The sequence below is a fragment of the Cryptomeria japonica genome, chromosome 7, assembly GCF_030272615.1.
Source record: "Cryptomeria japonica chromosome 7, Sugi_1.0, whole genome shotgun sequence".
NCBI lineage: Eukaryota > Viridiplantae > Streptophyta > Pinopsida > Cupressales > Cupressaceae > Cryptomeria > Cryptomeria japonica.
The window spans coordinates 153,385,605-153,457,693 of NC_081411.1; positions in this window are offsets into that span (position 1 = coordinate 153,385,605).

Here is a 72,089-nt window from a genome sequence, read left to right on the forward strand (position 1 = left end):
GCACCATAAAATGAATTGCCTCCACAACAGTCACAAGACCATAAAAAATTTGCCAACCCACAACAAATCCCCCTTATTTAGGAGAAATTAGAGCATTGAGACACACCTTCAGACTGTCCACAATCAATTTAGTGACAATTTTATAAACAACATTGAAAAAGGCAATGAGACAAAAATGGTCAAGTTTATTAACACCCTTTTTTTTAGGAACGAGAGCAATAAATGTAGAATTCAAAGCTCTCATCATTTTCTTGTTTCTATGAGACTCCTCAAGCACCTCTAATAAATCAAATTTAACGATCTCCCAAAATTATTAATAAAATTATATAGGAAAACCATCTGGGTCTGGGGCCTTACCTTTTTTCATATGAAACACAACATCCTCAATCTCTTGGAGCATTATGGGATGGATAAGAGTATCATTCATTGCTGGAGACCAAGGACAAAATGCAAGACAAAATAGATCTTTCCTCTTCCTAAGCTGGGAAAGAGGCCTTAGTGAATAAAGTCTAAAAATACTAAGAGAGATCCTAGGAAATATCCCCTTTGGAGGAGAGTTGCACATCTTTAGAGGTAACAAGAGAAGTAATAAGATTTCCATTTTGTCTAGCCTTAACTGAATTATGGAATAAAGTTGTGTTTCTATAACCCTCTTAGAGACATTCAATATGATATTTATGCTTCCAAAAAATCTTGTCATGAATCTCCCATTCCTCCAAATCTTTAAAAGCTAAAGTTTCCTCTCTCTACAGCTCCAAGGTAAGACCTTGATCTTGAATAAGGTGAGTAATGTTATCCATTCGAGCTTGAGTATTCATTTTATTAGATCAAAGGTCACCAAAGCATTGCAAGTTACATCATTTGAGCTTATATTTAACATATTGAAATCTTTTGAAAAAAGGGTACATAGCCCTCCCATGCACAAGCCTACCCTCATACCACCAAATAGGCATCAAATCTTGTAGAGATTGATCATGCAGCTACATAAGCTAAAACTTGAAGGAAGGATTCTTTGAAGCTCTAAAACTAACTATCTAGAGTTTGATCAGCCAAAGGTCTGAGCCCCTCCAATCCAAAATCTTAGAGCAGGTAGACCAATTGGCACCCAACCAGAAGAAAGAGACCAAGAATCAATTTAACCTATCAAAAATCGCCTCCACACCACACTGTCTATTTTTCTAAGTGAAGACACTGTTATTTGGTTTCACATTAATAACATTTAGAAAACTAATATTAGAGTTAAGGAGAAGAGTAGAGGAATCAAGACAGACTATGCCACCCCTTTTTCCTCTAGGCACGAAACTACATTGAAATCCCCTTCCAGGATCCAAGGAAGAGAAGTCCCTAAAGATCAAACATATTTGATCTGTTCCCATAGTTGAGACTCTCCCAACAAATTAGTAGGAGCATAAATATTAGTGAAAAGACAGACCTCACTAGCAACAAGGCTAGAGGCAATCACAAAGATAAAAGAATGACACACAAATAAAAAATATCTGTAATCAAGATAAAAATAAACAAATAAATCCATGATTCTAGTTATTCTTAAGAATAATTCTTTCTAAAAAATATTACTCTTTGGTTTTTCTTGAAGACATTATTGTGAACACTTCTAAAGTATTTTATTCAATATTGAATTAATTTTTCTTCTATGATACAAACTGTTAGGAATATATGTTTGGTTGTCATTAATGTCAAACCTAGTGATCCAAATAGGTCCAGATATAGTAATATAGTGTATGTATGTATGATGGTGATGCAAGACAGTGGAAGATAGGTATGTATATATGAAGATGAAGAACCTTGTTGTCATGTCAGGAAGTAAGTAACATTGCAAAGATGGTTATTGCAGATGTGTTTTCTAGAAGGATGTTGCTCCAGAAAAGTATGTTGATAGTTTGTGGATATGTTTTCCATATTGTCCAAGTGTTGGACTTGGTTGTGGCAATTGAATTTGGTGCTCCAAAAGTTGTTCTCCGGATGTGTATTCAACAATGATGGTGATCAATAGTGTTTGAAATGCTCTGTATTCATCCGCATTTTGGTTTTTGATGATGATATTTTGGCAATAGATTGTTCATGACCTTAATGTCTTTGTTTCAAGTTGGATCATGTTTTTGTGCTTCAGAATCATGCTTGCAGAAGTTTGAGGATATGATCATTATGGGTCTATCTGACCTTGTATGTTTTTGTTTTTGTTTTTGTTTTTCTCTGGTGCTTGTAACATGTGATTTGATTGTTGGAATATTCTTGAAAGAAAACATGTAGAAGAATGATGGAGAAGTATTCTTGGGGAAAATATTCTATAAGCTGATTTAGTGCATATAACTACCAATATATATATTATGGTTTGCTCGATATGTAGAGAGAGAGTGTTTATGTGTTGTGTTCGTTGAGTGTTTTATGGGTGTATGAAGAGAAAAGGCATAATTGGTGTGATAGAAGATGTATGTATGACTAGAGAAGGTGGATTGCAAAAGAGTTGCAGAGATTATTGACTGGACTACAAGCAGTTGTTTAGATCTTTGAGCTTATCAGGAACTGAACCTATGCATATGTAGATGCAATTTTCTCAATTTATATTTGTTTCTATCTCTTGGAAGTGAGTCTTTCGGCAATAAGTCATTGTAATCTAGGCAGTGAGCCTTGTAATCTCATATAACTAGTTATATTATCTTGAGAGTTAACCCTCTCCCTAGTTTTTATCATTTGCATTTTCCACATACAAAAATATGGTGTCTCTCTTATGGTTGTGTATCTCTTGCATTTAAATTATGTTGCATGCATTACTTTTGTGCTAAGAGTAATTGAGAATAAAATAAGTTTTAGAAGTTAAATTTATTAAAGGGAATACTGATTCATCCCTCCTCTTAGTCTACTGGACTATTCAACAATTGGTATCAGAGCTTGATCCCTTGTTGCTAGATTAAAACCCTAAGGGAGATCTTGGTTGGTTGAATAGATGGCACCTATGGATATGGTAGGAGAATATTATTTGGATGAAGAGTTGAAGACAACCCTTGAAGATATAGAGCGTGGAATATAAGAATGAAGTATTGAAAGAGAATATCAAGGAAGCAAATGAATGTGTCAAGAAACTGAGAGAATGGATCTAGAAGTTCAAGGCAAGACATCGAGAAGTTAACAAAGAATTGAAACAAGAAAATGAAATTGTTGTGAGTCTAAAGATGCAAATTGAAGAGAGAAATAACATAGAAGAATGTTTAAAGGATATAATCAATCAAAAGACAGAAGAATGTGGAAAGCCAGAACAAGAATTAATGAAGCTGAAGTCAGAGACAAAAGTTAGTGAAAGCAATGAATTACTAGATAAATTGTTGACCAGGCAAAAATATTATAAATACAAAAGAAGAATTAGGTTTTAATTTTGAAGAATGCTCAAATAAGAATGACAAAGGAAAAGGTAAGGAGGAGAAGGTAGTGTAGACACCTAAAAATGGTCAACGCTTGTGGAGTCATACTTTAACATTTGCGCATTGCCTCATTTTAGGTTTTTTGTGTCGCATTAACATTTCTCCTATGTCATGCACTTGGTTTTTATCATTTTCAAGCATCGAGTCTTTCTTCTGTATTCTTCATTCATCTCGCTCTCAAATTTGGTCTTGTCGACAACACTATCCAGTCATGATTTTGATCGATTTTATCCTGTCGCATCAATGTGCGTGCTCATTTTTTTGGACATCGTCAATCCTAATTAGGGTTTTGTCCTCTTATCAATCTTATCATCTGGCGATCGATTTGTCATTGACCATTGTCATTTTCAATCTTGTCGTCTTTCAATCTATTTTGTCATCGATTCTTGTCCTCTTGTCAATCTTGTCATTTTGCGATCGATTTGTCATCGATCGTTGTTTGTCTCAATTATGTCAATTTGGATCAATTAGTCATTATTCCTTGTCAATTGGTGCATTTATCAATCAAATCATTTATCACATTGGTCCTTTGTTAATCTGAATCATGATCGAGTCAATTTTCTTTCATCAAGACCTAATTGTCATCTTTGCATTACTAATTCATCTTCTAGGGTTTCGTGATTTAATCATTTAACCTTGTTTGTCATTTCTCCCTTTAGGATTAATAAATTATTTATTTATCCTAAGTCTTCTCATCACAATTAAATGTTCATTTAATTGGCTAGTTATTCCTTTTTTTGTGAATTAATTAATAAATGACAAATTATTAATTAATTCACCTAATTTATCTTAATTCCTAATTTCCTCTTTTTCTAATTTCCTAATTCCTCTTTTTCTAATTTTCTATTTTCTAAATTCCTAATTTCATTTCTCTCCTATTTTTCTCCTAACTTCATGGGAATGACATAGAAATTTGTCATAATTTGTCATAATTGACAATCAATCAATTTTTGACATAGAAATTTGTCATAAATTGTCATAAATTATCAATCAATCAATTTTGCATAGAAAGTGCATAATTTGTCATAAATTTGTCATAATTGACATAATTGATTTGCAATTTCCATTTGAATCTCTTCATGCTAATTTGATCATTTCTCCAATTTATCTATAAATTGGATGAATTTCTTCAATCTCAATCTAATAATCGCTTGTTTTGAATTACTTTGTCGAATCAATCACGCTTCGAGTACTCTTGAGCAATCATCTTGTCTACTTGCTTTCATATCATGATCATGCACTAGTAGGTGAGATCCACAACAAAGCTATTTGGGGAAGAAAGAAGGACAATGGAGCTACGTGAAGGAAGCATTTAGATCTACATTTGGTTTGCATAGTCTTTAGTTTTGAATGTTTCATTTTCATGTCTTTATTGAGTGTGTTAGGATTGATCATTGCAATCTACTTTTGTGATTGAGATAGATTAGTATTTTGATTTTCTTGTGATGATTTCCGATTTCCTAGCTACATTAATTGGTGAAATCGGCGTGAAACTAACCATCTAACCCCTTAACTATGTTTTTGAGTGCTTTTGAGCTGATTTGCAGGTGAAAAATCCAAGAAACGGAGCAATTCAGACCTTTCTGGGAACTTCTGCACCCGTGTCAAAGAGATCTGTGCCTGTGTAAGCACTTCTGCACTTGTGTAAAATGTTCTGTGCCTATGTAGGGTACACAGGCGCAGCTTTATGCAACATAGGTGCAACTTGATGGGTTTTGCGCCTGTGTTAAGGCAATTTGCGCTTGTGGAAAAAAATAAATAAATAAATTTTTTTTTGCATTCTATTTCTGCATTTTGGTTTTCTTTGGTACTGATTCTCTGTGCAGAACCTCGACATATGCATGGAAAAGACAACAAATGAAACTACTAACACATTTTGTGCAGGTTCAATAGTCAAAGACTAAACATATCAAACTTCTAAGTTGGGTTTTGCAGGTTGCCTTGGACTACAATTAAACTTTGTGTTTGTAATTAATGTTTAGGCACCTAGTGATTTCTAAATAGGATGGAATGAGTGTATATTTACTTTGATTGTTGAGTTTGACATTGGAGTAGGAGAGTATGCTCTCATCCTTCTTAGGGTGATCAGAAATCCAGATCTTCAATACCATGCTCATGTTTTTGATTGTGTGTCACCTTTAGAGGGCCTGCCTTCCTGACCATTTACTTTTGCAAGCAAGTGATAATCGTGAGAAGGGAACGACCCAAAGTGAGTACGGCTAGAATACCTTGGCATTCTAACTCACTATAAACAAATACTTGATGGGCGAAAGCTTTGGAGGAAGGGTTACGTGGGAATTGCAGTTACTTGGGAAGTGATGACCCTTGAACTCTTTCTCATATCAACATCTAAGTAGGACCTCACGGTCTAAATCGTGCTTGCGCGACTAAATTTGTTTGGTATCTTGGTGAGCTTATGTCTCAATCACGCTTGCGTGACACCAAGAAATAACGTTGAACAAAAATCCTTACTAAACACCTTGTATTTAGAGGCCAAAAATCCTTCTAGTTGCTTGAGAAGGACAATTTCGGATACTTGGAAGAGATACTAAGTTTGCCATGGGGAGATTTCCATGGGGACTGATGCTTGGCTACCCTGAGAAGTGAGTGTCGTGGAGGGGAGCCCGTGGGGTCAAGCATCTATGTATTCTCCTTGAATCTCATAACGAGTCTACCTCTCAAGTACCTACTATCCTTGCCATCCATAAGAAATATGTGAATGAGCATGATTGTCTTGAGTCTAAGTTGAAGTATCTTGTCTTCTTTGCTTATCAAAAGTTGAGTTGTGTCTCATTTCAAAAACAAGACAAATTGATTCAAAACAAGGTTAAACACAAGAACATTTCATCCAAGAAAGTTCAAAGCATCTTCAAACATGTTGTCAAACATTGTTCAAAATCTTGTCTCAACATTCATGTCACTTAGATTTAGGTTCATCTTAGGTTTGCATTTTGCAAAGTCATTTGTCAAGTACCAAGGTTAGGTTCCACCTAGGTCATACTCCTTTGCATATCAATAAGAGTCATCCATTTGCATGTTTCCTCTTGCATTAGAGTAATACCATTGTCATACATTCATATTTGCATACCCTAGGTCTCTTCATTAAGCTTAGGTCATTATCATATCATATTAGGGTCATTTGCATAGTAATTGTCCCTTTGCATATAGTGCCAAAACTAGGTTTTGTCATACTTGAGTAATGCAAATCTTTGATACAACCCTAAGTCATTGTTAAGAAGTCTAGACCTTATCAAACTTTTATGTTTTTGTCATCAATATCATTTGGTCAAACCTAGCTTAGTAGCCAAGCATATTAGGGGAGACATTGTCATTTTGTCCTTTTGTCACTTGGTCCTTTTGTCCTTTGAGGTCTTGGCTTCATTTCAACTTCCCAAGGTTGAGTCTTTAGGTTTGCATTCCAAAAAGTTTGTCAAAATCTTGAAAAACAACCAAAACTAGAGGAGAAACTAGCTCAAGAAAATGAGATTTTTGAACAAAGAATGAAAAACATTGAGAAGAATAGATCACAAATGTCCAAAATGTTTCAAAAATTTCCAGGTCAAAATCCAAAGATTGAGCCAATTGATGTAAGATCTCTTCTTGAATGATCAGACATACCAGCTCTCCTCTCCCAAATAGAGATGATGAAACAATTTCAAGAAAGGAGACAACATCAACAACAACATTATGTGCCTCCACAACAAGAACAAGAAGGTGTTTACTATCAATCAGATTTTCAACCATCACAACCAATGGTTCAACCAATTGTCCAACATATTCAACCAACACAACCAATGGTCCAATTTCAACAATATGTCCAACCAACTATACAATGTCAACAAATAGTTCAACCAATGGTGGAATATCAATGTCAACAACCACAACCAAACATTCAAAAACAAAGGTTGCAGCACACACCAACCCAAGTTTCAAACATGTCAGAACAATTGAACCAAGTCCAATATCAAAACATGACATCAAACCAACTCCTTGCCAAACAAGTTCAAATTCCAGATACAACTATGGCAAAACCTTGAAAGAAAGGTGGCTTTATTGCAATGATCTTAAGGAAACTACCAAGTGAGTTCTTTGAGGAAGATCAAGATAATACAACTATGTCTACACTTATGTCTAGCAATGTCTCATCCCCCCACAAACAAATTGACTCTCCAGTGGCATCTATCCCTACACCTTTAGAAGTTTCCTAAGAACCTTCCATATTGTCCTCATCAAACAATACACCCAAGGATGCAATTATCCAAGGGCTATCCATAATTGATTGCCATGATAATCCAGTTCATGATGCACATCCTTGTCATGTTTCAGAAATACAAGACCCAATGCCACCATGCACTTTATTGCCATTGCCTATTTTAGAGGACCCCATTCGAAGTCCCTATTCCTCATGTTCAAGCATTGATTCCTTGCCAGAATCCATCACAAATGTTCAAAGTGCATTTCCTTCATGCCAAAACATTGATTCCTTGTCAGAATCCTCCATGCATATCCAAAGTCTAACCCCATGTCAAGAGGATAATTTAGAGCATAAAGAAATGCATGTTAAAACAGATCAAGATCAAGATCCCGAAACCTTATCATCCCATCCAATTGTTGACCAGGACCCCATGTTCTGAGAAACTCATGATGATTCCCCTATTCTTGTCCATCCTATCCAAAGTCCTATTGACACTCCATTCCCCGAGCAAGATCAAGATACCCCAGTTCATCCAATCCCAAATGATCCCATTCCATTTCATGAACACAATGTCCTTTCAAATCCCATTGACATTCCACTTCCTCAGAAAGCTCAAGATATCCCTTCCATCCTTTCCAATGATCCCATTGAAAGTCAAGAGCAAAGCACCTTTGAAGGGGATTCCAATGATCTTCCTCCTTGTCAAGATCAAATTATTCCTTCAGATCCTCCACAAGATCCACTTGTTCCTCCATCTCCTTGTCCTAATGCTCCATATACACTCCCAGATTGCATTTCTTTTGATGATCCCATTCCATCTCTTGAAGAGCCTGTCATTGAACCATGTCCACTTCATGATCCTAGTCCCTCTCATGATCCTAATCCCCCTCATGATTCTAATGTGTCAGTGCAAGATGTTCATGAACCCTCGGCATGCATAATGGGTTCTTCCACTTTGGTGCAATCCGATCCACTTCAAGATCTCATTATTTCTCTCATATCATATCCACCTCATAATGGACTCGCGTCTTCTTCCCAAAGAAAAGAGTATCCTACAAGTCAAGATATTCATAAAGGAAAAGGAGTAGACCTTCATGAGAAAGAATCCCTTCATGTTAAAGAAAATATTAAGGGTCATGTCTACACAACTCACTCTCAAGACATTGGTATCCCTCCATCAAAATCAAAACATATCCCTTCCCCATCATGCCTTCCATCCATCTTAGGTCCTTATATCCCTTCATCCTCTATGCAAGGTCAACAAAGGCACACATCCTTGAGTAAATTCCATCCATCCAAAAGAAGTCCATTTCATTCATATCCATCCATGCATTCATTTCCCCCTCCAAGCAATTTGGATGCCAAGTATAAAAGTCATAAGTCTAGAAATCCACATGTATTCAAGGATCAACATGTCCAATATAATCGACATGTCAAAACAAAGAACAATATGATCTATAAACAAAAAAATATATCCAAAAGGCCATAAAGGCCCACTGAGCAAAATAAAGCAAAGTCAAAATCTATATTGGGTTCCTAAATCCCTTATGCAAGCAATGCACTCCAAGGAACCACAAAAGTATGAAAAATAAAAAACCATGTGGATCCCTAAGCAGCTCCTTGAAGCACAAAAGCCTAAAGAAACATCCAACTTGGCATCCAAAGTTGCTATTCCTCCATCCAAACCTCTCAAATTTGTCCCTCCATCACCTTCTTCATCCATTTTGGGCCCTTATGTCCGCAAATCCCTAGCTATTCCTTCAACAAAATCTTCATATCCAAAACCCACTCTTCCTCCATTAGTCCATCACCCCTCAAGGTGTGTGCCAATGTTGATCTTGCCTTCATTTCCATCCAGTGAAGCCCAATTCTTCCAATATCCTATCCATTATCCAATGCATATTTTCCATCCTTCGATCCCTTTGATCCCATCCTTTGCATAAATCCTTGCCTTAGTTTCATCTTATTTTCCATGTCCTTATCCTACCAACGTCTTTGAGCATACTTTTAAAGGTCATGGTCCATTTTTTTCAAGGCTACTATCCAAACAAAAAGACGCTTGAGTCCTTCTTCCATCCCCTATCATGTGTCCATCTTCTATTGAAAAAGTCAAAATCAAAAAAAAAAAAAAAAAATTGAAAAATGTCCTAAAAAAATATCTTAAAAATTGAAAAATGTCCTGAAAAAATCTCTAAAAATCAAATAATGTCCTGAAAAAATTTTAAAAAATTGAAAAATGTCTTGAGAAAATCCCTAAAAAGTCATAAAAAGTCTTGAAAAAAAATGAACAAAACATTTCAAAACATTAAAATCCAAAAAACAAGCATTTTGCAATAAATGATCCCTTTTGTGCATAAGACAAATCACTGAGTATACATCCAACGACACTCAATCCAACACTATGCTTTAATGAAATCATGCATAAACAGATGAACTCTTTCAATCAAACCAGACATTCAAACTGATCAAAAAGTGTCATATCAATCAACCTCAAAATCAATTCATCCTTGGCATACTATCATGGGTCTTATACAGGGTGTGGTATACTCGAAACCAGACTGTGTCCTATCTTAGACGGGGTACCGCATGTCCTGAAACCAGACAACATGATCGTCCTATCAGCACTTTCAACTTTTGACAATGAAGATCAAGATGTTTGTTTGATTTGTTGGAATTTGTGCATCTTATCTTTTTATTGATTTATCTTTGGCTTCGGTCATGTTCCTATGTTGCTCGATGATGTCACTAAGTGATTTAGAGTGACCGGGATGGTTCATGGTCCTTTTCTTTTTTGTTGTGATTGTTGTTTGTCTATGATGTGTCTGTCTTTTGCAAAAAGGGTTGCATTTCAGCTCTGGCCTTCAATGCCATGATGCTACGCATCCATTTTGCTACATTAAAATAAAGGTTCTCACCTACAAAGTGCATTACTGAAAGCAAGTTTTTTTTTCGTCTCTAACCGTCCTCTATTTCATTTCTTCTTACTAACATTTCTTCCATCAGTTCGGATAGTCAGTTTGGTCTAGTGCTCCGATTTCCCCAAACACATATGTTGCATCCTACATCCATTTGGTTAGTACATTTGCATTACATCAAGCCTCACATCAAGCATTTTATCCATTTCATATTATCAATGCATCAAAAACACATAAAAAAATACATTCATACATGTTCCACAAAGGTATATAAACAGTGCATAAGTCATCCATACATGAAAAATATAGCTATCAGTCATAACACATTGCATCCCATCATATCGATGCATATCATATCATATGTCACAATAATATCGGAGTACAAAATTGGACTGTCTGTCCTAAGTATGGCCCGCAGGCTGACTACAAAATGTCAAACTACATAAATGTCCATTGTCTATCATAAGGAGCACGTGCCTCTATCACTGGGTGCTCCCTCTGTCCTCCTCATCCCTGCCATGTCTTGCGGATGATGTCCCTCCTAGTCTTGGCTATGGTGGTCTCATAGGTCCACTCACCCCGATGCTGCTCAATGACCTCCGAGAGCGTGCCCTACTCTCTGTCCTCGATCGTGTCTGATATGATGCTACTCTCTGCTCTGGTGGGACTGCGCTCTCATATAGTGTCCTCCAATGGCGTATCTCCTCTCCGGATTCTACCAACATCTGTGCCATCTCGCATGCACTGGCATCCCAAATGGACCCAATATACTCAGTGACTCTCTGTTCTTCTCGCTGTGCCTGAGCTATTGCTGCATCTCGAGCCACTGTGAGTCTGGCTATCTCCACTTTGAACTGCTCATGCTCTCTCTCTAAAGTCGCAATATGATCATGCTGACTCGCTATGGTAGCCCTGCACATCTCCATCATCCTCATCGCCATCCTCATCATCCCCATCATCCTCATCTCCATCCTCATCATCCCCATCATCCTCATCTCCATCCTCATCCTCCCCATCATCCTCATCCCCACCCTCATCCTCCTCGTCCTCATCATCTCCCTCCTCCTATCCTGTGAGTGGGAAGTCCTCCTGTCACCTTGATACTAGAATATCCAGATTTGTCAATGGCACTGGCCGTAGTCATGCAAACCATCTCTCATACTCGTCTGTCATCCCGGCATCTACTACATCTAATCTCCAATCCCACTGTCTCTGCTGTAGCTGTGAGAAGTTTGTATATGCCATGTGTGGCTGAATCATACTCCCCCACTAACTCGTTTCTCTGTGAGATCGGGCAAAGTGTGCAGTCCTCCTAGGTACATCCTACCTCTCTTCAAACTGTCGTCTGACTCTCTCTGGAAGGTACAACTCAATCACTCTCTGGTGATTCACTGGTCGCCCAATCAGGTACCTCTCCTATCTACAATAAGGTAGCTCCTCACTATCATCTGACCATCCCGGGCAATCACGATATGGCCTCCATGTGAACTCTCTCAATTTGCCTAGCTCATGTCGCCAGTACAATATGTATCCAAACGGACCCTGTCTCAGTGCTCCCCCATAGTAGTACACATATGGTCAGTGTGGTACTACCTGTCTCTCTACAATCGGTCGACATATGGCTATGTGCTCAAATGCCCATACCTGTAGCAATGTGACTCCATAGCTCAAAGTCTGCACTCCCTAATATGCTATCTGATGCAACTAAAAATATAGCATAGCAAGTACACATGGTCCCCATGCGTAGACCATCCCCTCTATCACCATCCGCTCTAGCACTCTTCCCCATCCAATAGGGAATCCATGTCCTTGTCTATCTCCTGCTAGTAGACATGCTATCACCATTGCTATCACCACATATCGTCGATCATACTCTGATGCCATAGTCTCCCAGCCGATCTCCCTCTCTACGATATCCAGATCATCTGCGTCACACTCAAATAAGCAGCACAATGCATCTCTCCCTGTCACTGGGCCATACTCTATCAGCTCTCCATGAATCAAAATGCGGAGGATACGCCATACATCCTCTAGTGTCACAGTCGCCTCTCCAATCGCCAGATGGAAAGAGGAGGTCTCCGAATGCCATCGCTCTGCCAATGCGGTAAGCAGTCCTATGTTTGCCCTAATCTCGGGCATGAATGTGACATAGTATATCCCCAGTCCTGCTAATGTATCTCTGTCTGTGCTCCTAAGTCTATGTCATAGCATGAAGCAGTCAGGTCGGTTCTCCCGTGTGATCAATGGATACTGTCGACTCTGCATCACAATTGGGGCATATTTTGTCAATTTTAGGGTTTGCTCCTATGGGTTGCGTTTCCTCATTTCATCCACAAATCAGGGTGTTTTTCATCTAATCTGACCTATCCTACCCTTATCCCCCCTTTCCGGATCATTTGCATGTTGTTTTGACCAAAATTAGGGTTTCCATTGCACAATTGCACCCGTGTGATGAGTCATGCGCCTGTGTCACATGTCCTGCGCCTGTGTCTCCCTACACAAGTGTAGAAGACATCACACAAGCGTAGGATTCGCCCTACACAAGCGTAGAAGTCATTTTCTGCATTTCCTGTGGGCCCCGCAATGTCCTGCAAGCAAGTCAAATTCATAAAATTGAAAACATGGGTTTTTGAGATACATACCGCTGCTCCTGCGTCGTCTGGTCATCTGAATGTGCGTACACATTCTCTGAGGTGATCTGCCCTTGGAATGTTCACCATCTCTCAGTAAGTGTCCTTTTCCAGAGCAACAAATTCTCTTCTTGTGCTAGTGCAAATGAGCAATTTTCACTCTCTTGGTCTCATTTATAGATCTTTATCAGTACATAGATGGACGTGCACCCTCTCCATCTTATGTTGGTCATGGTCTTTTGTGTCGTTAATTGCTTGTATTTCATGCATCCGATATCCGATTGTCAATCCGTTCGATCCTATCATTTCTTATTGATCAATTGGCCTCTTTTTTGGATGTTTCTAGCCAATTCCTCGAGGGGGCATGCATATGTCATTATTATTGTCTGGGGCATTTTCATTATTGTTCTTTGAAATAACGCTTAAAATCACATTGTCTCAAAGAGGGGAAAAATGTAGACACCTAAAAATGGTCAACGCTTGCGGAGTCATACTTTAACATTTGCGCATTGCCTCATTTTAGGTTTTTTGCGTCGCATTAATATTTCTCCTATGTCACACACTTGGTTTTTATCATTTGCGAGCATCGAGTCTTTCTTCTGTATTCTTCATTCATCTCACTCTCAAATTTGGTCTTGTTAACAACACTATCTAGTCATGATTTTGATCGATTTTATCCTGTCGCATCAATGTGCATGCTCATTTTTTTGGACATCGTCAATCCTAATTAGGGTTTTGTCCTCTTATCAATCTTATCATCTGGCGATCGATTTGTCATTGACCGTTGTCATTTTCAATCTTGTCGTCTTGCAATCTATTTTGTCATCGATTCTTGTCCTCTTGTCAATCTTGTCATTTTGTGATCGATTTGTCATCGATCGTTGTTTGTCTCAATTAGTCATTTTTCCTCCTCAATTGGCGCATTTATCAATCAAATCATTTATCACATTGGTCCTTTGTTAATCCAAATCATGATCAAGTCAATTATCTTTCATCAAGACCTAATTGTCATCTTTGCATTGCTAATTCATCTTCTAGGGTTTCGTGATTTAATCATTTAACCTTGTTTGTCATTTCTCCCTTTAGGATTAATAAATTATTTATTTATCCTAAGTCTTCTCATCACAATTAAATGTTCATTTAATTGGCTAATTATTCCTTTTTTTGTGAATTAATTAATAAATGACAAATTATTAATTAATTCACCTAATTTATCTTAATTCCTAATTTCCTCTTTTTCTAATTTTCTATTTTCTAAATTCCTAATTTCATTTCTCTCCTATTTTTCTCCTAACTTCATGGGAATGACATATAAATTTGTCATAATTTGTCATAATTGACAATCAATCAATTTTTGACATAGAAATTTGTCATAAATTGTCATAAATTATCAATCAATCAATTTTGCATAGAAAGTGCATAATTTGTCATAAATTTGTCATAATTGACATAATTGATTTGCAATTTCCATTTGAATCTCTTCATGCTAATTTGATCATTTCTCCAATTTATCTATAAATTGGATGAATTTCTTCAATCTCAATCTAATAATCGCTTGTTTTGAATTACTTTGTCGAATCAATCACGCTTAGAGTACTCTTGAGCAATCATCTTGTCTACTTGCTTTCATATCATGATCATGCACTAGTAGGTGAGATCCACAACAAAGCTATTTGGAGAAGAAAGAAGGACAATGGAGCTGCGTGAAGGAAGCATTTAGATCTACATTTGGTTTGCATAGTCTTTAGTTTTGAATGTTTCATTTTCATGTCTTTATTGAGTGTGTTAGGATTGATCATTGCAATCTACTTTTGTGATTGAGCTAGATTAGTATTTTGATTTGCTTGTGATGATTTCCGATTTCCTAGCTACAGGTAGAAGTTGAAAAAAAGCCTGAAGATACAAACAAGGTCTGGAATCAAGAACCTGCTGCAAGAAGACCTCTGACCTGACAACCAAATGCAAAAAGTTACCCATCATTCAATGGTTATTGTTTTCATTGCAATAGTTTTGGATATAAGGCTATAGAATGCAAGCACAAAGTAAATCAAAATACTCAATTCTTTAATTGTAAGAGTTTTGGACACAAGGCTAATAATTCTAGTAATAAAGTTATGAATAAAAGCTATAGACCATTTGTGAATGGATCACTTATGAACATGATGAATAAAACCTTTCATGGTTATTGTCACCTATGCTATAGTTTTGGTCATAAAGATAATCAATGTAGATCAAGAACAATTTCAATGAATTCAAGACAAAGGAATATCAAGTGTTACAATTGCAACAAGTTTAGAAATTTTGCTAATAGATGCAAGAATGTGATTGCTTTGGTAAACTCAAATGAACCTAAGAAGAAGAGTACTATGGTATGGAGAAAGAAGGAAGCGTCTATGTCTACTGTACCTGAGTCCAGTACAAATGCTTTATCTTATGAAAATTGATATGGGTGCTTTGGCTCAAGGGGAGCTTCAAAGAAAATCTATTTGTCCCCCCTCACAAAAGAGTTACTTGATGTGGTCTCGACATGTTGGTGTTGATATTATATAGTGTGCTACGATAGATTGTGTATGAAAAATACGAATGATGGTGTCATTGTGACAAGACTATTTTTGATAGTAGAACCCTAAGCATATCAAACAAGTTAAATATCTATTTTTCATGATGATTTTGACATTATGTGTTGAAGAGTCTAAAGATCAAGAGAAGTTGAAGTGCAAAATAAGAATCTGAGCAGGGTTAGCATAAAAGAGGTATTTTTTTCATCCTTTCCTATGGAATCCAAGATGATCATATTGGGTGAATCTAGATGTGGAGATATTCAAAAGTTGATAAAGGTAAAATTTGATGAATTTGATCACAAGAAAATCAGGAATCTTGAAAGTTCACTCATAGATGAAGAATCACAGTCTCAGAGACTTAGGACATAAAGGTTTGGACATTTGGGGTGAGTTTTTATGTCTCACTGATGAGGATTCAATCAAGTTCATTTTGAACCATACTCAAGATGGTTGCATGATGTTGGAAAAACCCTATTAGATTACAAAGGAAGCTATCTCAGCGATTTCTAGTCTTTGTGGCATTGGACCTATTTTGGTAAAGAAATCAATCAAAAAAAAAGAAGCAGAAACCCTAATTGGTATTACAAGAGATTAAAGGGCATTGCTAATTGATACAATCATTGACCTTGTGGTGAGGTATGTTGGTTATGGTGCTTCTTACAAGATTTATTTTTAAAACATAGAAGGATCAACTTCTATTATAGTTGTGTACCTTGCACATCAGATGATAAAAGAAGGCAAAGATTTCGATTTGTGTGAATTATTATTAATGCAATTGACAAAAAAAGATGATGGATATCCTTTCCATTTTGGTTCCTTAATCATGTGCTTGATGCTATATTTCTTAAGATGTTTACCTTTGAAGGAGAATGTTTCTTGGAAGTCAAATATCCATATTGGAAAGAAGATTTACAAGTATCTAGGTTGTTTAGCAGACAAAGATAAGGTGCGTAAAAATTATCTCATGAATCTTTAGAAGATGTGGTGTTCTGGTCGAGTTCTTGGTGTTGTTAGCACTCCTAAGGAGAGTTCCTCCTCGAGCAAAAGAATTTTTAAGAGAAGTTTTGCAGTTTCCTCTCTGAAACCAAAGAAGATGAAGCAAAGTGAAGAGAAGAAAGAAATAATTAACCTTGATGATCTAGAACCACCTAAAGAGGATAAGGAAAAGATTGCTAAAATTGAAGAACAAGAAGATGGTATGGATGAAGATGACATCCCTTGTAGAACAACAAATATATTAAGTGTGCTTGAAGAAGAAGATGGTATGAGGAAAATTGGAGGTGTGTGGCTTTCATGTCCATCTTATGGTCAAGATAAAATTGAAGAAGTCTTAGTTTCTTATCTACTCTGGAACAAAATTACTTTAAATAATCTTGCAGATATTTTACTGGATGCCCTATTTGAACATCTCAAAGATCATTTGAAGTAATCACCTAAAGAAATTGTTGAAAAAGATGAATATAGGAAGATATGGAGAAAAGGTGTGCCAGTGCACATAAAATATTATGAAAAAACATAAAGGAAATGAAAGAATGTGTTGAAGAAGTGGCCAGAGAGTATAAGTACTTCCTCTGATGGCCTGCCGCTATTGAAAATTTTAGAGTTAAAATTGACTCCATTGAGTCTGAGCTGAACTCCCTTGATAAAAAAATTGATATTTTTTAGTGATAAAGATATAGCATAGAGAAAAGGGATAAATTCTTTACATCTAAGCTTATATCAATCCAAAGACAACGAGAAGATGTAGTGAATAATTTCTGGAAAGTAAAGGAGATAGTTGAAGCTAGATCGAAACATATTTTTGGTCTCCTTGTTGAAGTAGAAAAGTGTGAGCACATTCCTTCTATACCGGATTCCTTATCTAATGCTATTGACTTGTTGGTGGAGAATAGCAATTTGTGTATAAACCTCAGAATGACTGTGAATTCCTAGAAGACCTTTCTCTTGGAACTTAAAGAGAGGTATAAGAGAGTTTTCCATGTGAAGGGGAATTGAAACATCTTGTTGGGGAGCATAGTTTTTGGTAACCTTTTTTTTGTTACCCTATATCCTTGATGTGAAAGGGGGAGAGATATGGAATAGAAATATAGATAAAGTAGAGAATAGAGAATTAGTATCTAAGGGAGAGAAATGTAAGGAGAAGCAAGTGAGAAAAAGGAATATGTCTTTTTCCATCAATGACAAAGGGCCCGAAGATTGTTAGAAATGTATGTTTGGTTGTCATTGATGTCAAACCCGATGATTCAAATAGGTTCGGATTTTGTAAGATAATGTATGTATGTATGAAGGTGATGCAAAATAGTGGAAGATAGGTATGTATGTATGAAGGTGATGCAAAATAGTAGAAGATAGGTATGTATGTATGAATATGAAGAGCCTTGTTGTCATGTCAGGAAGTTAGTGTTGTAGAGATAGTTATTGTAGATGTGTTATAGTTGTTGTAGATGTGTTTTTTAGAAGGATGTTTCTCTAGAAACATATGTTAATAGTATGTGAATATGTTTTTCATATTGACCAAGTGTTGAACTTGGTTGTGGCAATTAAATTTGGTGCTCTAGAAGTGTATTCAGCGATGATGGTGTTTGATAGTGTTTGAAATGCTTCGTATTCCTCCACATTTTGGTTTCTAATGAATCTTTTGGCAATACATTTTTCATGACCTTAACTTTTTTGTGTCAATTTGGATCGTGTTTTTGTGCTTCAAAATCATGCTTGCAGAAGTTTGAGGATACGATCATTCTAGGTCTAGCCAACATTGGATGATTTTGTTTTTGTTTTGCTCTGGTGCTTGTAATGTGTGATCTGACCATTGGAAGATTCTTGAAAGAAAAAATGTAGAAGATCGATGGAGAAGTATTCTTGGGGAAAGTGTTCTTGAAGCTAACTTAGTGCATATACCTACTAGTCTATATATATATAATGGTTTTCTCAGTATGTATAGAGAGTATGTGTGTGTGTTTGTTTGTTGTGGTCATTGAGTGTGTGAAGAAGAAAGGCAAAATTGTTGTGATAGTGAATGTATGTCTGATTAGAGAAGGCAGATTGCAAAAGATTTGCAGAGATTGTTGACCAAATCTGCTACAAGTAGTTGTTTAGATCCTTGAGCTTATTAGGAACTGAACCTATGCATATGTAGATGCAATTTTCTCCATTCATATTTGTTTGTATCTCTTAGAAGTGAGCCTTTTGATAGTAAGCAGTTGTATTATCTTGAGAGTTAACCCTCTTTGTGGTTTTTCCCATTTGGGTTTTCAACGTACAAAAATCTGGTTTCTCTCTTATGGTTTGATATCTCTTGCATTTGAATTATGTTGCATGCATTACTTTTGTGCTAAGATTAATTGAGAATAAAATAAGTTTTAGAAGTTCAATTTATTAAAGAGAATATTGATTCACCCCCTACCTCCCCCTTCTTAGTATTCTGGACTATTCAACACAATCATCCTTCATACAAAAGCCCTTTGTTAGCTTCTTACAAATATTTTGGTAATTTGTATTGTTGGAGTGAAATTAGTTTCTAGATTCAATTGTGTAAGATTTTTGTATCAACATTTCAGATCACACTCTATGATCCATCATCAGGATAAGCTAATTCCTTTGGCTCTCATTATATTGATGATGGATCACAGAGTGTGATCTGAAACGCTGATACAAAAAGCTTATACACAATTGAATCCAGAAACTAATTTCACTCTATTCTATGGATTGTGGAAATCTCTTAGCATTGATTGTATTGTTGGTTCAACTTGATTATTTTAAGTTCACTTATTCTCAAAATTATTCAGTTCTTCTATGTCATTTTAATTCATTATTGTTCATCTTCTTCTTCATTTTCTCAATAGGAAAAAATCTTTTTTTTTTTGCAACAAACTTCTCTAGGGGAAAGGACCTAGTAGTTGAGCATGTTCTAATAGTTGTTATAGCATTTATTGATTTAGTCCAATATTTTTAATAATATTGCACCAATAGTTATGAGTTTAAATTTTTTAGTGTTGATGATGAGTACCCATAATTGAATGAAATGTACTCCTTAGATCTAAAAAGCAACAAATCATGTGATGCCACATTAGTGCACCAATGAAACATGACTTAGTGTACAACTATCAGTCTAATTTTTTTTTGGATCTTTTTGGACACCTCAATAAAAAACTTGTTGATGTGGCATTATATTTAATGATGCAACCTTGAAACCTTATTTATAAGTAGAGAACTTTCTAAGTAAGTTGCTCTAAAAAAATAGAAGTGACTTTAAATTTTGACTTAGGATTTTGAAAAGTTCAAAGTTAGAGTGCTCAAGTATTAAGTCCTCTCCTCTATAACTTCTAGTTTATTTGAAAATAATATTTTAGATTTTCTCTATTATCAACATCTCTTATATTGTTTTAATAAAGAAGCTTTTATTTTTCTTCAAAAAAATGTAAAATATATTTTATCTTCTGTTTAATCGTTGAAATCTTAAATATCTCACAATGGCTTGCTTCAATCTCAAAAAAAAAAGGAAAGAGAGCTCTAATATATAGCTTTAATATTTCTAAGTTTCCAAATTTATGAGTATAAGGTAAAACAAAAAATCCCAAAGGAGGAGAGTGTGGTACTCATTGTCTTATCCTACTTAAGTGAAATTAGTAAACGAGCATAATATTACACTTGGGATAAAACATTCCAATAACAAAGATACATGCCCTCTTTTAGAAATTAAACATGATTTCATTGAATACATCATTTTGTTATTTATAACTTATTGTAACTTATGTCCTATCAAATTGTAATTTTTTTAATGCTTACTTAAATATTTTGAGAGCCTACATCTTTTAGTCATCTTTATAAACATAAATATTTAAATTCTCATAGGTTATGTATGAATTGAGAAATTATAAATTATATTGAGTTTGGGTACATGACCTTGGTTTTGCATCTTTAGTTGCACTGTAACTTGATTCTAATATGTTTAGAGACTTATTGTCCAAAATAATGATAAGTTCATATAAAGGTTATGTATTGACAAATATTGTAGTTCACGTGACCATACTATTTTCATATATTCAATTATCTTATAAAATCTATAATAACATCATCCTTGAACTAGTAGAGCCAAAAGTGTAGACGATTTTCCACTCTTGTTAGATGGACCAAACCATTTATCATTTTGATCACAAATCACTTGATTTCCCAGTATGAATTTATTTCCTTGGGGTTAGTTATCATCTTGTATCTTATAGATTTTTAGAATATAGTTCGGAGTAAAAACATATTCAAGTACCTTTGACATCCTTGAGATGCTCTACATCATCCTTAGGCCTTAAATGACTTGAATATAATAATTTTAATAAAAATAATGATGAAGACTAATATACTAAATAAAGCTAAGCCCTAGTCCAACCTTCTGCTTAGAAATGGAAGTACCTGATCACTTGATCCTCTTCAATATGGTTGTATGATGATGGACTCTATATATTTAGAGAAAATTTTATTAGAAACAAAATTACGTCAAGAGATTCAATCTTAGCAAAATTTACCAGAGGTACATTTTGTGACCTTCTTAATATTGACCTATTACCACCTAACTACACTTATATTATTTGTGTTAGCCTTTTCCATTATTGTTGCACTTGATTTTATCACATATTATAGTATTATATTTGCATACACCATGTTAATATTTTTTTACTACTTTCACTTGATCTTGTCACTTAGGGGGATATGTGTTCATTTCTTCTTATTTATATTCCCATACTCTCTCTTATTGGGTGGAAAATTACTGGGCACCTTTCGTACACCGTTGTTGCACACACATGTAGGTAAACATTCTATACTCAATTTGTTTTATTTATCATGCTCAAATTTTAAAACATTCTATACTCAATTTTTTTTATTTATCATGCTCAAATTTTAATGTCTATAGATATTAGGGACAAAAGAAGATCACATGTGTTCCATCTAGATCACATTCTAGAATCTATAAAACATACATAATTAATGACTATTTATAGTTTTAGGTCTATTTTAAATAGCATGCATTCTCATTTATATATTTGCACACACACCAAAGTGGATTTAAAATATAGAGGATAAAAGTGCATAACCTAAAGTTGTACCCATTCATTTTATATCACTTTATGTGATAACATAAACATACCCAATTTGAATTGTTTGAAAAAGTAATTGACTATTGGCAAGTATGAGTGTAGACCTAAGAACTATGCTTAAGTACTTAAAATGTTGTATTTATACCCTAGTGTTGGGGATAATAAGAGAGCTAAAATGAGTACGATAGACTATGGAAGGTTGCACCAAGAAAGAATATAAACACATATAATAAAATTAAGATGTTAACAACTCAAGCATAGACCATAACACATCACAATTAAATCCAACCAATCTATGACATCATATATGTTATCAAATAGCTATATTACATTTTGAGAGCATTAATTTTCGTTACAGTTTTGTACATCATATTTTTGTATTTCTTTCCTTCTTACTACTATTACATCCCTACTTCTTTCTTTTCTTCCTTTTCTTCTACTACTTGTACTTCTATCACTTTCTATGTCTATCACTTTACATTTGTGGAACCTTTACTTGTACTAATGTATGAGTACGAGGCGTGTCTTCTTGTATTACTTACATTTGTTGGATGGGTTGTTATCACAATCCTTTTTTGGTGGGTTATTATTGCTTTCCTTATCAGATGTATCTTGCTAACATTGGCCTTAATTTTGAACCTATTTTTTGATATGCTAAATTCGTCATTAATTGAGAACTAGTCTACTTTTGTAGGGTCCCCCCTAGATTATGTGACCTTCCACAATTATGTCCTCTTGATGAAACCTTGCCCATAGTCCCATCTTCCAATTTCAAATTCAACTTTTCTTGCTTCTTAATTTGAGATAGAAACATAGTGGTGGGCTAGTACTTGTACATCAAATTCATTGTCTCTCTAATCATGTCCGTGTGATAGAAATATGATTGTAATCCTTTAGATTATATGCCAAATATCTCGAATTGTATATCTAAAACTTTATTTAAGAAAATCATCCTAAACCATTTTATTTATTGATCATTGCAATTTTACATCTACATCTAAAACATCAATTACATTAACATTAACATTATTAACCAATCAATATAATAAAAAACATTATAAACCAATCAAAATAATCAAAATCAATGACATATGAAAATCTAGATAAAACCTCTAACCTTTCTCAAATTTTTAATTTAATTCTCTCAATTTCTCAAATCTATATTAAGACTTATTACTCTCTTAACTCTTTCTAAACCTAGAATTTAATACATTTAAAATATGATCCTTTCTCAAATATGCTTTATTTCACCAATGATTTTGTTCTCAAACAAGTTTGTCATTCTATAAAAAAATATATATGTTTACTACTTTAGATGACTTTGTATAAAAAGTATGTTAACACAAATTCTTTTGAATGTAGTTTGGATGGGTAAAAGAGAATCCACGTGTTAACATGATTTTACACGTGTCTAATTAATTTGGGAATTAGATTATGTTTATAATATGCTTAATTTAGTTAGTCATCTCAATGTAGACTTAATGTTAATTATTATTATGTTAATTTATGTGCCCTTTCTTTTCCATGGGCATAACTTAATTATTTTGGGATTTGTAATATTGATTATTAATGCAATCGAGGTTAACCTTAGTTAATCTTGTTTAATATTTTTCCTCAATGTACATGTAATGTATCAAACATACATGATTACATTGTGAAATCATATAATTATATTTACTTTCACTTGGTTATCAGTACCTACAAAACTAACTTTTTGGGAAAAGTTCTTATAGCTTAAGAGATGAAGGAAAAAATCTAACAATAAGTCATTAGATGCATGGTTAGTAAATCAATCAACAATGAACAATAAATCATCACAAAGTGACCTATTGCCTTCTAGTAGATGCGAGTTTAGTCTTGCTCTCAAATTCTTATATGCAATACCAGCGACTAGACAACACCTATACGAAGGGTTTAATCTACATGAGTACGAATAATTGAGCTAAATGGATGCAAGATTAAGCTAGATGAATGCAAGATTCATGAATATTAGGCTAACATGATTAAGCTATGAATAGATATTAAGCTAAATGATTTAACAAATATGCAAATATTCTCAATATAAAATCTTAATGAACCTAGAGCAAAAACAACATAATAGCAGTACATTCTCCAGGATCCTTCATTAGGAGATGAGAACTTGAATTTATAGAAAATTTAGAAAGAAATCGATGACTGAGATCCAATGATGATGAGCGGTCAAGATTTTCCAAGAAGAAACGCAATCTAGGTGAATTGATGTGATTGACTGTTTTTCTCAGTTTTAAAGGAAATTGAACTAAAATTAAGATAAAATCAGAAAAAACTGATTTATTCTCTAGTTTATTCAATTTTGAGATTTAATTGTTTTAATTGCTTTCCTGAGATTTTTTTCAATTTTTAATTCTTTTTCAAGATTATCTCCATTTGATTTATTTTCTAAATTTTTAACTCTTTTTTCCCAATTAATTCCTTTTTTGATGATTTAATGGCAAATTGATTTATTTAATTAAATATACTAGGATATTTAATAAAACAAATAGGATAAATTATTTTAAAATGATTTACTTGAAATGATCAATTAATTAAATATTTATTTAATTAATTCAAAGTGATTTATTTTCCATGTAATATTAATGATTGAGAATTAATTAATTAGGTTCTCAAGGTTGATTTAATTGCCTTTGGTTAGGACCTTGGTGATGAAATCAAGATTAAGAGCCCATGGTTTAGATGACCATTTTTAGGGTATTACATTTACCCCTCTTTGAATTAATGTGCGAGCAATGCGTTGGTTCAAAGAATAGTTGATGCCAAATAGAAATCAATTCTGAACTTGATTGTTCACGAACTAGATGAAGAGCGAGGTATTCAGTTTGTTTTGAAGTGGTGAAACTGAACAGAGTTGATTGAAAGCAATATCGATCCCGAACTTGATTGAACTAGGACCAATGAAGAGAAAAGATACCGAACTTGAACTTGATGGATCAAGAAGTGGATCTTACTGATCTAGAACTTGATTGAACTAGACACAGTGAGCGAAGATAAAACCAATCTTGAACTTGATGGATCAAGACATGATGAGTGAAGATAAGTTGTCCAGCTTGATTTGGTGCAATGAAACTAAACACCTACTTAGATTGAGCGTGCGATCAAAGATACTCTTTAAACCCTTGATTGAGTTTGAACAAATAATCATCTTGATGAAAAAGCAATGAAACTGATTTAGATGAAGACAATAACAACTTGATTTCATGTGACGAAACTGATATGCCCCTAGAGATTGATTTTATTCATATGATCTAGAAATCTCAACTTGATGTGAAGCGAAGAAGCTGAGATTCCCCTAGTGATAAGGTCTTGTTTGATGTTCGGTAAAGACTAACTGCTCGACTTGTAATGAAGATTTTGAAAGAAATTCTCGACTTTGAGGATGTGATAACTGATGATGATGATGTCATGAGTATGTCCCCTTGGGAGCGAAATCAAAAGATAACGAGGGTACAATGATTTTAGGCAATTTTTAGTGATGATAATTATTTGAGCACGAAGAGTGATGTTGAAGTTCAAAATCAGAGTTGATTTGATAATTAAATTGAGATTTAGAATTAAGTGCAAATTGAGTCAAAAATTGTCTCGAGGATGAAAGTGCTAAGCGGTCAACGTCATGAAATTTTGACTTGAGAATTGACATCAAATTTTGATTTCGATCCTGAAAATGGACTCAGGATAGTTGATTTAGCTTAGGGTACAAGTTTTACATCCATCGGAGCATGTTGAAAAATTAGGGGTTGGGCTATATAAAGGGCTCAATGTGTCATTTTCAAGTCATTGTTACCTACCAAAGTTTGAAATTTGAAGAAACCTCTGCGAAGAAAAATGGCCATTCTAATTCAGGAGCATTGATTTGAGCACTAGAGACGTCATAATCAATCATGGAACTACAACCCAGCGGTAAGTGATCAATCTTTAGCCTGTACATTTCTTATTTTTTAAATTTTTGTTGATTTTTTGCATTTTGAAATTCATTTGAAGTCATTTTCCTCATTTTGTCGTGCGGTTGAATACATTTTCTCATAGGACAAACTGTCCTCTCTCTGTTTTGTCATATGGTCATATAGGGTTTGTTGCCTGGTGTTGTCCCATGATTCATATGACAATGTTCTTGACTGACCATTGTATCGTGTGATAGGATATGGTTTGTCATATGGGAATGTTTTCTCGTGCGGGGCATAATGTTTACTCGTATGAGTTTCTGCTTGAAGTGGAAACTCATATAAAACAACAAGCGCTTTTAAGAATCTAAACAACAATTTTGAATTTTGAATTTTGTGTATTTGGATTCGTGAGCATATTTAACATATTTTTGGTGCAATTTGGATTACGTGCTGACAATTTTTATGTTCGATTTTGTAGATTTGGTTGTCGGATATTCAATTTCGGTGTGTATTTGCGCCAATGATGAGGCTAGTCTATGAGTTATCAGATGCAAAGAGAGCTCATATTGATTTGTGTGGATTCAGATACCTTTTATAGATGCCTGATATCCATGTGAATCATGGTATGTTGACTGCTTTAGTTGAGCATTTTCATTCAGAGCATAATACCTTTCATCTACCGATTGGAGAGATGACTATCACGCTGGAGTACATATATAGGATTCTGAGGATTTTGTTTGTTGGGGACAAGGTTAATTATGATTCTACTCAGCGACCAAGTGTTTTAGCATTGAGATGGATATTCCATGATGAGACTATTCTTGAGCGCGCCATTACTTGGGATGATTTGATGAGTAGATATGGTGAGCAGTACCCTTTGGCATGTGTTTTAGCAAGTATGATCGGTTGTTTTGTTATGCCTGATAGAGGACGACATGGTTTTCTTTGTGGTTGGGCCAAAATGCTTGAGAGGTTGTTGACTCATCCTGTGAGATTAGTGTGGGGATCATACTTGCTTTCCCATATGCATCATGAGATGTACGAGATTGTGTATCGGGAGGGGAAGAGCATAGCAGCAGGTGTTTTAGTGCTATAGATATGGGCATGGGAGCACATCCCAGTATGTAGACCTATAGTAGATGATTATAGAGAGGTGCACCAGCCTATTGTTTATTGTTATTCAGGGTATGTTACTCAGGCCCATCTGGGCAAGACTGACTATTGGAGGAGATAGTTGGATGATTTGATTGTGGTAGTATGGGGACCATATAGGGGTCTAGAGCTATGGGATGATTGGAGAGCTTAGAGGAAGGAGATGTTCATGAATCGACCTCTCATTGGCAGATTGGTGTCTACATTGAGTAGTTTGTAGTATCTAGGGTGATGAGGCAGTATGGGAGACTGTAGGGTATATCGCAGGAGTTCACATCTACTATAAGGCAATAGGTTGCTTTATGATGGTTTATTATTCATTTTTGATTGATTTACTAACCATGCATCTAATGACTTATTGAAGTGTAGAGCGGTTTGTAGTATCTAGGGTGATGAGGCAGTATGGGAGACCGCAGGGTATATCCCAGGAGTTCACAGCCTATGCCCACTATGGAGAGGAGGAGAGATGAGGATGAGCACCGAGGCTATCATATGCACTAAGCACGGAGGAGTTAGTGGGTTTACAACTACGGAGGCAGGATTACTTCGAGGATGTTTCAGATGCGGGAGCAGTGCCCTAGTACAAAGATTGGTTTCAGAGACATCCTTTTCCTCGGTTTACAGATCCCAGAGAGCATGCACCTCTTATAGAGGAGGTTGAGGATGAGGCACCAGCATAGGCATAAGTACCAGGTCAGGTATAGGGATGGGGGCAGGTACAGGGACAAAGAGAAGATGTACCTAGGTGGGCAGGAGGTGATCCCAGGGCTAGTAGCAGTAGGGTACCAGCTGGAGCTAGACAATGACAGAGAGGGGAGGGTGGATCTTTAGGAGTTGTTGGCATGCACCTCTTATAGAGGAGGTTGAGGATGAGGCACTAGCACAGGGACAGAGAATAGATGTACCTAGGTGGTCAGGAGATGATCCCTGCGATAGTAGCAGTAGGGTACCAACTGGAGCTAGACAACAACAGAGAGGGGAGGGTGGATCTTTAGGAGTTGTTGGGGTTGAGTCTAGTGGCTCTAGGGTAAAAAAGGGTGAAGGTGAGGAGGAGAGAGCGACTCTTAGGTAGGTTAGGAAATGGAAAGATGAGTAGGGAGGCAGAGAGGGAGATGTCAGGAGAGAGAAGGGAGTACCAAACGTAGTACGGTCATTGAGATCAAGGTTGACAAGTTTGTAGTCACGGTTGACAGTGGTGCAGACGCAGCTTGTAGAGCGAGACTGACAACTTGCAGAGGTTAGAGCAGAGCATGATCAACAAATTGTTGAGGTCATAGTAGAGCATGATCAATAACTTATCGAGGTGAGAGCAGAGCGTGATGCTCTTCAGGGAGAGGTGTTACATCAGATGAGTCGAGTAGCCTATTATGTCACAGCTTATAGTGTAGCGGTCCCAGTAGCACAACAGGTTATTTTGTATTCTTAGTATATGGCTCGATCTGAGGGATCTATTGCACTCAGATAGGATGTTAGTTAGTAGGCACCACCTCCTCCACCGGGTGATGAGGGAGAGGCAGAGAGATACCTTTGTTATATCTCCTAGATTTTGTTATATATCCCATTTTTGTAGCCTATACGATTCTTGCTCTGATGAGACATTGTATTTGACAGTTGATTTCATTTATACTCTGAGACATTGATATTATGATGATATATATGAGCTCTTGATTTGATTTCATCATACTTGTGTTGATTGATTATGAGATGTCTTTCTATATGCTTTAATCTATATGTATGCATATCTTTTCAGTATGGATGTATGTGATGCAGATGAGTATGGATGTTGTTTGTTTGTTTCTTTTTCATATACAATAAATGATGAAAATGAGTAACTAGTAATGCAAATGTTTAGTTTTTTTCATGCAATAATATGAATGCAAATAAGTATAGAATAAAATGTATGGATCTATATAAGATGCTCATGTATGTAGCTAACATCTCAATATACAAGTACTCGATCGGAGAAACAATTATGAAAAATAGACCACTTAGCTAAGAAATAATGTTTGCTTCAGACTCTCATTCAAAAGATAAAGAGATCATTGTTATCATGCCGAAATCACTTTAAATGCATAAAATTTAGAATGAATGCAACCTAAACCTAGTCACTAGATTTGGTATGCTTAATTTTCATCACTGAGTGGTTTACAAACACAACAAGCAAAATATAGTTCCTTTCTTTTCATATGCAATATTAATTATCTTGTCTGAAATGACCCTTTTTTTTCATTCATATCCTTAGACAGATTACGCATGCATCTGGATTGCACATTAAAGAAATTCCCTCAAAACAAAGAAAGAAATGAATCCAACCTCCCTGTAGCATACAAATAAGCGAAGTTGAGGTATGTGTGGCAATTTCACCTTGATGTGAAGGCACTTAGAATAGACATCCAACTGATTAGATGTTTCTTGATCATCGAAATCATTCCTACAAGCAAAAAACAAAGAAAAACAATATGCCCCCAATCCTTGCTCCTCTTAGTCAAAATAAACTTTCTTGAGTTACTTAGGAGGAATAATATTCACAAACCAATTTAAAAGACAACACACAAAGATAATTTCAATCATTTCTCAAAAAGTTTAGTGATTGTTTTTAGGAGTCGTGTTTTGCTTATTTACTCAGTGATAAAACTCTTTAGTAGTTAGAAGACATGTAACTGACTTAGAGTGGATGACCTGGTACTACTGATAGAAAGATGACTTGGTTGAATTACTTAGGACATGTAAATTGATCAGTTTCAAGCCATGAGGGTTCCAAAAGAACCAGGATGTCACAAAAGTGACTAAAATTTATGTACAAGCAAAAGCAAAGATGCAGGAAAGTGGGAATGAGAAAGGGAAACACCAACTTTGTGTTGATAGATGGAGTGCTTGAATACAAGAGGCATCTGTTTACTAGGTTTTCACCTGCTTGGCAAAGAATCTTTCTCTTTTTTTTTTCTTTTCTTTTTCAGGACATTTTATGATTTTTATGATTTTTTTTCAGGACATTTTAGCTATACAAGTTGCTGGATTAGATAATACTAAGTGAAGTATTTCTTCAAGTGGATGGTGTTTATCGGTTCACAGAGTTTTTTTCCTTCCGATGTTGAGAGCTGATAGGCACTAGAGCTAAAGACTGCAATAACGATGTAGGGACCCAACCGGTTGGGTTCAAACTTCCCTTTGTTGTCTCGAAACTATTGATTTTTAGGATTTTCTCTCAAAACAAGGTCACCAACTTGAAATTCTCTTTGTCAAACTTTATTGTTATAACCTCTAGACATTCTCTTTTGGTATGCTCTTAGATGATCAAATGCCTCTTGTTGACATTCATCCAACAACTTGAGTTCTTGCAATCTAGATATTTAGTGGTCTTCATCAGTAACAAGACCTTGCAAAGAAACTCTCAAAGGCAGTATTTCCATCTCAATAGGCAAGACTTCTTCGGACCCACACACCAAAGAAAAAGGTGTAGCCCTGGTAGGTGTTCTGATACTTGTTCTATAAGCCCATAGTGCAGGATTGAGCTATAGATGCCATTCCTTTCCATATTTGTTTACTGTTCTATGTAAGATAGTCAATAGTTTTTTGTTAGATTCTTTAGTTTGTCCATTACCTTGAGGGTAGTATATGGATGACCAGTGTTGTTTGATTTTGAATTTTTCACAAAGCTCATCTAGATCTTTGTTTTTGAATTGCCCTCCATTGTCAATCACAATGGAAGAAGGTATCACATACCTACAGATGATATGGTTAAGGATGAACAAAGCTACTTGTTTACCGGTTGTTTTGATTGGCAGAACCTCTTCTACCCACTTAGTGAAGTACTCAATGATAGTTATAATAAACTTGTGTCTGTTAGATGATGCAGGATAAATTTGGCCAATGAGCTCGAACACCCATTGTTGAAAAGGCCAATGTGTGATGAAAGGTATGAGATCCCTTCCTAGAGAATATATGAGATTCCCATGTAGCTAATACTTCTCACAAGTTTTAGCAAATTTTATAACATCTTTCTCCATATCTGGCCAGTAGTAGCCAAAACTTAGTAGTTTTTTAGCTAAAGTTAGACTGTTTGAATGAGATCCGCAAATACCTTCATGGACTTCAAATAATGCGCGTTGGGACTCTTCAATTTCTAGACACCTAAGCAAAGTACTATCCAAACCTTTCCTAAATAGATCGTTAGCGATGATGACATACCATGAAGCATTTCGGATTAGGTTCCTTTTCTCATTATGGGTAAGATTAGCAGGGATAATTTGGTCACATAAGTAAGAGTAAATGTGGCTATAGAGAGATGAATCATGCCCAATAATAGAACAGACCATATGGAACTCAGGAGAATCATAGGCAGGATAATGTAACTCTTCTACCAGGAATTCAAAGCAGAAGTTAGATTCTTGTAGCTATGGTATAGATGCCAAGGTAGCCATAGCATCTATTGCTCTATTAGCTAATCTAGGAATCTGCTGAAATGATACAAATGTAAAGTATTTCTTGAGGTCATCATCCATTCTCTTATAAGGCATTAGTTTCTCATATTGAGTCTAATATATATCATTAATTTGGTTGATAATCAACTACAAGTCTCCATAGATGTATAATTCAACAACCTTCCATTCCATAGCCAACTTGATCCCATTTACCAAAGCTTCATACTCTACAATATTGTTTGTGGAAGGAAAGAGAATCTTGTAAGCCTTTGGGATTGAATATCTTTGAGGAGTGATAAAAAGTATTCCAGTGCTAGAATCATGTTGAGTGAAAGACCCATCAAAGAACATTTTCCATGATCTCTGAGTAAGGTGCATGATGGATTCATCCAAAAATTCTATGTGTAGAGGTTGATTGTCTTCAAGTGGAGCATCGACAAGTTAATCTGCAATGACCTGTCCTTTGATAGCTTTGCATTCTACATATTCAATGTCAATTTCTGTAAGAACCATGACCCATTTAGCCAATCTTCCTGTAAGTGTTGCTTTGTTGAGAAGGTATTTGAGCGGATCAATCTTAGCCACCAGCTTGATAGAATGTGCTAACATGTAGTGTCTTAATTTCTATGATGCAAAGACTAATGCCAAACAATCTTTTTCTATTATAGTATAGTTCATCTCATAGGACACCAAGGTCCTGCTGATATAATATATAGTGTAGACATATAAAAATGATCATATTCTTATATGAATATTTAATGTTCATTTTATTATCATTCCTCTATTTAGTCAAATCTAATTTAATTAAATCACCCACATTCACTATTTTAATTAAATAAATTATTCAATTTATTTATTTAAATGCATTTAAGCCTTTTATATCATTTAATTGAATAAATCATTTTATTTAATTAAATCCCTTCTCTCTACTTTTTAATTAAATTTGCATTTAATTAAATAGTTCACCCCAATTAAATAAATCTAATTTATTTAAAATCCCCAACTTGCAACCAAATTGAAATAACGCAATTTATTTTAATTAAATCCTATTATTTCTCACCCACTTGTATTTTCCTACATCTCCCACTTGCCTCCTAACCCTCTTCCTAAATTCTTCTAGAACCTATCTAATCCTAATCAATTAAGCTAAACCCTTGAATTATCCCCTTTCCATAAATTTGAGGAGGTCACTTCTCAAATTTGGAGTAAAGTCTTCCAAAGGCATTAAAGCCTTTATGACTTCAACAAGCTAACTTGTTGAAAACCCCCAAATTTGGAAGGACTCTTACAAATTTGTCCCCAAAGTCTTCAAACCATTAATGGTTAACTAACCCTTAGTGGCATGGTTAGAGACTTTTTGCCTAACCCAACCCTCATCTAACCCAGGGGTCTCATCAAGCATTCATTGCTTTGACCATGGTTATTCCTTTAACCCTTGCACAAGAGTTTACCCTTTTGGTAAAAGCTTTTTCCAATGGATAACCTTAACCTAACCTTTACCTTTACCTTCTAAGGTAACCATGAGGTCTTCTCAAGCATTTAATGCTTCTTACTTCTCCTCTCAAGTAGTCTTATGTTGACAATTGTCACCATTTCATTGGTGAGAATTGTAAACATGGATTGATAACTTTCAATCCTGACCCTTGATCAGATCATTTAATCTTGACCATCCATTGCCCTAATTTCTCTATAAATAGAGCTCTATTTCCTCCATTTTAAGGATCCAAGTCTTTAGCATCATACTTATACTTAATTTTAACAAGCATTTAGCCTCTATTTGGAATAGAAATAAATCTAATAATCATTTTAGAGTATTTCTATCATCTTAGATTAAATCATATAGCTAGTATATCATGTTAGGATAGTATTTTTACAAACCTTGTCATCTTATCATCTAGTTTAGTTCATTTACTAGAATCATGCATAAATAGTATGCATTCATAATAAATTCAATCAAAAGCATCCCTCATTCTTGCATTCGTCATCCCTAAGTCACTTTGCTCAGTGATCTGAGAGAAAAGGCATTGGCTTGAGGGACCTTGTGAGATGGAGAACCATGGAACACTCCTTGGGAAGTTGAGTCATTCCTGATGGCTCCATAACTTGCACCAAGGGTCCCATGGGTGTGTGGGCAAGTCTTTGAATATTTTCATATTTTGGATTTCATTGAACCGCTTTTCCTGCATACATTTCTGGTGCCCACCGTGGGGCATAACCCCATTAATCAAATCGGTTTTTGAATTTGACCAACTTTGCAGGCATGCAGGAAACAAGAATTGGTGCATCGGGACTTTTCTTAGTGCATTCGGTTAAACCTTCAGCGCATCTGGTATACTGTTCGGCACGTTGAACTCATTTCCTAGCGCGTAGAAACCCTCTCCCAGCGCATAGAATTTTTAAAATTTTTCCTGTAGCTTTCAACATGGAAATTTAACAGTCCAGCACATTTGTAAAATAGTTTAGCATGTAGGGTCGGTCTAATAGCACATCTGGGGCATTTTGTAGCATGCACAGTGTATTCTATAGTGCATCACAGACAGAAGGTAGAAAATAATTTGTAACAAAGAACTCAAAAGTTAGACTTGTGGAAGTCCACAAAGCCATCATTTTTCTGACTAATTAATTGTTTGTTTTGCAGGTTACTAATGGTTTAATTGCAGGTTTGGAGCTTATTTTTATTTAAGCTAGATTTAAAGTTAAAAATTGAACTCGCACCTTATTTGGGAACTTAAAAAGAACCACAACAAAAATCTTTCTTGCTTTCCTAGGAGAAAAACTTTCATTTGGGCATCTAAAAAGGACAAAACAATCTTTCCTTTTGCAAAAGAGCTTTAAAAAGAACCTCACCATCCTTTGGTGTATAAAAGGATCAATTTTTAATTTTTTTGCAAGGTAAAAGAACCACACTTGTCCAGTTTTATTCAAAGTTAAAGAGGGAAGTTCTTCCCCTTTGTCGATTTATTTTGTTGACCAAAATCAAAGTTTTCCTTTGTTGACCAGGTTTCATTTTCTAGATCAGATAATCATTGATTTTATGGAATAAAATGAACACCATGTTTTTGTGGAGCAATATCTCCATATAGATTTTACCAAATCATTACAATAAAAGGCTAAAAAGAACACTCGTGTGCTTCACTTCGAAAGTGGAAGGTATATGCTCTCCCCTTAACTGGGTGATCAAAAAGCCAAACCACTCTTATGCTTTCAGTATTTTTAAGCATTAAAACCTTTAGTAGGCCTGCCCTCCTGAGGAGTTGAACAACTCTTAAAGCCATTCTTTGGCTGGTGTCAGGGGAACAACCTAGGTGGGGAACAGCTTTGATGCCAAGTGTTTCAACCAACTATAATCAAAAGTGGAAAGTGATGAAAATCCTTTTCAATGGTTGCACGCAGCGATTAGCCTTCCCCCAGTATCTTTACGATACATAAAGCCTTTGTTCTAAAGGTTGGGAAGCCTCCTGAGGGAGTTTATCACTGACGATCGAAAGGGAAGCTTGATTACGAACTTTAGCATTAGAAACTTTGAGCTAAGTTAGTATCCAAACATTTAGAGTATCATAGTGCAAGGGTGGGGAAGAATCCACCCCCAAGATTACTCACCATATATCTCCCAAGATAACTACTCAATTGTGAAGCAATTCACTTTGAGTTAATTTCTAGCAAAAGGCAAAAAAATGGGCGCCCCCTAGTGGGTGACAAGGTTGTTTGAGCTGACGAAGTATCGAGACTAGTGACCTATGGTATTGTTGATTAAAGAGTCTGATTGAATTGTATTTTTTGTATCCAAACCTATTAAAACACTAGGGATTTGAACACATCCTCACAGAACATACACTCATTGTTTAGACTAGGCAAAATGGTTATCTCTTTTGTGTTGTGCTTTCATTTCTTACTTCAAAAAATCATCCATCATCATTGAAACAAAGTTCACAAATCACAGAAAACCACCAAGTCAAAACTATCAGAGCAGTTTAGTGCGTAAGAGCAACATCTTAGCGCTTTGGAACCACATTTTAGTGCATGCAAGCTTCAATATAACACATTAGTACTGAACTTTAGCACATAGTCAATCCCAAATAAACAATTTTAACCTTAGCACTTTCAAAAAACATTCTAGCGTGTTGAGACCAAACACTAGCGCTTTAAGATCAGTGGTTAGCGCACTAATAGGACACATCAGCACATAACCTTTCAAACCAAACAAAAATCAAGCAGACCAAGTTAGCGCGTCAGAAGGGCAACTTAGCGTGTGGAGACCATTCTCTAGCACATTGTGAAAATTTGGTAGCGCATTGGATTTCCAGCTTAGCACATAGCCGAAACTGAGAAAATAGGGGGCAAAAGAGAAACTATTTTTGAAAATTCTGAAAGCAAATTAGGAAGCCCTTTTTCCTCGCCTGAACTCCATCAGACAAAAAATCAAAATTAGAGTATCACAACTACTCCAAAAGCAAGTTTTCCTTAAACACAAAGTTGTCCAAAACCAAAAACTAGTCAAAGGATTAACACATCTCTCCTATCAAAATCAGGAAACACCATCACACGTATCAAAAGGTCCTTCAATCAAACAGATTTTTTTTCCAAAAACATACTTGTTTCAAACTCCAAGTTGTCAAACTGAGTTTCCATATTGGGAAAGCTCTTATTCCATATCATTTGACGTGCTTTGTCATGAGGAGGCATCTAAACCTTCATTTGATAAAAGTAAAACTTAAATTTTCAAACAAGATATCTAAATCCAAAACAAATCAAAGGAAACCATTGATCACTTGTGCATGACTAATCCTCATATTCTGAGAAGAAAGAGTATTTATCATAACACTAAGTTGAGAAAATGATAACCTAGTTCTCTGAAACTTGCCAAATGGAATAGATTTTTATACATCAATGGCCAACTCTTCAAATCTTATCAAGCATTCCTCCATCATATGCGCTTGTATCTTTAGGACAAAACAAATGAATTTGACAAAGAACCATTAAGGAGTAGAGCATTTTGTCAAAAATCAGCATTCAATCAATGCCTAAATCAAGGAGGAAAGATCAATCTAGCTTTCTTCCCTGAAGTGTGCATCACTTACAATATACCTCGATTTGAACCACCAACCCTGAGCAAAACATTGAAGAGGAGTTCGTTCCCTTTGTCACAGAAAGTTTCTACTAGATGCCCATTGTTACCTGCTCTCAATGAAAAAAACAAAGCGAACCACAACCAGAGTTTAGCATGGGTCGAAGATTATCAAATCCTTTTGAATATCCAAATCTAGAAAACATGGAAATTTCTGAGGAACTCCTCCAAGAGTGTCAAGAAAGCACTTCATTTCAAAAACTTGTGGAAAAACTTATGGAAACTGACCAATAAAAATACCTACTCATCCTCACAAGCAAAGGAGTTAAACTCTTTGAAGACTTTGATACTGACATATTTAGAACAAGGTCTCAACATTATGCTTATCAAGAATGACAAAGAGAGGAGGAAGACGTGACCCTGAACAAAACATACCTGAGCAAAAATTACCTGAGCAGAATTTACCCAAGCAAAACATCCCTGAGCAAAACATGCCGCTACACATGCCATTCCAAACTAGAAACAATGCGAGGGAAGAACTCTTCCCTTGGCAAACGAGTGCACCCTTGGTTGCTCTTACACAACAAATAGAAATGCTGCAAAAACAGATGCAAGACATGCAACAAGGATCAACAGTACAATATTCATTGAATGAAATTTGTCCTTATCCTTTTGACAGGAGGTTAAACATGGTACCTTTTCCCCCAAATTCAGACATTCCCAAATTTGACAAATATGATGGGAAAAGCAATCCTCATGATCATGTCTGGGAATTTTGTACCATGAGCCTAGAATTTTCCCATGATGACACTTATTAATGAGATTATTTCCAAGAAGCTTGGGAGGGAAAACCATGGAATGGTTATTCAAAATCACACCTCCTGTTAGATCCTTTGATGACTTACTCAACAAATTTATAACTCAATATTCCTACAATATTCAACATGCAATCACCATGCTAGATATCTGCAATACCAAACAAAAAAATAATGAAACATTCATGGTGTTCCTTCAATGTTGGCGACAAATGGTCTCAAGGTATCCTCGAGATGTGCCTGAGAAGGAAAAGATGGAAATTTTCATCAACAATTTAAATAGTGAAATGAGTTACATACTCAAACTCCAATGCATACCATCTTTTTCTAAATTGATTGAAAATGGCATCCAAGTAGAGGAGGCATGTGTAAAAAAAGGAACATTGAAATTTTTCAAAGAAGGGACAAATTCATCAAACTCTAATTACAGTAACCAAAACAACAACAACTTAGACAAATCCAGGTTCTAGACCAAAAACAAAAACACTGGAGATGAAGGAGGAAATGAAACTAATGATGTGAAATCCAATAAATTGGTGTTAGCTTTATGAGGTAATCCTCAAGATACCAAGAATAAAAAAGGTGCTAACCAAGGTACTAACACTTATGCACAAACTACCAATCAAGATCATCTTAACAACACCAACAATACCTAAGACAATAACACCAATCGAGGACCTAATACAAACTCATGAGGTAACACCAACAACTTCACAAAACGCATCTACACACCATTAGGGCAATCATTGGAGTCAGCATTCAGAGAACTCCTAGCAAACAAAATTGTCTCCTTACCAGCAGTCAACAAATTTGAACTACAAATCAAACCACTCTGGTGGAATGACTCACACTTTTGTGATTTTCATCGAAACAAAGGACATCAAACAAATAATTGCATGAGATTAGAAAACATTGTTCAAGACATGATTGATAGAGGTGATTTAACAGTTGATGGTCTCAAGACAAATGGTGACCATGGTGCCTTTAAGAATCCTCTTCCAAACTAGAACAAGGATGGAGCTTCAACCTCAAATGATACACGTGGAGCTCGTATCAATCACATATACAATAATACCATCAATCATATATCAACTAAGGACAATCAAGTAAATTTTATTACAATCAAGGAAAAACACGAACATGAATTAATTAATGTAACCACCAGAGCTCAAAAATATGTCCTAAAGCGACATACATCAATAGAAAACACCATACCCGAGATTCAATATGACCTGGTCAGTCAACTGCGCAAAACTCTTGCTCAAATATCTATACTTGAGTTGTTGAAACTTTCACCAAAATACAAGGACATCTTGGAACAAGCACTATTGGAAACAAATGTACCCCAAGATCTGGATACTAAAAAATTACAAGCCATGGTGGCTCACATGACAAAGCCTCATAATCTCACCTTTTTTGAGCAAGATAATATTTCATTAAGCCATCCACACAATACTCCACTCCACATTGAAGTCTTGGTCTACAAACATCGAGTCAAAAGAGTATTAATAGATGGAGGAGTTGGACTCAATATTCGTACCTTAAAAATTATCCATGCATTAGGCTTCTCTTAGCAGTCTATTGATCCATGCAAAAAGATCACTATCAAAGCATATGATGATGAAGAAAGATCATCCAAAGGAATAGCGGTGTTGCCAATTCAAGTACGACCAATATAAAAGGACACTATGTGCCAAGTCTTAGACATAGACCTCACATATAATATCTTATTGGGTCAACCTTGGATACATGAAATGCAAGCAATACCTTCTACTTATCACCAATGTGTTAAGTTCCCCTACAATGGACAGGAGATTTCTATATTAGCAGATCATAAACCTTTTCAACATTGTAATGCTATTGGGGCAGCCCAAGACAGTTTGGTTCCACATAATAGAGAAAAAAAAGTTCCTTGGCACCAGATCTTCAGCAAGAAAAGTCTAAATCGCTATCTATGGATTTCAAGCAGAAAATAAAAATCAAAGAGAAAGGTATGGGAGAATACTCTTTGGAACCCCTATGTCTAACCAGCTTACCAGCATTGCCTAAATCTCATGGGTTACCTTCAGTATCAATACATCAAGCAACACGGCCCATCACCAAGTTTGATGGAAAATTCATTCAACTAGGCACACTAGCACATGAATCGAAGGAGAAGGACGTCCTTAGTTGGCTATACAAGGATGAGGAAGAAGACAGAGCAGCTACTATGGAAGTAGCTATACCAGCACAACTGTATGGAAAAGGCTACTTGATCATGCAACAAATGGGATACAATGGAAAAGGACCTATCGGCAAGCGTCAGGAAGGTGTCATAGAACCATTAGATCCTCCTTCACAATTTTGTAAAGACAAAACAGGATTGGGCTATGAACACACTTTACCACCAAGGAAGACACCAAGCAAATACTAAAAACCTTAGTGGAAGGAAAAGAAGAAATACAAGGAGGACTCATGGCAGGAGGAACTATTTGAATCAGCAAAAACAATATGCAAGGAATGTGAAAAGCAGGGAAAAAAAAAAAGAAACATCAAGAGAAATCATTCATTCAAGAGATAGAAGCACCTTGTGCGGAAGTACATCATGTTCAAGAATCGGTTTCAAACAAAGAAGAATCACTCCCTGGTAACATCATTACTCCTTGAGGAGAGACAATATATGAGAAAATGCAAAGAGTAGAAGCAGGATCTAATACAGAGTCAGAGAAAACTATCAGACTTGTATTAATCATCAAAGACCTATTTTCACCCTACAACATACCAATCCACAGCACTGCCAGAATTTGGGATAATACCTCTAAGACTGATTCAAATGAATATGAATGGGGCAGCTGTTCCAATGTTACTGAAGATATTTCTGCAAATGACAGTCATACACCCATTTCTCAAGAAGAACAAGGCACAAAACCTAGACTACTTGAATTTGGTCCATAGAATATCTATGACGCCAATGAAAATGAGCAGCGACATTACGAGCAAGTTTACATGGAAGATGATACCATCGAAGACTTTGACAAAATCATTAACTTATTTAATATCCTGGCCAACCACGATGATACCTCCATCTTGACACTTACACTAGCTGAACTTGACCCACCCAATGACTCCTTACCACTTATCTTTCCTGACCTCATAGACTGGGATGAACTTGAAAATCATGACATACTAATTTTCCCAAATGATGATTCCATTATCCATTACTTGTGTACCATCAACCCAGAAACAGACTCTACCAGTGAACAAAGTAATGACATTTGCAATCAGGGGAGTGTCAAGTCTCTCAATCGTAAAAATGAATGAAATAAAGGATCTACTATTGAAAACCAATCAATGGCAGCACTAGTTCACAAAAAAGTAAAAATAAAGGACGCATCTGTAGGTGAAAACCTTTTTAAGGCATCAAAAGATGGGAGACTTGACACTCTTCCTAAACATTATCAGGAGTGATCACCCATATTGATTGAGCCAACTCAATCAATCAACATTGGTACAACAAAAGCAGCCAAAAACATACACCTAGTAGAATCTCTGACAGAGGAAGAGAGATCAAACTTTATCCAATTTTTCAAAGAAAAGAAAAACAATTTTGCTTGGTCATATGCACATATGCTCGGGATTGATCCACACTTAATCATACATCACTTGTCCATTGCTCTAGGAGCCAAGCCAGTTAAGCAAAAATTGAGAAAGATGAATCCACATGTAGCACTCATGGTCAAAGCTAAGCTAAAGAAACTATTAGACATCAGATTTATTCGACCTATCGACTATGCTGAATGGATTTCCAATATTGTGCCAATTTCAAAACCAAATGGCAACATCAGGATATGTACTAATTTTAGAGATGTCAACAAAACCTATCCAAAGGATGACTTTCCTTTGCCCAGTATCGACATAATTGTAGACCTCACAGCAGGCCATGCAATGCTATCACTAATGGATGGTTTTTCTAGCTATAATCAAATCAAGATAGCTCCAAAGGATCAGGATAAAACAACATTTACCTGTCCTTGGGGAACATACTATTGGAATGTCATGTCATTTGTCTTAAAGAATGCTGGGGCAACTTATCAACAGACAATGACAACAATCTTTCATGACATGATGCATACCTTCATGGAGGACTATGTAGATTATTTACTAGCTAAATCATTTACCCGAGCAGAACATCTAAGCATCTTAGAAAAGATTTTTGACAGATTAGAAAAATTTCAAGTCAGGCTCAACCCTAAGAAGTGTGTCTTCAGGGTTACATCAGGCAAATTATTGGGCTACATTGTCTCAAAAAAAGGCATTGAAGTAGATCCAGCAAAGGTACAATCCATCATGGAGATGCCACCACCTAATAAAATCAGTCAACTCAAATCCTTGCAAGGACGGCTCCAGTCAATCAAACATTTCATCACTCAATTGGTAGATAAAAGTCTACCATTCAATCATTTGCTACATAAGAATGTATCATTCAGATGGGAGGCCAAATGTGTAGAATCATTCTACCAAATCAAACAATATATAATGAACCCGCCAGTTCTAGTACCACCCATAGAAGGGAAGCCACTTATTCTATACATATCAACAACTGGCATATAACTGGGGGCACTGTTAGCACAAGAAAATCAAGAAGGAAAGGAACGAGCTATTTATTACATCAGTAGAACTTTAAATGGATATGAGCTCAATTATACATTCATTGAGAAGGCTTGTCTAACAATGGTATTTGCTTCTCAAAAGTTTTGACACTACATGCTAGCTCGTACAATCAAGCTTGTAGAAAAAATTGATCCTCTAAAATACTTACTCAGCAAAGCAGCTCTCACAGGCAGATTGGCTAAATGGGTAATGATTCTCAGTGAATTTGATATCCATTACATAGAGCGATGAGCTATCAAAGGACAAGTGATTGAAGATCAATTAGCTAATGCACCATTAATGGATAAACAACTAATGGAGGTTGAATTTACAGATAGGGATGTGCTTGCTATTTCCACCAAGAAATGGACCCTATACATTGATGGTTCCTACACTCGACATGGCTCAGATGTCGGCATTCTATTCATCACTCCTGACAGGTACACCATACCAAGATCATATAGGCTCATGTTTCCATGCACAAATAACATTTCTGAATATGAGGCACTAGTTAAAGGGATCAAAATGGTCGTGGAATGGAGAATCACAAAATTGAAAGTCTATAGAGATTCACAACTAGTCATAAAATAGATCAACAATTACTATTAGACGAAAGATGATAAACTGCTACCATACAAATGAATGGTGGATGGTTTCAAACAATATTTTGTACACATCACCTTTGAGCAAATACCAAGGTTGGATAACAAAGCAGCCGATGCAATGGCTACTATCACTTCACTACTACAAATTTCAGAGAAACAAAATCGTTATGTGTTTCTGGTATAGCAACTATTCTCCCCAGCCTATGACCATTTTGCATCCCATGTTATCTATGCCTTAACTAGTTCTGACTCTCCATTATATAGACCCATATACGACTATCTTAAAAAACAATACCCTACCTATTGACCTATCTTGAAACCAAAAATGAAACTTTATCCAGCAAGCTGCCTGTTATACTCTTACTGCTGATACTTTGTACCATCGAGGTCTAGATGGTACTCTTCTTTGTTTCCTTGATCATAATGAATCCGACTCTTCTTTACAAGAGCTTCACAAAGATATCTATGGCACACATTCAAGTGGTCCTACTCTTGCTAAAAAACTTCTATGAATGGGATATTACTAGTCGACAATGGAAAAGGACTCTTATCATTTTGCAAATAAATGTCCTAAATGCCAAATCCATTGCAATCTTATACATGCACCAGCATAGGAACTGCAGCCATTCACAACATCTTGGCCTTTTTGCCAGTGGGGACTGGACTTAGTGGGTAAAATACACCCTTCATCTTCAAATGGACATAAGTTCATTATCACTGCAATAGAATATTTTATCAAATGGATTGAGGCAGTTCCCATGACCATAGTAACTGGAAAAGAAATTGCTTCTTTCATTCTTAATTATCTGATATGCAGATATGGCATTCCAAGTTCCATCATCATAGATAATGGACGACCTTTCAAAAAATAGGATGTGCGAGAACTATGTGACCGATTCAAGATCCAACATCATTTCTCTACACCTTACTACCCACAGGGGAATGGTCAAGCTAAGGCATCCAACAAAACCATATTGAAAATCCTCAAGAAAATAGTAAATGACACAGGAAAAGATTGGCATGTGCAACTCAATCCAGCACTTTGGGCATACAAAACTAGCATCTGCACACCTACAGGAGCTACGCCATATTCATTGGTGTATGGATCAGAGGCAATTTTATCCCTGGAGGTAAAAATCCCATCTCTTAGAGTATCTTTGAAAGACCTCATTCTAGATGAAGAGTATCGAATCAACTACCTGCAAGAGCTAGAACTTCTAGATGACAAGTGACAACATGCCTACACTCACCTTAAAGCATATCAGCAATGCATGTGCCAAAGCTTCAACCACAAAGTCATCCCTAGTATTTTTAAAATTGGTGATCTAGTACTCAAAGAAAATCCTAGAAATCAATAGGATCAGGAAAAGAAAGGGATGTTTGAACCTATCTGGTTAGGTCCCTATGTGATCATATCAGCTTATGGATCAGGCACCTATTAGCTAACAACATCCATTTGAAGAAATACTATACTTGAGTAGTCTAATGTACGGAAAAGTCAAAAAATAAAAAACATAAAAAACATAAAAAATCAAAAAAAGAAAATAAAAAGGTACAATAAAAACAATTGGTGAAAACCTGACAACAGGCGCTATTGTGAGAGGACAACTCCTCTATCTATCTATACTCTCGAACTTTTATATCCATAGTCATGCAATATCGGCCATCACCCAACATTTTATTGCATTATCCAGGACATACTTAGCATAGTCACTATCCTGGTTTATCCAAATATCATTTTGTCATATCCCACCATGGCTTGGTAATCACTGTACATATCCACAACAGGAGGAAAATTTAGCTAGGGGCAGCATTGATCAAACATTGCATCCTAAATCAAAACTTGTAGCACTCAGAGCATCCTGTCCAACAACAAATCAACAATCATGAGAACAAACATTGATCACTTAAAATGATTCACAACACATGATGGATGATTTTCTGAAGTATCAAATGTTTGCATCTGGCATGAAGTTTTGACTATTTTTGCACTTGAACTTTTTTGAACTATTGGATCCTCTACATTTTCTCTATGATGCATCGAGCTAGAGAAAGTCATCGGGACTTAAAATTTTTTTAGTTTTTTGTCTGTGAGGCGATCACTTGTACTATGCAAATACTTGTCTCAAGATGTTATTCAAAGCATATCACTAAAAACATGATTCCACTTTGCGCATACAAATGGTTTAATCTTGTCTGTTTATACGCAAGCTGCACTTAGGTCATCTTGGTTCAATTCTACCTCAATGCTTGTGCTATCTTGCAAAATCAAAAACTATGTAAATTTTTCTCAGGTCATTATGGTTTGAATATACCATTATGCTTGTATAAATTTTCAACATATCCCAACAAATCAATGTTCAATGATGATAACTGAAGAGGGGAAATGGATTAGAAGGGAAAATGATCAAAACATAAAGAAATAAACATGAAAATGCTAAAAACATTAAAGAAAAACCATTTCACCTTGCTATTTTACCTTCTCCTTCGGATTGAGCTTGATTAAGTGAAGGTGCCCCTTGATGATGCTCCTTTGATTACTTGTGATGTGGAATGCTCTCCTTTGTGCTCAACAAGATGGATTATTGGATTATTGGATTTGAGTGATGGATCATGAATTTGATAGATTTGAGAGAGGATTAAAAGAGGATGAGAGGAGAATTGAGTAGCATGAGGATGCATGAGAAGTGGATCCATTTTGTGAGGAGAATAAGCTCCAATTTATAGATTGGAGGAGGCCAATGGAGGACCAAGATTGATTTGATTATGAAGGGTTGAGATTGATTTTGGATAGAAGGCATGGATCAAGGGTGCCTTGGGAAAATAAATAGGAATATAAAATTCCTTTGGAAAAAGGGGGGAGAAATTTGAATTTCAAACTTGAGGAATTAAAAATTCCAAAATAAATATGCATTGAGGGATTCAAAGAAATTTGAATTTCTTTGAGAGATTCAAAGTTTGATGTGACATGAGTGGGAATTAAAAATTGGAGAATAATGATAAGCATGATTATGAGAGATTCAAGGAGGATTAATTAGGCTGAGTGGGATTAGGAAAAGTGATTTGTAGGATTCACATGACTAGGTTAATTAATTAGAATTAATTAACTGAGTGGGTTTTAGAGGAAATAATTATTGGAGGGGACTTTAGAAGAATAGGGGAAATTAATTTATTTGATAAATTAATTATTGGACTATAGTGAGAGGATTAATTAAATTAGATTTAGTTAATTCTGAGAGGAATAAGGATAACACAATTAAGTTAATTAATTATGTTGATAGACTTAAATTAATTAAATATTAATTTTAGGTGTCTATATTTTTCGCCTCTTTGATATAGCATCGTGAAATGATGTTATATCAAAGAAGAATAAAACATAGTGGAAGAAAAGGATAAGGACTAGTAGCATGATGCCCCAATCATGAGATGAAGAAAAAGGATAAGGACTAGTAGTATGATGCCCCAGTCAGGGGATGAGGAATAATGATAAGAAGGAAGGATGACAAGGAAGCAGTGGTATGCCCCCTCGAGAGGACATGCGAGTTTGAAGAACACAGGTGTGCTCTCAAAAGGAATTAGAAGAATAAGTGATGAAGGATGAAGATAATGAAAGAGGGAAGTAGGATGAGTTGGATTGTTGTGAATGGAATGAGACAAATAAATGATATTGATTGGATTTCTTGTTGAGCAAGTATAGAGAGAAAACCTAGATTTGATATTGCCATGGATAGTCTACACCACTGATTATAAGAACTAGGATGATATGAAGATCCAAGGCATGGACTGACGCTCAGTCGAATAGGAATGCCTTGCACACAATCATGCAAGTGTTGATAAACACTAATGCAGGGTTGTTGGTTCGTACAAGGAAGACCTTCAAACATATTATGCCATGAAAACTATGCCCCATTATACACCAACCAAGACATACCAAAATATAGGATGATCAAGGCAGTCCCTAACAAGTATAGTCCTGGGATATAATATGAAAAACAAAGTGAAAAGCTCAAGCATGCAAATAACATGCACATGACCAACTGATATCTCTTGCCAAGAGTAGGACATGGATTTGGATAAACTGTCAGACTAGGGAAGGATGCATCCCGATGGGCAGGGTGATGGATTGATTGATGGATGACAAAAGATAAGTTGGATGTGCAAGATCTGCAGATGAGAGGATTTGCACTTGGATTTGATTAGTCGAGTATGGATGGGTGCTTGGATTAGGCACAAGTCAGTGCAAGCTCAGGTAGATGGGGAAAGCTTAGTTTGATGGATTGGATAGGATTGGAAGAAGGATAAATGATTGGATGATTGAATAGGATTCGATTGAGAATGGGATTAATGATTGAATTGGAAGAGATGGAGAGTATGATTGAATAAGATAGGATTGGATTAGAAATTGGATTGGATGGGGTGGATTGGTGGATAGGATTTAATTGAATGGAACCAATGACAAGGGAGAACCAAGGATTAGTAAGACGATAGATGGATGGAATGAGGGAGTTATTGTTTGGATAGGAGATAGGTGGATGGAGTGGATGGATATGGATAATATATGGAGGAATAAAGGATGGGGGGTAGGGTGATGGAGACCCAAGGACTATGCTGCAAAGGAGTGCAATACCCCACACTAGAGGTTGTGGAATTAGGGATGCAAGAATGGTGGATAAAGATGTATGAGATTGAAGGATAATATGTAATGGATATGGATGGTAGAGGATTAAGGCGATTAAGGCTTGAATGCTCCAAAGCATGCATGAATGATTCATTATTTTGCCTCTTGTATGATCAAAATGGAAGATAGGAATGGAGGATTTATTTTCATAGGGTGAGGGATATGAGATGGAGGATATGGATAGGATAGTCAAGATCAAAGATAGGATAGGAGAATGGACTTAGCTATGATGTAGATGGATGGGAGGATTGTGTGGATGAAACTTGCCCCCAAGTGTAGAGTGCAAGGGGATGAGGGGATTACACATGACGCTTGTTTGCCAAGTTTTCAACATGGTACTTACCCAAGGTGCCACAAGAAGTGGTTTTCACCATTGGATGAAATGATTTTTCTTTACTTTTTTTTGATAATTTTTTTTTTGCATTTTTCTTGATTTTTTGATTTTTTTGAATTTTTGAAATAGTTTGGATGGATAAGGATGAGGATGAGTGAATATGGAAGATAGTGGATGCGTGAAAGAGGAAGGGAGGACTCAAGCATCTAGTTCCATAGATGGCATCCCTTAGTATTTCTTTGAACTAGAGGTATGCTCATTGATGTTGGTAACAATAATTGGGGAGATGAAATGGATAGGGGATGGAAGATAAGAATTTTGAAAGGATTGGACTAACGGAATGGGATTGTGAAAAGTGGATGGTGGATAATGGACGGGGTTTTGAAGAACTTGTGGAAGATCAACATTGGCACACCTTGGAGGGTGGTGGAGTAGTGGAGGAGAGGATTTTGGATTATATGTGGATTTTGGGACATAAGGACCCAAAATGGATTTTGAAGATGGAGGAGCATTAGATGGAGGATTGAAGGACTTATGAATGGATGGAGATTTTGGATTAGCAAGTTTGGATGCCAATTTTGATTTTGCTTTGGGATACATTGCTTCTTTAGGAATCCACATAGTTTTTGATTTTTTCCTTTGGTGCCTTTGTGGCCTTTTTGATTTTACTTTCTGTCAGATCATATTTTTCTTTTGAGCATGTCGTTTTGAGGAGACATGTTGATCCTTTGTTTTTTGTGGATTTTGAGCTTTATGCTTTTTAGATTGGGCATCCAAATTGCTTCCAATAGAAATGGGATGGGTGCATGAGGATGAAGGATTGATGGATTTTATGGATGGGATGGTGGAAAAAGAGTGTTGGGAGGAATACAAGGATGTGTGCTTTTGTTGATCTTGCTTAGGGGTTATTTGAGGTGATGGAGTGGTGGATGGAGGGATGTAAGGACCTAATATGGATGGAAGAGATGGAGGATTGAGCATTGGAACATAGGGGCCCAAAATGGATGGAAGGAATGAAGGGTTTAAATTTGGAACATAGGGTCCCAAAATAGATGCGGAAGATGAGGGATAATGAGATTTTGATTTGTATGAGGGAGATTTGGATTTAGGAGGAATAAAGGATGTACCAACATCTTGAGCTTTATCTTGAGGACCCTTATTATTTCAGAAACAAGATGGGAGTCCATTTTGAGGGGGATGAGATGTGGAAGGAAGATTGGGATTGTGACATGGGGATGAAGAGATACTTTGATATTGACTAGGGAGGGTATCATGAGATGGAGTGGGAGGGGTGATTGGATCATGAGATGGAGGAGGATCATGTGATGGAGGGAGAGGGTTGGATAGAGGAGTCATATGATTATGAGAGGAAGTGGATGGGATGGGATCATTAGATGGAGTGGAGGGAGATGCATCGTGAGATGGAGAGTATTCTATGCTAGCATGCTTTGGAACAAGATTTTGGCATGTTTGGAGTTGTGGGCATTGTGTGATGGAGGAAGGTATGGAAGCTTTGATGTGAGTAGATGGAGAAATGGGGGTATCATGAAGTGTGGTGGATTGGGATTTTTTTTTAGGTGGAGGCGATTGGGGTGGATGGCGGACTTGAGGAGACTTGGCCACTTTGCTTTGAGGTGAGGATTTTGTCTCCTTTGCTAGCATGTCTTGGATAAGATTATGGATGATGGATTTGGAGGATGTGGACAATATGGACTTTGGAGGATTGGGATTGGATGGGGGATTAGGATTAGATGGAGGATTGGGATTGGATGGAGGATTAGGATTGGGATTGGAATTGGGATTGGAATTAGAATTGCATAGAGGATTAGAATAATGGATTGTGGAATTAGGATTAATGATTGGAGGACTATGGAGTAAAGGATTTCGATGGGGAGTAGAGGTAATAAATGAATTGTAGAAGGATGGGGATTGGGATGTAGATAGGGGGGGAGATGGAGGTATACTTATTTGATTAGAGGAGTATGTAGATGAGGGGTAATATGGAGATATGGATGGGGAATAAGATGGAGATATGGATGGGGGATAAGATGGATTTCCCTTGTTGAAGGTAGAGAAAGGATAAGAAATATGGTATAGATTGGGTTTGGGTGTAATGTGTTGAGATGGGATGGATGAAGGTATGATAGGTGAGTGGGAGATTATGGGATTAACTTGGTAGGCAGGTTCATGAATTTACGTGAGCATCTTCTCATACCAAGCTTTGAAATTATGGGTAGTCATGTTGAGAGTGAAGGATTAGATTGAAATTGGATGGATATGTTTTGGAGGGGAAAGATTATGAAGATGATGTTAAATGAAGATGAGGATTAGGACTTGGCTTGGAATGATGATGGATTAGGACTTGGCTTGGAATGATGATAGATTAGATTTGATTAGATTTGATTTGATTTGGATTTTTTATTTGGATTGGAATTGATTTGATTGGATTGGAATGGTCCTTGGATTAGGACTTGATTTGATTGGATTGGATGATTGATTGAATGGATTGGATTGGTCCTTGGATTAGGATTTGATTTGATTGGATTGGTTGATTGACTGAATGGATTAGGACCTAGTTGATTGACTTGATTTGATTGGATTGGATTGGTCCTTGGATTAGGACTTTATTTGATTGGATTTGATTGGATTAGATTAGGTTGAATTGGATTAGGAAGATGGATGAATTTGATTGATTGGAATTTTGGAGGTTTGATTGGATTAGAGGGAGAATGATTATGGAAGAATGGACAGATGGAAGGAAGGATAAAGGGGGAGGCTACCCAAAGGCGGATGAATGATTTGGACAAAAATATTGGTTGAGGAAGGATGATTGTTTGAATGGATGAAAGTGGATTAGGGATTAGAGAATTTCTTAGATAGATAGAAATGGATTTTAAGATTTGATGATGGCAAGATGGAATTTGGAAAGAGGGATGATTGATTGGTTGTGGGGGATGGACTTGGCAAGAGATGTTAAGTAAAGAAAACACAATGGTCAAAATAAGTTAGACTCAAAAGATACTCATGCTCCTTCACAACATATCCTATGGCGAGAAAAGATGATAGTCAATGGATCCCAATTGGTTTCCCAGCTACGCTTACCCAGAGCAGACACGTAGATGCTTGACCCCACTGGCTCCCCTCCACGACACTCACTTATTGGGGCAGCCAAGAATTGATTCCCATGAAAACTCCTCATGGCGAACTTTGTGTCTCTACCAAGGGCCGTAAAAATATGGGCGGCTTTGGAGGTCTGACCTCCTGCACCAATGACTAGAAGGTTTTTGGCCACTATGAGCAAGGTGTTTAGTAAGTCTTCCCGTTAGGAGCTACCCTTCAAAGTTGCGCAAGTGCAATTGAGGCCTATAGCCCAATGAAGCACCAAGAACTTAGTAGTCACGCAAGCATGATTGAGATCTCTAGGATCCTACTAAGCACCCAATGTGAGAGTGAACTCTCATATAGCCCCAACCATTAACCCTTTCATAGTCAATGGCCTATTTATTATAGTGAGTTGGGAACCCCAGGTCCAGGTGTACTCACTTGGGTCATTCCCCTCTTACCTTCTCAAAGAGAAAGTTGGGAGGGCATGCCCGCTAAGGGTAAGCATGCAATCAAACAAGAAAAGGTTCGATGGTCAAGATTTCTTCTTGTCTATGTAGACAAGAGCATACTCTCCTACCTCTACACTTTCCTCAAACACAAAAAGAAAGAGTTCTTTTACCTCTAATTAAGATCTAGGTGCCTAGAATAAATGATTAAGAAAAACACAATGTTTGGTGGGATTTTCTTAGGCAACCTGCAAAACAACTTGATTAGTAGTTTGAAAGTGAAGTTTTCAACAAGTGTCCTGCAAAAAACAAAATGGCAAAAATATATATTTTTTTTTTAATTTTTTGAGAATGAGTAGAAAAACAAGAATAAAAACTTTTCTACTAATGACAAATGTGGATCTGGAGGAAACTTTAATGGGTAAATGGGGTTTGACTAGGTATTTGCCACTTTCCAAGGGATAGGCAAGCATAAAATGGGGATTTTGGAGGAGAGGTGAAGGAATGGAAAAATTTGTCCAAGAGGGACAAAGAAGGAAAAGTTGGAGATAGACAATATGGGAGAATTTGGAGGTGATTGGATAAAAGTGGAAGGAGTTATGGCAAACCCTAAAAATAGAGGAATGTGGAATTTTGGGCTTCAAAAAGTGGATTTTGGGATAAGGTCCCCAAGGAAGGAAATGTGAAAAATGATATTACGGGGGATCTAGTGGAGTTTGGAAGAAAATAGAATTAAGATAAAGAAGATATGACTAAAAAATATAATAATTTTTTTGATTTTAATCCTGCAGTCGCGTTGATTTGCAAACAGTCGCGCTAATGCATGAGCAGTCACACTAAATAGACAGATTATTACAATTTAAACAGACATAAAAGGAAATGAAAAAATACAGTCGTGTTGATTATCAGGTGCTCACACTGATGCGCAGGTGCTCGCGCTGATACAACTAATGTTAGTGCCCAAAATTTAAATTCAAATTTTCACAAAAAATGCCCGCGCTAATTGTAGAGCGGTCGCGCTAATTGTAGAGCGGTCGCGCTGAAATAGAAACAGAGGAGAAGATAGAAGAAGACAGAAGATAGAACGAATAAGGAGAGTTTTTTGGGCAGACGCGCTAAAGCCGAGGTGGTCGCATTGAAACACAGTGAGGTGCCCAAAAAAATTTAAATTTTTTCTTGTGGTCGTGCCGAACCCAAGGCGATCGCACTGATTAACAGGCGGTCATGCTGGTCCAAAAATGCTCGCCCTGATGTGCGTGTGCTTGCACTGAAGCGTGATTCCTGCGAAAAAAACTTCACAAAAAACTCAAAAAATTGTTAAATTCGAGATGTGGGTCCCACCGAGCGTGCCAAAATGAAGAGGAGAAAATGGATTAGAAGGGAAAATGATCAAAACATAATGAAATAAACATGAAAATGCTAGAAACATCAAAGAAAAACCATTTCACCTTGCTATTTTACCTTCTCCTTCGGATTGAGCTTGATTAAGTGAAGGCGCCCCTTGATGATGCTCCTTTGATTACTTGTGATGTGGAATGCTCTCCTTTGTGCTCAACAAGATGGATTATTGGATTATTGGATTTGAGTGATGGATCATGAATTTGATAGATTTGAGAGATGATTAGAAGAGGATGAGAGGAGAATTGAGTAGCATGAGGATGCATGAGAAGTGGATCCATTTTGTGAGGAGAATAAACTCCAATTTATAGATTGGAGGAGGCCAATGGAGGGCCAAGATTGATTTGATTATGAAAGGTTGAGATTGATTTTGGATAGAAGGCATGGATAAAGGGTGCCTTGGGAAAATAAATAGGAATATAAAATTCCTTTGGAAAAAGGGGGGAGAAATTTGAATTTCAAACTTGAGGAATTAAAAATTCCAAAATAAAGATGCATTGAGGGATTCAAAGAAATTTGAATTTCTTTGAGAGATTCAAAGTTTGATGTGACATGAGTGGGAATTAAAAATTGGAGAATAATGATAAGCATGATTATGAGAGATTCAAGGAGGATTAATTAGGTTGAGTGGGATTAGGAAAAGTGATTTGTAGGAATCATATGACTAGGTTAATTAATTAGAATTAATTAACTGAGTGGGTTTTAGAGGAAATAATTATTGGAGGGGACTTTAGAAGAATAGGGGAAATTAATTTATTTGATAAATTAATTATTGGCCTATAGTGATAGGATTAATTAAATTAGATTTAATTAATTCTAAGAGGAATAAGGATAGCACAATCAAGTTAATTAATTATGTTGATAGGCTTAAATTAATTAAATATTAATTTTAGGTGTCTACAATAACCACAAAAGAAAGCAAAAGCATGTGACTATACAGGAATGACAAAATGCAAAACAAGGAATGATTAATTAGTTGCATATCATTTTACAATTAGTTGCATATCATTTTACAATTAGTTGCATCTCATTTTACAAATAGTGGCATATCAATATCATACATCTCATTTTCAAGATACATCTGACATCATTATCATTATCATACATCTCATTTTCAAGATACATCTCACATCATTATCAATATCATACATCTCATTTTCAAGATACATCTCACATCATTATCATTATCGTACATCTCATTTTCAAGATACATCTCATACATCATCCATCAAATATAAAATCACATACATCTATCTAAGCATTGCCTCACCATCATAAAAGCATCAAAATCATATAGAAAGCATCATCCATGAAACACATCACATGACGATCAAAGAAAATGGTGTTGTATATATATCTAAAAAATGATCAAGTACAAAATATGTCATATCTGTCCCAAAATACCACAAAATGATCGAAATACAATGGAGACAAGGTCTCTTAGGTATGACTATCTCCTAACAACAATGGTCTCATGACAGATGTCCCAGCATCGAGATCCCCAGGTGGATCCTGACGAGTAGGCCATGTCATGCCTCTTCTCTCTATCCTCAACCTAGTCTGCCTAGATTGACTGGATCTCGTCACAGTAAAACTAGGAACTCTGTGCTCCCTAGACACCACATCCCCTCATAATATCATCACTAATACTTAGCCTCCTTGGCTATGTATGCCAACTCCCTCAGTGTGTCTCTCATCGAGCCACCCACCGCCGCTCTCTCCAAGCTATCTTCTTGAGCCTCAGCTTGACCCAACCGCTCCAAAACTATATCCCGCTTAGTAGTCAGTTGCGTAATCTGGCGCTGATGCGCCAATAACTGTGTCTACAGATTCTACACTGACAACTGTAAGGACCTAATCTGAGCATCCTCTTGGTGAGTAGGAATTTGAATCTGGAGGGGTACCTATGTAGTGGTACCCCCTGTACCTCTCCCTCTCCTCGGTGCTGGTGGGGGTAAAACATCTGACCTCCTTCTCTAGGTCAGTCATCTAAAATCATCTGTCTCTCCCATAGGTGCTATCACCTCTCCTACCACCAGCTCCAATAGCCAAACCTCCCCTCCCTCTATCCTCCATAGCCCACTGCACAACTCTCTCCATCCAGATCCCTCTGTCACCACCAGCTCCACCTCTATCCCCTCTCCTCCCCCAATCAACTCTCCCCCTACCCTCATGCCAACCTTGGCCACCTCCTCCACCATCTCCACCATCATTACCTCCACCATCCCCACCTCCCTCATCCATCTCCTCTCCCCATCTCCCTAGCCTCTCGGGTTGCTCATCCTCATCATCATCAAAAGCAGGAATTATCTCCGCTGGATCTGATACCGCATGGGCTGCAAAGAGTGTTGCGAACTCATCAGTCATCCCTGCATCCACTATCCTATAGGCATAGTCCCATATCTAGCCGGCTAGGTGAAAGAACTCCTCAACCGTTGTCGTGCTATCAATAATGGGTCCCCACTCTGGTACATCTTGCCTCCGTCAAGCATACAAGCATGCTACTTGTGGTATCTCTTGTTGTCATCCATACTGCCGCAACACTCGGCTATGTAGAAATCTCTCAATAACAAAGGGCATCTGCCCTATCAAAAATTGGGACATGTAGACATAAGGCATCTCCATCCCATCCTTTGCCCACACCTTGCAATCCATATACGGTCTCCAGATGACTGTGTCAATATCATCAAGCACTCACCTCCAATGCTCTAGTTTGCTCAACTTACGTTGGACAACTATCTCTCTATATCCATATGCATACACATGACCAACTGGCATATCTCTATCAACAAGTGGCCCAGTTGTGGGAATATGCTCCCACGCCCATACCTGTAGCAACATAATCCTAGTTGATAGACTGTTATATCCCAAGTAAACTACCTAATGCAGATCCATGTATAAGTGGGCCAACATAGCAGACCCCCATGCAAATTGAGGACCCTGTCTCACCATGTCCTCCAAGACCAACCCCCATCCTACTGCCAGTCCCTTCGACCTACAGTTGGGACATAAGAAGCCACCTATGAATCTTGCCAGAACTGATGGCAGAGGAGAATAATCCAAATCAATAAATTCCTGCCATGGGATCTCATACCCGCAAATATGCTCATCATACAAAATCCGGCGAAGAGGCTCTGTCTCGCCCTCCTCAGTCTATTCATATGGTAAAAGTGCACCTACCACAGGAATCTGCAGAATCTGGTAGCAATCCTTAGGTGTCACTGTGATCTCACTTGTTGCCAAATGAAAGGTGTTGGTGTCACTTTACCACCTCTCGGCCAAAGCTGTCAATAAACCCTGGTTAATGATATATCGAGGCATCTCTAACAAAGAGGATAGTCCACACCTCTCAATAATATCCTTGTCTACCTATGTCAATCATGGTATCAACGACCATGGTCTTGGAAATCGCTCTCGCAACTGTACAACCCTAAGTCGCTCTTGTCGCAAACAAAACATGTCCAATATCAGTTCCCTCATCAAATCAATTCATATCAAAATCAAATTCATATCAAATTGAAACATTGAAAATCTAATCAAGTTCCACATCATATCAAATCCATATCAATATCAAATCATTTCAACTTGAAACAATTCAAATCAACTCAAGTTATCTATCAAACATTCATATCAACTTGTAAAACAACTCAAGTTCCACAGCCATATCAACTTGAAAAACAACTCAAGTCCCACATTTACATCAGCTTGAAACAATGCATATCAAATCCACATCACATCAAATCCATATCAACATCAAATCAATATCAACTTGAAATATTGAAAATCAAATCAAGTTATCTATCAAAAAAATCCCACATCAAAACTCATATTGGACAATTTCTTAAAACAACGACAATAGACACGCAGACTAACTATCACACCCATCCCAAAAAAACTGGCCAACACCTACCTATCTTTCTTCATCTCATACATCCTCACTGAATCCTATTTTCCCAAAAAAATTTATCCACGTGCTACACTGCTCGACATGCTCTATCTAAAAATCTCCATGCGCTACAGAATTAACCCTAAGCGCAAACCTACACCTATGCGATACCCTGATCTATCAATGTGCCACCCAAAACACCCTAAATGTTAAAAGGGGCCAAAATTGATGACTTATCGATGGTCCATACGTGGCGGGCCTCCGATACCTTCGAACGCGCTCAAAACGATGAGAACCATGGGGAATCGGCATTTTGCCTTCTATCCAAATGTCACTTTCTTGAAAGTCGACAAGCACAAATGATCCAAATGAACTCACTTTTTACCTTTTTATGGGGTAAACAGAAATTAGGGTTACGTGGTAGAACATATAAATTGCTCGTGGTCTCACTTATACCCCTAACAAACATCATTATCAGGAGATGAATCAAATTATCGCATTCAACATAAACAAAATTTTAAAATGCAATCAAATTTATCAACTCAAATCAAAGTTTAAAATTTTTGATTCATCTCCTAAGGGGGCATTATCAACATCATTTATCAAATCCAGGGCACGACATAAGCATCTCAATACGACATCACATTGATCATAATCAAATTTTGACGACACATCATTTTTCATTGAATCAACATGTGCACACACATCACTTCAAAGAGGGGTAAAATGTAGACGTATAAAAATGATCATATTCCTAAATGAATATTTCATGTTCATCTTATTCTCATTCCTCTATTTAGTTAAATCTAATTTAATTAAATCACCCACATTCCTCTATTTTAATTAAATAAATTATTCAATTTATTTATTTAAATTCACTTAAGCCTTTTATATCATTTAATTGAATAAATCATTTTATTTAATTAAATACCTTCTCTCTACTTTTTAATTAAATTTACATTTAATTAAATAGTTCACCCCAATTAAATAAATCTAATTTATTTAAAATCCCCAACTTGCAACCAAATTGAAATAAAGCAATTTATTTTAATTAAATCCTATTATTTCTCACCCACTTGCATTTTCCTACATCTCCCACTTGCCTCCTAACCCTCTTCCTAAATTCTTCTAGAACCTATCTAATCCTAATCAATTAAGCTAAACCCTTCAATTATCCCCTTTCCCTAAATTTGAGGAGGTCACTTCTCAAATTTGGAGTAAAGTCTTATAAAGGCATTAAAGCCTTTATGCCTTCAACAAGCTAACTTGTTGAAAACCCCCAAATTTGGAAGGACTCTTACAAATTTGTCCCCAAAGGCTTCAAAGCATTAATGGTTAACTAACCCTTAGTGGCATGGTTAGATACTTTTTGCCTAACCCAACCCTCATCTAACCCAGGGGTCTCATCAAGCATTCATTGGACCATGGTTATTCCTTTAACCCTTGCACAAGAGTTTACCCTTTGGTTAAAAGCTTTATCCAATGGATAACCTTAACCTAACCTTTACCTTTACCTTCTAAGGTAACCATGAGGTCTTCTCAATCATTTAATGCTTCTTACTTCTCCCCTCAAGTAGTCTTATGTTGACAATTGTCACCATTTCATTGGTGAGAATTGTAAACATGGATTGATAGCTTTCAATCCTGACCCTTGATCAGATCATTTAATCTTGACCATCCATTGCACTATTTTCCCTATAAATAGAGCTCTATTTCCTCCATTTTAAGGATCCAAGTCTTTAGCATCATACTTATACTTAATTTTAACAAGCATTTAGCCTCTCTTTGCAATAGAAATAAATCTAATAATCATTTTAGAGTATTTCTATCATCTTAGATTAAATCATATAGCTAGTATATCATGTTAGGATAGTATTTTTACTAACCTTGTCACCTTATCATCTAGTTTAGTTCATTTACTAGAATCATGCATAAATAGGATGCTCTCATAATAAATTCAATCAAAAGTATCCCTCATTCTTGCATTTTTCATCCCTAAGTCACTTTTCTCAATGATCTGAGAGAAAAGGCATTGGCTTGAGGGACCTTGTGAGATAGAGAACCATGGAGCACTCCTTCAGAAGTTGAGTCATTCCTCATGGCTCCATAACTTGCACCAAGAGTCCCATGGGTGTGTGGGCAGGTCTTTGAATATTTTCATATTTTGGATTTCATTGAACCGCTTTTCCCACATACATATAGCTCTTTCCTTTTTATTCTCATCATGTTGTGTGAAAAGTGCCCCTAGTGATGTATCTATAGTTTATATGTATAGAATCAATGCTCTACATTGAATTGGTGGCTTCAATATAAGTGGGTTTGAAAGATAGTCCTTGATTTGTTTTACATGTTCACAATCTTTATCCTAGTTGTATTTGACTTCTTTTCGTAATGCCTAGTTTTGATAGATGTGTTGATCTTTTCATGGACTTAACTAGAGTGTCATCGCCATAATCCTACATGTTTTTGTGCATCATGTCATGAAAAATTGTTGTTATGGCTCTTTGATAAGTAGCACCTATGTTCTTTAAACTAAAGGGTATTACATTCCAGCAGAAAGTTCCCCATGCATAGGTGAATGTTGTTTTCTCTTGATCCTTAGGTGCAATTTTGATTTGATTATATTGTAAAAAAACATCCATTAAAGAGTACATTTCATAGCCATCAGTCATATCCATGATCATGTCTATGTTGGGTAGTAGAAAATCATCCTTCGGACAGGCTTTGTTTAAATCTCTGAAATTAGTGCAAACATGGATTGATTTGTCAGGTTTAGAAATAGGTATAATATTAGATATCCATTCGGCATAATCAATTGCTTTGATGAATCCAACTTTTAGAGTATGTCTTTGTCATCTTTTCTATTCAACTTCCTCTAGACTAATGATTGGCCCTATTTTTGTAGCCTCTAATTCTTCTTTTGTAGTTCCATACCTGATTTGTTCTATCTCATTAGAGGGAGATATAGTAGGTGAAGAATTTTCTTGTGCTCTTTCTTCTTTCAGCTATTGTTCATAGTCTTCTTGTCTTTTTAGTCTGATTTCCTCTATTTCCTTTTGCAGCTTCAAGTGTATTATCTCTTGTGCTTCATCTATGATATCACTAGATTCTTCAGGAGTTTCTTTAGTAGATGTATCTGAGAGAGGATCCAGACCCCATTCATACTCATTTGAGTTAGTTTTTGAATCATCTATTCGCATTCTACCTGTGTATGTGACCGAAATGTTCGGTGGTGCAAACAACTCTTTAATTCCTTTGATTTCTTCTCTAGTTTCTTCCGGGACTTCTACTCTGTGTAGTGTTATTGCTAATACAATTGGAACTCAATTACCAGCTGCTTCTTCTCTTTTGATTGCCAATTCTTCTTGTTCACTTTTATACTCTTCTTGAGTTTGTTGAGTATTTATTTCATGTGATGTTGAAGGTAGTATATTTTTCCTCCACTTAGACTGATGATGAGAAGTATGTTTCTGATCTGATGACTTTCTTAGATTGTATCCAAGTCCAGCTTTATTATTTGTAGACTTAGTTTGTAACTGAATAGGTTAAACAGTACCTTCTTGATGCTTGCCTAGAGGACCGGTACCTGAATATCCCATGCGGTGAATCATCTTATAGCCTGGACCATATTGTGTCGGGGAAATTTCACAGTGTTGTATTTATTTATTTTTACTATCATCTTTGAAAAGCCATTTGAGAACAACATCCTCTTCTATTTCATCTACAAGGGAAGTAGAGGACTGTACAAAAATACCATCATAAATGACATTTGGAGTTGAAGTTTGTGGCTCCATATCCTCTGATGGTTGTCCAGGCTATCTTGGTGATGGAGGAAGAGACATTAGTGAAATTACAGGTTCTATTTTGTATCCATCCATGCCAATATCTATGATTTTCAATTCCTTTTCTAAATCTTTCATCAAAGTTCCTAAACTTTCAATTGTAGAGGTTGTTCTATTATGAGGAAAAAATGTTTTAGTACATTGTGTCAATGCATTATAAGTATATCTTGTATCAGTAGGAATACTGACTTCAACTCCATTATAAGGAAATTTCAAGCACTGATGATATGTAGATGGTACTGCTTTCATTTCATGAATCCATGGCCTGTCCAGTATGATGTTGTATGAAAGAGGAAGGTCAAGCACTTGAAAAATAACATCTCTTTCCATAGGTCCTACCCTGATCGGTAATAACACCAGACCTTTAGATGTTCTCTCTTCTTCATCATAAGCTGTGATTGTTATTTTCTTTGTTGGATCAATGACATTTTCAGAAAATCCCAGCTGTGTCAGTAGATTGTAGGTACAAATATTCAACCCAACGCCTCCATCTATCAAAACATGTTTGACTCGGTGTTTATGGATCATAGCTTTGATGTGTAATGGTTGGTTATGCAGGTGATTTAGTGAGTTGTCATCTTCTTCAGAGAAGGTGAGGTAATGAGGCGAAGTCAGGTGACCCACCATAGATTGAAACCGATCTACATCTAAATCTTTGGGGATATTAGTAGTGAGCAAAGCTTTGTCCAATATCTCTCTAAGTAGAAGAAATTTTAAGCAGTTCAAAAATGGAGATTTGAGTGGTAGTTCTTTTCAATTGTTCGATAATGCTATAACCAGGAGAGGATGATGAAACCAGCTATTTAGATTTAGCTATGATAGTATCTGGTCATCTATTTGAATAAGTCAATATGTTTGATGTTATTTGAACAGAAGTTGAGGAACTAACTCCTTGGAGAGTAACCTTCTTTTGAGTGCAAGTCACAACATTTGCAGTTTGTGCTTTATTTTGTTTATCTTTGATTATGATCACATTGAAATACTCGGATTGGGAAGATTCAATCATGTTGATCACATTGTCATTGTTAGTGTAGGTATAATTGATTTTGGCACCTCCCTTGGATTTTGAGGAATCACCTTGTTCATAAGCAGGTAAGGGATCTTTAAAATCTTTGTGATCAACATTAGTTGTGTGATTTCCAACAACAATATTGCCAGCATCAATGAGGTCTTGGATTTGATGTTTGAGCTTCATGCAGTTGTTTGTTGTATGACCCTTGTTTCGATGATATTCACAGTATTTGTTTTCCCTCCACCATTTGGGTTTAACTTCTGGATCATATGGTCTAGAGTTGTCTGGCAATATTATTAGATCATTTGCCAATAAAGTCTTAAAAGTTGATTCATATGATTCTTTCAGAGGAGTGAAATCACGTTTAGGCTTTGAAAGCCAAGGTTTCTCTTTAAACCACTCTTTTGATTTTTTCAAAGGATTTTCTGTTGTAGTTTCAGTTGCTTTGAGTGCTTATGTGCTGCTAGCCAAATTAAATATTGTGGGTTTTAATTTTGTTTTAACCGTGTCTACCACTCCATCATTAACAACAATTCTATTGTTATCTTTTTCGTATTTCTAGTATTTGTTCTTTTCTTTGGAACTAGAACCTTGTTGTGTTTCTTTCCAAAGTGATATATCTCCTTTCTTTATAAGCACATCTTCCATTTCGAGGAAAATTAAGCATACCAAATCTAGTGACTATGTTTAAGTTGCATTCATTCTAAATTTTATGCATTTCGAGTGATTTCGGCATGATAACAATGATCTCTTTATCTTTTGAATGAGAGTTTGAAGCAATCGTCATTTCTCAACTAAATGGTATCTTTTTCATCATCATTTCTTCGATCAAGTACTTGTGTATTGAGATGTTAGTTGCATACATGAGCATCTTATATAGATCCATACATTTCATATATTTATTACATTCATATTATTGCATAAAAAAATAGACATTTGCATTACTCGTTACTCATTTTCATCATTTATTTGCATATGAAAAAGAAGAAACAAAAAATCAAACATCCATATTCATCTGCATTACATACATCCATACTGAAAAGATATGCATACATATAGAATAAAGCATATAGAAAGACATCTCATAATCAATCAACATGAGTACGATGAAATCAAATCAAGAGCTTGTATATCTCGTCATATTGTTAGTGTCCAAGCGTACAAATGATATCAACTATCAAATACAATGTCTCATCAGAGCAAGAATCATATAGGCTACAAAATGGGGTATATAAAAAAATCTAGGAGATATAACAAATCTAACTCTCTACCTCTCCCTCATCATCGGGTGGAGGAGGTGGTGTCTACTGACCGACGTCCTATCTGGGTGCCCTAGCTCCCTCAGATCGAGCCATATACTGATAATACAGAACAACCTATTGCACTACTAGGACTGCTATACTATAAGTTGTGACGTAATAAGATACACGACTCATCTGATGCAAAACCTCTTGCTGAAGAGCATCTCGCTTTGCTCTCACCTCTGCAAGTTGTCGATTGTGTTCATCTCTTATCTCAACAAGTTGTCAATCTCGCTATGCAAGCTACATCCGTTGTCTGTCCTTGTATCTACCCTCATCCCTGTACCTGACCTGGTACATGTTCCTGTGTTGGTGCATCATCCTCAACCTCCTCTATAAGAGGTACATGTTCTCCTTCATCTATAAATCGAGGGAATGGATGTCTCTAAAACCAATCTCTATAGTGGGGCAATGCTCCCACATCTGCCACAGCCTCTAGATAGTCCCATCTTTGCGACTGTAAAATCGCTAACTCCTGCATTCTCAGCACATATGATAGACTTGGTGCCCATCCTTGTCTCTCCTCCCCATATCTAGTGTATGCTGTGAACTCCTAGGATATACTTTGTGGTCTCCCATACTGTCTCATCACCCTAGACACTACAAACTGCTCAATAATAGACACCAATCTACCAATGAGAGGTCAAGTCATGAACATTTCCTTCCTCCGCGCTCTCCAATCATCCCATATCTCTAGACCCCTATATGGTCTCCATACTACAACAATAAAATCATCCAACTACCTCCTCCAATAGCCAGTCTTGCCTAGGTGGGGCTATGTAATATAACCTGAATAATGACATACAATAGGCTGGTGTGCCTCTCGCGAATCATCTACAATAGGTCTACATATCGGGATGTGCTCCCATGCCCATATTTGTAGAACTAAAACACCCGTTGCCATGCTCTTCCCCTCCCGATACACAATCTCATGCATCTCATAATACATATGAGCAAGTAAGAATGATCCCCATCCTAATCTCATGGGATGAGTCAACAAGCTCTCAAGCATTCTGCCCCAACGACATAGAAATCCCTGATGTCTTCTATCAGGCATCACAAAACAACCAATCATACCTGCCAAAACACAAGCCAAAGGGTACTGTGGGCCATATCTTCTCATCAAATCATCCCATGTAATAGCGTGTTCAAGAATAGTCTCATCATGGAATGTCCATCTCAATGCCAAAACACCTAGTCGTTGAGTAGATTCATAATCAACCTTGTCTCTAGCGAGCGAAATCCTCAAAATCCTATATATATCCTCCAACGTGATGGTCATCTCTCCAACTGATAAATGAAAGGTGTTATGATCTTAATGAAAATGCTAGACTAAAGTAGTCAACATACCATGATTCACACAGATATCAAGCATCTATAATAGGTATCCGAATCCACAGAAACTGATATGCCCTCTCTTTGTGTCTGATAACTCGTGAACTAGCCTCATCGTCGACAGAAATGTACACCGAATTTGCAAAATTGAACATACAAATCGTCAACACGTGATCAAATTTCCACTAAAAATATGTTAAACATGCTCACGAATCCAAATATACAACATTCAAAATAAAAAATTGTTGTTTACACTCTAAAAAATGCTTGTTGTTTTTTATACGAGTTTCCACAGACAAGCAGAAACTCATATGAGCAAACATTACACCCCGCACGAGTAAACATTCTCATACGACAAACAATATCCTCTCGCATGACTAAATGGTTTTATAAGAACACTATCATATGAAGCAAGGATATACACGAGATGATAAACCCTTCTTACTTAAACAACAAAACAAAAATGACAGATACTCATATGAGAAATGGTCATGAACCACATGATAAAATGATGACAATGACTTTAAACGAAATTAAAAATGCAAAAATTCAATAAAAATTCAAAAATTAAGAAATGCATAGGCTAAAGATTGATCACTTATTGTTGGGTCATAGTTCCATGGTCGATTATGATGTCTTTGGCGCTCGAATTGATGCTCTTGAATCAAAATTTCCATTTTTCTTCGCAGGAGGTTTTTTCAAATTTTTAAAATTTGAGAGGTAAAAATGAATTGAAAATGACACATTGAACCCCTTATATAGCCCAAACCCTAATTTTTAAACTTGCTTTGATGGACGTAAAACTTGTACCCTAAGCTAAATCAACTGTCCTAAGTCTATTTATGGGATCAAAAATCAAAATCTAATGTCAATTCTCTAGTCAAAATTTCACGACGTTGACCACTTAGCACTTTCATCCTCAAGTCAATTTTTGAATCATTTGGTGCTCAATTCAATTCTAAAAATCTTAATTTAATTCTCAAATCAACTTTGATTTTAATTTTCAACATCAATCTTTGTGCTCAAATAATTATCATCACTAAAAATTGCCTAAAATCATTGTACCCTCGCTATCTTTCGATTTCACACCCGAGGGGCATACTCATTACACCTTTTTAGTGATCATCATCAAAATTCAAGAAATTTTTTGAATCTTCATCTAAAGTTGAGCAAAATTCTTTTCAAACAAAGAAAATCAATTAAACCTTGTTACTAGAGGCATCTTAAGTAAATCACATTATATCAAGTTGAGATTCTTTGATGTCAAACAAAGCAATCTCTAGGGGCATGTCAATATTTTTCCTTATTTGAATCAATCTTCAAATCAATGTTCAGTTTCAATCACATAAAATCAAGTTGGACATTTTCTCTTGCTAATTAGTCTTGTTCAATCAAGTTCGAAATCAGTTTTATCGCTTTCTTAGTCAATTCTTGTTCAATCAAGTTCGGAATCAGTTGCGTCTCTCGCTCAATATAGTTCAATCAAGTTCTAGATCAATGCTTGTTTCTTGAACAATCAAGTTCAATAATGGTATCTTGCTCTTTGTCGATTCTTGTTCAATCAAGTTCAGGGTCGGTATTGCTTTAATCAAATCTGTTCAGTTTCATCGCTTCAAATCAAGCTAAACATCTCCACATCAACATATTCATACTCACTATCAGAAGAATTTAGAGTTGTATTACTATTATGAATAACATTTTCACCCATTTCTTCATCAAAGTTTAGAGAAAGAGGAGCAAGAACACGAATAGGAGTAAAACCATCACATGTTTTATGCAACTTCTCATTTGGAGATGTAGGTTAAACATCTTGCTTGGGAGAAAAGGGAATTATGTCAATTGTCAGAGTCTAAGGAGATTGAGTATTTTAAGGGATAGCTTCACGAGCTTTAACATGGCATCTTCATTGGCATTCTCTTGCACAACGATTCCGTCGAGTCTTTGTAGAAGGTTGAGAAGGAGGAGGAACATTTGAAAAAGTAGGAATGTTTCTCTCCTTGATAGTTGAAGGTTTAGGTTGAGGTCTTTTTAGTTGAACAAGAGAAGAAGCAAGCCTCTTCTCTTGATAATAGGAAGGAGGTGGAACTGCACCATAGAAAGGAGGAATATTAGGTGTAGGAAGGAGGCCAGATGCATCATGAGGAGGAGGTATAGGTCTAACCTTAGGAGGAATATTGTTGTTCTTCTTAATAGAAGGTAAAGTTACATCCATGGGTATAGGTTGATGATCTTCCTTATGAGGGAGATTAGTTCTATCTGTGAGGGGAAGAACCTAATCTTGAAGAATAATAGGAATGTCAAGTGTTGGGGATCTAGATTGACTTAAGGATAAAATCATATCATTTTTTTTTTATATAAGATTGAAAAAGAGCATCGTTCCTTGATGGAAGATATTGAAATTGTTTAGGCCAAAAGAGATCAATAGGAACACTAGGGCTTCTTTCAGATGGATGAAATAAGCTATGGTTCACGATTATGATTTCTCCATTGTGAGGAAATTTCAGACACTTGTGGATTGGAGAAGCAATAGCCTTCATGGAAGATAGCCAAGGATAGTCCAACTTCACATGAAATTGCTCAAAAAAGGGTATGATAATAAAGTCAACATCCATGGATTTATTATGAACTTCAATAGGAAGAGTGATAGAGCCAATTGTAGGACAAGAGAAGCCATCAAATAACTTCACAACCACTTTAGACGCCTCATATATTGGTTTATACAATCGTAAAGTGAAAAGATACTCTTTAGTTATGACATTAACAATGCAAGAGGGATCAAATCAGGGCACCATGGCAAGGGATATCCTTAACTTTCACAACTATGTATAAAGGGCCATAGGGTGCTCTCATGGTTTCACTAGGGTAAAATGTAATACAAGCATCCTTAGGAAAATCTTGTTTTTCAACCATATTAACCAAGTTTGGAGCCATAGAGGTGAATTCTTTAGCAGTGAGAGAATTAAGCACAATCTCAATAATGTTAGAGGCATGAGAAGGCAAGGGATCAATAAAAATCTTAATATTTTGATTAGGAGGAGCCAGTGATTCATTCCCTTTATCATTCACACCTACCACAAATAAAGTATTATTATTAATAAAGTCTTGAATCTTATTTTTCAATGTAAAGCATTTCTCAATATCATGACCAGGTTAACGATGAAATTGGCAAAAAGAATTGTTATCAAAATAAGGGGATGCAAGTTTAGAAGGATCAATTTGTTTTATAGGAGGAAGTTTGATAACATTTCTATGCAACAACTGAGACAAAATACTATGTAAAGATTCATTCAAAGGAGTGAATTGTATTTCTCTTTGGAAAAATTTAGAAATAAGGCACACCTGTTGTAGCATTCAAATTGTTGTTGTTGATTGGATCATTGAACTTGATGAAGCTTTTTGTTGGTTTGAACTTCTCAAATGGTTGTTGAACACTCTCCCCCTTATCACTCAAAGCCATAGGAGTGGATTGCTCCATTTGACTCACAACCAGTTGATAATTGTGGGGTGTTGCGCACAACTACGGAAAGGAAGTAAACTTAGACAAAAGAAAATTGTCCCTGATATCTTTTTGTAAATTAGAATCGAAAATTCTTTGAATATCATTATCAGGTACATAAAAACAAATTTGAGGACACAAATGCTTATATCTACCAATGAAAGCATTCACTTTTTCTTTAACACCTTGTTTACAATACATTAAATCAGTCAAAGTGATTTTAGGGACAATGTTGATTTAAAATTGTTGGATGAAAGAATTTGCCAATAGTTGAAAAGAAGAGATGGAATAAGAAGGCAAAGAGGAATACCATTGTAGATCCTTATCTCTTAGTGTTCTTGTAAACAATTTTTCAAGCAATATTTGATCATAAGAAAAATCAGTACACAAGGTTTGAAATGTTTTGACATGCATAAGAGGATCACCTTTTCCATTATAAATTTCCAATTGAGGGATCTCAACATGTTTAGGTGGCATGGCTTTACCAATATCAAGAGAAAGTGGGCTCGCAACATCAAAGGTGGGTACATTAAACATGGATTGACTCATGGAAGAAATTTGTTGTTGTAAGGAAGACATGATTTGATCAAGATTGTTAATTATCGCATTGATATAAGAATTGATGTTAGACATAGGTGATTCAGAAGATGGTGTAATGTTATTGAAAGAAGGCATGGACCGAGAATAAGGTGGTGGGACATTATGGTAATTAGGAATGGGTGATTTTTGGGTAGGAAAAGGGACACTTAAAGGAGGAATAAAGTTGTTGAAGGAATTGCCCCCTTGTGTCACACTGATTGGTTGAGGAATAATAGGAACACTCATGGAAGACATAGGTAAAGATGGAGGATTAAATGAAGAAGAAGGATTGCCACCATGACCAATGGTTGTAGGAATGAAATTTTGAGTTGAAGTAGCCATGATGTTGGAGGTAAAAGTAGGAATACTAGTCATAAGAGAAGTAAAAGGAATAGAAGGATTGACTTGTGTTGAAGGTTGTGAATAACCTAGAGTTTCGGCACAACTTTTGATAAGCATGACTTTAGAATCAACAATATGTGCAATGCCACACAATATATCAATTCCATTCTTATCACTTTGAAGCATGTTTTTAAGGCCTTCAATTAATGGAAGAGCTTCATTATTAGGGTATTCTTGGGACATCCATTGATGAAAGTTATCAAATTGATTGTCTAATGTGGAAAGTTGATCTAGAGAAACCCTAGTTAAAGATTCTTTTTCATCATGGGATTCATCAATGGGGTGAATAAGCACATGACTAGGATGAGAAGAATTAGCATGATCCTCATTAAAGAAGTCACCCAAATTAGGCTCCATCTCCTCAGTAATTATACTTTGGGAAGCCTTAATTCTAATGCTTCATCTAATAGGGATAGAATAGGTAAAACTAATAGTGGTAAAAATCATGCAGTAGAGGGAAAATTTAAATTTTGAATTGTGGGACAAAGCTTACAAAATTGACTAATGCAAAATTTAAGAAAATAATGATTACACAATTTGAACTTTGTTGGGGGAAGAGGATGACACAATTTCCAAAAATGAAAGGAAATTGAAATTTAAAAATTAGGGCCAAGGGAATACCACTTAATTTTAAAATCAAAATTTTTAAAATCAGGGCAGACTATAATTAACCTCTTAATTTTAAAAAATTTCTTGAAATTTGAAATGTTGAATTTGGAAGGTATTTTTGATTCTAGAGGGATAAAAAATCGATAAAATCAGCCAATCTTCTAGATTTAGGCTATTAAATACAATCATAACAATCTCCTAAAATTTTAGGAAAAAAGCCGAGAATCGTGGCGGGAATGCACATGGTCCGACCAAACTTTTTTGAAATTTTCAAGGATGGATATTACGATGATTTTAAAGATAACCCCCAAAACTTGGCGAATTTTATGATCTCTAGATGGATGAAATGAAGGTGCAAATGTGAAAATAGGACTCTATTAGGGTTTTGAAGATTAAGGGGAATTGAATTGCAATTTTTAAAAGGGTCAAACCTAATGGATAGGGACACCTTGGAAAATGTTTAGAAATATAAATTGGAATAAAATTGATTTGAAATTTGCACAAAATCCAATTAATTTTAAAAATTAGGGTTTGATGTCCCAACCACTTCATTTTAAAATTTGAATTTTGGGAAAAAGGGGGGAAATTGAAGATTTGAATTGTAGGAATGAAGACAAATCTGAGAACAATCATAAATCTGAAAATTAAATGGAAATCCATTTTTTGTTCAAGTTCAATATGATTTTTGAAAATTAGGGTTTTAACAAGTAACCTCTTAATTTTGTAAATTTAATTTTGCAAATTGAACAAGACAATGAGGAAATTGAATTTGACAATCAAAACAGTTTTCAGATCTAAAATAACCACAAGCATTTTTTACAAATCACGAGTTCAATTAAATTTAAAAATTAGGGTTTTTATTGATTTAACCACTAAGTTTGCAGAATTCAAAACTTGTAAATGAAAAATATGCAATTTTGTTCAAAGGAAAGCATGCAAGACGTCGGGTTCACCAAAATGTAATGGTGGAAAAATGATGAATGATAGATCAAGAGGAAAACTACCCTTTCCCTCAAAGAGAGATGAGATTCTTGTTGACGACTATTTTTGACACCCCCGCCAACAGTCAGGTAGCCAGTGTGAACACTCACCACCTCTCTTGAAAAATTAACGAGTTTGAAAAACTCACTACTCCAAGGTCTCTATAGTTGGGTCTTGACAGTGATGTGTAGCCCAATGGTTGATGTGGTTATACTTGTAAAGAGGCCTGTTGGTGGAACTAAATCTCATTGGTTATGGATAACTGCAATTCCTTTCTTTTTGTATTTTTAAGGTTTAAGATTCTTTGGGAAATAAAATGTGAAGCGTAAAGGGAAACAAGAAAATAACAATGAAGACCAATATAATAACAACTTAATGAACTACTCAATTAGTTCCTTGCAATCCAAGCAATTATCAAATATTATCCAAGTTAGCATTCAACAACGGACCTCCAGAAAACCTATAAAATCATCAATTTCACAAATTTATGAAAATAAAATCATCAACAATATGACCTATCACAATAATTCTCATACACCACTGACATGCACAATATGATTCATATGGTGATAGACAAAAAAATTAAACCACATTGCTAACTCCAAATAATAGTCGTTACCAGATTACACAGAACAATTTGGTAGAATATAAACGTAGATCAGGCAATCTACAAGTTGCTTCTCATATTACTCTTAATGAATGTATAACAAAAATAATTCAAACTTCTTAACAATCTGCAAAATATTCTAAAATCTCTAAGTAGGCCACAAATCATCAATTTGGGACCCCTACAAATGATTCCAACTTCTCAATTTATAAAAGTTCTTTGCCCTACTATCTAGGAAATAACCATACCCTAAATTAAGAACCGAAACTAGGAGTCGCAGTTAACTTGCAAGTTTCTGCCTTGACACTCCACTTAACAACTACAAAATGGGGACTGCATGAGCACTACGAAGACCCTGCTAGGTGAGCCAAGTTTTCGTAATCATGCAGAATTTCTCTCAAAATTGGAACTCGAGTAGGAGTCGCAGTTAAAAATACAAGATTAAGGATTTATAAAAAAAGCTTTGCCATCTTTAGAAATTATGTGCTTATCCTTTATTTCTTGATAAAAGCTCTATAATTATCAACTATACATGCAAGTGCTTGAACTGGAGGATCAACTACATGCTTAGCTCTAAATTTATACTTCTTCAAAACTTCATCCGCATGCATTCTTCCCTCCTCTAAATCCTTCACCATGTCTGCCACCTCCTGACACTGAGTAATCAGATATGTGTACCTATCCATAAGGGTGACATCAAACTGGGCCACAGGTCCTAGGTGTTGTGCCTCATATGCATTCCATTGATTCAAAACTTGTTGCTGGTCCATTATTCCTATATCAGCTAATCTGAGGCCAAAAGGTCCTAGCATATTCTTTAGAAAATTCTCGTATGACAAAATTTCCCTAAGAAGAGGGTCCCGAATCTCAGTCATATCCTTGATATACTATTGAAACATTTCAATCTTTAGCTCCAAGATGTATACATAAGACTATAAGTTTTTATAGTTGTCACCCCCTAAGAGGTCTTCCTTTATCACTGTCTCTTCCCCTAGCTACAATATCTTCTTCAAAACTCAAAACTGTTTATTGAAAATGTTTGACTTCCATTCCCATTGCGTGGAATAGGAATCCAAAGCTCTGCCTTCCTATATCGCCTTACAATATATCTCCACCGTATTCAACAAGAATAATCTAATCTTAGCTGCATTCACCTGGGTCCAAGATTTGGTGGCAACAGCCACTTGCCTCACCTCCACTAGTGCCTTTACTTCTCCCTCTGGCAGCGATGAGGTTGAAGGTAGGTCATCAGCTCTACAGTAGTCTAGAGGTTTGCTCATTTCAATCAGGAGCTGCTTGTATTTCCCTAGTTGCACTTTGAGCTCCATCTTTGAAGTATGCTCCTTTCCTACATGCCCCCTAACAACACTTGTGGCTAGCTCCAAAGTATCTAGCTCTCCCCACTTGTTTTGTCTACCCAAATTTACTTGGGATATTTGATACTTGGGAGAAGCTTGTCCCTCAACTTGGAGTGGAACTACCACATCTACAATCACTTCACCGGAGTCCATTTTTGATAAATGATGAATGGTTTTTAGCTTCTTAACCTTTGATGGCTCCTCAATGATTACTTGTTGTAAAGTGACCTTGGGAAGCTCTGCTTTTCTCTTTTTCTTCTCAAAAGTGAACTCATTCCATTGCGGTATATTTTCA